General features: G+C 48.8%; 1 protein-coding gene across 1 annotated transcript; it reads right to left on the bottom strand.

Moving 5' to 3' along the window:
• Positions 1-36,351: 36,351 nt before the first annotated feature.
• Crabp1 (cellular retinoic acid binding protein 1) lies at positions 36,352-45,034 on the bottom strand. Its single transcript, XM_004660432.2, has 4 exons — positions 44,901-45,034; positions 44,155-44,333; positions 41,782-41,895; positions 36,352-36,641 (listed from the first exon to the last, which is right to left on the bottom strand). Exons 1-4 carry the CDS (start codon positions 44,968-44,970, stop codon positions 36,591-36,593), a joined length of 414 nt encoding a protein of 137 aa, XP_004660489.1. The 5' UTR covers positions 44,971-45,034; the 3' UTR covers positions 36,352-36,590.
• Positions 45,035-69,083: the final 24,049 nt, after the last annotated feature.

Below are 69,083 nucleotides of genomic sequence, written 5' to 3' on the forward strand. Positions count from 1 at the left end.
CAGATGCACAAGGGGGCGCACGCGTCTGGAGTTCGTTTGCAGAGGCTGGAAGCCCTGGCGCGCCCATTCTCTCTCTCTCCCTCTATCTGTCTTTCTCTCTGTGTCTGTCGCTCTCAAATAAATAAATAAATAAAATTTAAAAAAAATTCTTAAAAAAATATTTTTCAAAAGTTTCAGATAATTTCTCTGCATTAAAGCAAGTGCTTGCCCCTGTTCAAATGCGAATGCCCCTGGACCAGGACACTTCCGGCTGGTTTCAGGAGTCTATCCAAACATCCATTAGAATCTGTTTGTATCCACTGAGCAAGTGCTTGGCCCTAGTGAGGAGTGGAAGTGAATAAAAAACACCATTGCTATCCTCACACAGGCAATCCACACATGAGGAGCAAGTTAAGGGCCTTAAAAAAAAAAAAAAAAGATCTGCACAAAGGGAAGAACTCTGGGAGTTAATGGAAGAAAACATCACTTTGGGTGTGAGAGATGGGGCGGGGGTGGGGAAGACCTATGAAGGAGGTGATGATAGAGACGGGTTTGAAAGGTGGCAAGCTATCTCTTTTCTTCATTCTCCTCCTTCACTTCTTCTTCCTTGTGCTTTTTTTTTCGTTTATTTTTATTTATTTATTTGAGAGCAACAGAGAGAGAAAGAGGCAGATAGAGAGAGAGAGAGAATGGGTGTGCCAGGGCCTCCAGCCACTGCAAACAAACTCCAGACGCGTGCGCCCCCTTGTGCATCTGGCTAACGGGGGACCTGGGGAATTGAGCCTCGAACCGGGGTCCTTAGGCTTCACAGGCAAGCGCTTAACCGCTAAGCCATCTCTCCAGCCCTTCCTTGTCCTTTTGTGTCTTCCAATCCCTCTTGCTTTCCCCACTCCCCTTTCGTTGCTGGCCCCGTACATGCTAGGCAAGCACTCTCCCACCGAGCAAGCTTTCCACAGGGGAACACAGCACTGGAAAGCAGACCGGGGAGGCAGCATGGGAACCCCGGTGCAGTCAGGTGAGCACACGCCTGCGCAGACGAAGGCAAGCAGTGTGATGTGCAGGGACAGGTGAGACAGGCAGAGGTGGAGAGCCTGAAAAGATTTCTTGGAATCCTGTGGTCACAAGGCCTTAGCCCAGCACACTTTTTTTTGGTGTTGTTATTGTTGTTGTTTGTTTTGAGGTAGGGTCTCACTCTAGCCCAGGCTGACCTGGAATTCACTATGCGGTCTCAGGGTGGCCTCGAACTCATGGCTATCCTCTCAAGTACTTGGCTTAAAGCGTGTGCCGCCACACTTGGCCTCCAGCACACATTTTCTTTTCTTTTCTTTTCTTTTCTTTTCTTTTCTTTTCTTTTCTTTTCTTTTCTTTTCTTTTCTTTTCTCTTCTTTTTAAATTTATTTATTTGTGAGCGACAGACACAGAGAGAAAGACAGATAGAGGGAGAGAGAGAGAATGGGCGCACCAGGGCTTCCAGCCTCTGCAAACGAACTCCAGACGCGTGCGCCCCCTTGTGCATCTGGCTAACGTGGGACCTGGGGAACCGAGCCTCGAATCGGGGTCCTTAGGCTTCACAGGCAAGCGCTTAACCGCTAAGCCATCTCTCCAGCCCACCAGCACACATTTGACCACGTGTCTCGGACTCCTGTGAGGACCTTTGAGATATACTGGACCTATCCAGATAGTGCAGGGTCATCACCTCCTCCCAGAAGCTGCCATGTAATCACATCTTCCAAGTCCTTTGTGTCACATGTTCTGGGGATCAGGGCCAGGATGTCTGCAGAGCCACAGTGCCCCTGGGTCTCTTCTGAGAAATAGCACTTCCCCCACATGCAGCATCTCTTGTAACTATGGGGACTGATGGTCCTCCACCGTAGTTATCCGTGAGAACAGGAACACTCACAAATACCAACCGGGGTTTTGTACTGCGGAGGGTAATGTTGGGATCTGAAGAGTTATGAGCGAAAATTGAGAGGTGGCTCGGGGTGACTGGGCCTTCCACGCGTCCAGGTCACCACGACCTCTGCCTGGAGTGGTTTCACCCTGAGCTGCGGCTCCATGTGCTGTTCAGTTAAGCCTAAAAAATCCCTACTACTCTTTTTTTTTTTTTTTTTTTTAATTTCTGTGGATAATAGAAACCGGTCATGATTGTTGCAGCCAGGGCTCTGTTAGGTAATCACAGCCTAAGAGCAGCACAAAAGGCCATTAGCAAGCAGGCAGAAGGCCTGTTTTCCTCTCTGTGTCTGAACACCGCCTGGGTTGGCAAGGGCAAGTGGGGACACTGTAAGAAGCCACGTCTGCTACAGGCCTGTGCCAGGGCAAATGGCTTGGCAAGGAAGGTCGGGGCTGCATATCTGGGAAGAGGAAAAGGCCGGATTTTCTCGAACAGTGAGTGGCCTGCTCTACCCGCTGAATCCATACTCTGTCCCGTGTAAGCGAGCTCCCATCACTAGAGCTCGATGTTTTCCAGACCCTCAAAGCATCCTCCGTATCCACTCAATCATCACAAAGACCCTCTGAGACTGGCCAAGTTGGTATCGTCACCCCATATTAAAGATAAGGAAACCAACCCGGCGTGGTGGCGCACTCCTTAATCCCAACACTCGGGAGGCAGAGGTAGGAGGATCGCCATGTGTTCGAGGTCACCCTGAGTCTACATAGGGAATTCCAGGTCAGCCTGGACCACAGTGAGACCCTACCTCAAAAACCCAAAAACACAAGATAAGAAAACCAAGGTGAAAGATGCAAATGATTTTCTAGTATCATCTGGCAGGTAAGTGATGCACCTTCTTTTAAAAAAAATATTTTTATTTATTTATTATCAAGGAAATGGGGAGGGAAAGAGAGGGGGGGCATGGCGGGGCCTCTTGCCACTGCAAATGAACTCCAGATGCATGTGCCATTTTATGCATCTGGCTTTACATGGGTACTGGGGAATTGAACCCAAGCCGTCAGGCCTTGCAAGCAAGCACCTTTAACCACTGAGCAATCTCTCCAGCCCAGAAATGCCCTTTCTTTTTTTTTTTTTTAATTTAATTTAAGTTTTTTTTAAATTATTTATTTATTTATTTGAGAGTGGCAGACACAGAGAGAAGGACAGATAGAGGAGAGAGAGAGAGAGAATGGGTGCGCCAGGGCTTCCAGCCTCTGCAAACGAACTCCAGACGCGTGCGCCCCCTTGTGCATCTGGCTAACGTGGGACCTGGGGAACCGAGCCTCGAATCGGGGTCCTTAGGCTTCACAGGCAAGCGTTTAATCGCTAAGCCATCTCTCCAGCCCGAGAAATGCCCTTTCTTGACACTACTCAGGATGACATCACTGCAAAGTGGCCCTGGCATGGGGAAAAGGGCAATGTTTCTACCCTGTCAGCTGCTGCTAGTGGGCCAGACTTTAGGGAACTCCTCTATGTTTTGTTGAGATAAGGTCTCACTTTACAGCTGAGGCTGCCCCTGAACTCATGATCTTCCTGCCTCAGACTCCCAAGTGCTGAGATTACAGTATGTGCTGTCATGCCTGGCAAGGAAGCTTCTCTAGGAAGCCACTCACAGCCAGGCACTGGGGGGCGTGGGCAGAGGTAGGAGACTTACCATGAGTTCAAGGCCAGTCTGAGACTACATAGTGAACCCAGGTCAGCCTGGGCTAGAGTGAGACTGAGACCCTACCTAAAAAAAATGGGGGGGGGGGGCTGGTGTTGCAGTCAGGTAGAAATCACCCAACCAAGAACAGCTTGTGGGAAAAAGAGGTTTATTTTGACTGACAAGCTTGAAGGGGAAGCTCCACGATGGCAGGGAAAATGACAGCATGAGCAGAGGGTGGACATCACCCCCTGACCAGTACAAGGTGGACCATAGCAACAGGAGAGTGTGCCAAACATTGGCATAGGGAAACTGGCTATAACACCCACAAGCCCGCCCCCAACAACCACTGCCTCCAGGAGGCTTTTATTTCCAATTGCCATCAGCTGGGGGACCTAGCATCCAGACCACCTAAGTTTACGGGGGACACCTGAATCAAACCACCACAGCTGGAGAGATGGCTTAGTGGGTAAGGCACATGCCTGCATAGCCCAAGGACCAGGTTTGATTTTCCAGGTCCCACCTAAGCCAAATGCCCAAGGCGGTGCGTATGTCTGGAGTTTGTTTGCAGTGGCTGGAGGTCCTGGCGTGCCCATTTTCTCTCTCTAATAAATAATTTTTTTTTTGAGGTAGGGTCTTACTCTAGCCCAGGCTGACCTGGAATTCACTATGGAGTCTCAGGGTGGCCTCGAACTCACGGCGATCCTCGTACCTCTGCCTCCCGAGTGCTGGGATTAAAGGCGTGCGCCACCACGCCCGGCATTTTTTGTTTTTCTTTTTAGAAAAGGCACTCATTTCCCGCACCTGTGCCTGCCCTCTTGCTTTCTTCTGTCCCGATGCTGCCTCTAAGACACACGGCAAGTGCCACCACCTCAGCACAACCCCATCTGCCCGCGGGTGCCAGGCTTCAAGGCAGGTCCACGTGGCATAGTCAACGGAGGCTGCGTGCCTTTCATGCTCTGAGCGCTTCAAGTCGGAACAGACTGTGCATGGCCCACGGGGGGGGGGGGGGGGGGGGGGCAGCCGTGGCCTCGCGCGAAGCAGCAGGACCCAAAGCGGACGAGCCGCAGCCCCCACTTGCAGGAGGAACAGGCAGACGCACTGGAGGACTTGGGCAACAATTTGCCACCTTTTTGTTCTTGTCGTAGAGAGAGAGAGAGAGAGAGAGAGAGAGAGAGAGAGTTACAGAGTTACTATAGGAGTGTGGGAGCACGTGTCACAATACGTATGTGGAGGTCAGAGGTCAATTTCAGTGTTCTACCTTGTTGGAGGCATGGTCTCATTGTTGCTGGATTCACCATTCTAGCTGGCCCTCAAGCTTCTAGGAGATTCTTCTGTCTCTGTCTCCCTCTCTCACCATAGGCATTCTGGGATTAGAGACCCCTAGCATGGCATCTGGCTTTTACATGGCTCCTGAGGATCCATAAGTACTTTACCCACTGAGCCTGGTAGTTTTTTTTTTAATATTATATATTAATTTGGAAGGAGAGATGGGGAAAGAATAGTGCATCAGGGCCTCCTGCCCCTCCAGATATGTGCTTTACTTTGTGCACCTGGCTTTATGTGGGTACTGAGCAATCAAACCTGAGCCATCAGGCTTTGCAAGCAAGCACCTTTAATGACTTAACCATCTCCACAGCTCTACCATTTTGGTTTATTATTATTTATTTATTGGTTTTTCAAGGTAGGGCCTCACTCTAGCTGGTCTTGAACTCATGGCGATGAACACATGAACTCATGTGCCATCATGCCTGGCCAGTTTGAGGCAGGGTCTTAATGTACTCCAGACAGGCCTCAAATTCCCTGTGTAGCTGAAATGACCTGGGACTTGTGATCCTTCTGCCTCCACTTCCTGAGAGCTGGGATTACAGCTGTGTGCCACCGTGCCCTCCCTGCCCAATTTAGGGAGTTGGCAGGGGGGTTGAACCCTTTGTGCCTGCGAGGCAAGAACTCTGCCAACTGAGCTACCTCCCAAGCTTTTGTCACTTATTTTGGTATGGCTAGAGACCTGCTTCCAGATGGGAAGACAGGCTTTGGCTCAGGTGGACAGGGCTGTGTTGCTCGGTGACCCTTGGCTCAGCTTTCTCTTTCTGTCCACCAAAGGACACCTACTCTTTGTTTAAAACCTTTCTGCCCTATGATGACAACTGAGTTCATCGGAAAGTTACGGGGAGAACCTACTGAACCAGGGGCCACCAGAGCAGACTCCCATTGGAACAGGGGCTCACAGATAGAAATTGGGGGGCAGTTCTGTGAAATGAGTCACAATAAAAATAAAAAGAACACCTTTATTTTCCCTACGTCTAATTGAAATCCATTTAGAAGTCAGGTGCCAAACCCAGTAGTATTAGCAGTTCGGGATTGCAGGAGGATCAAGAGTTCAAGGTCAGCCTCAGCTACATTATGAGTCTGAGGCCAGCCTGGGTTACAAGAGTCTCTATCTGAAAGACAGAAACAAACAAACAAACCAACTAAAAAACACCTCAAACCACAACAGCAACAACAGAAAAATCGCCAGGGGCTGGAGACATGGCTTAGTGGTTAAGACGCTTGCCTGCAAAGCCAAAGGACCCAGGTTTGATTCCCCAGGACCCACGTAAGCCAGATGGACAAGATGGTACATGCATCTGGAGTTTGTTTGCAGTGACTGAAGGCCCTGGCATCCCCATTCTGTCTTTCTCTGTCTACCTCTCTTTTCTCACTCACATAAATAGATAAATAAATAAACAAAATCAAAACAAAAGAAATCACCAATATTTTCATGTCACATTATGATCATTACTTGCATCTTGAGATGTAGTTTATGTTCCTCAGGGTCTTAAAATTATGGTAGTTATTAAATGTGCCACTGCATCTTGATGGATGGACTAATAAAAACATCTATTACTTACTGTTCAAAACATATTTTGAAAATCATATCTCAATGTAATTGGTTTGCTTTGTAATCCTACATATTTTATCATATGTGTTTAAAAACGTCATGAGAGGGCTAGGCTATAGCTCAGTAGATAAAGTGTCTGCCTTACAAACATGAGGACCTAATTTTGATTTCCTACCCATGTAAAAATGCCAGGCATAAACACAAATAACAGCATCAAAAGCCAAGGGCAATAGAATGCTCTTATAATCCCAGCATTGGGGAGGTAGAGAAAGGAGGATTTTTGGGGCTCACTGTTTATCCAGTCTAGCCTACTTTGTGAACTCTGGGTCAGTGAGAGACCCTGTTTCAAAAAAGGTGGATGGAATTCCAAGTAAAGGTTATCCTCTAGTCTTCACACAGACATGCACACACATTTGCCTACACACAATAAACAAGCACACATACACATTAAAAAAAAATTCTGAAAGGATGAGCATGGTGGCACAGGCCTTTAATCCCAGCACTCGGGAGGCAGAGGTAGGAGGATCGCCATGAGTTCAAGGCCACCCTGAGACTACATAGTGAATTCCAGGGCAGCCTGGAATAAATAAATTCTGAGCAAAGATCCATGACACCAAGAAAATGATAATGTCAAGCATTCATGGGCCCAAAGTCCCCTTCACAGAAGCCAGGAGGCTCCAGGTCACCTAGGAGTGGGTGTCGTGTTGAAAATATAGACTGTTGGTACTGGCCCAGGCCAGTTCTCTGTGAAGTTGACCTATCTGACATCCCAACAGTCACACAGGACAATAGCGGAGCCTTAGGGAAGGCTGTTCTCTCCAGCCTAGGGACCCTGGCCACACACAGAGCACTGGGAGAGCTTCCTGCCAGCTGCTCTCCCAGCAGCTGGGGGAAAGCCACCCATTCCTGGGGGACTTTTGGGTAGCGGTCCTCAGAACCACTATGGCTACTCACCATAGACAATGCAGCTAAACCCTGGCTGGACACTTGCATCTTTCTTTTTAAATTTTTGTGAAATAGGGTCTTAATGTGTCACCCAAATTAACCATGAACTTGAACTCACTATGTAGCCCAGGCTGACCTTGAATTCACAATCCTTCTGCCAATGCATTTGTCATGTTGAAGTTCTCTAAGTGGCTTTGGAAGCTGTAGCAGGCAGCCTCATGTCCCTGGGATGAACTTCCAAACCAGGAACAGTTGTGGAAGAAGGGATTTATTGGGGCTTACAGGTAGAGGGGAAGTTCCACAATGGCACAAGAAGCTGGTCCTCTTCCACAGGTCCGTGCAGAGAGAACATCCAAAGGTAACCACTTCCAGCACACGCAAGTCCACTTCCGCAACCACAGGCCTAGCTCAAGCCCTCTGCATGTCTTCAGATTGGAACTCTCTGTCTGCCCCCACTCCTTAGGGATAGACTTAGGATCAGCCCATAATGCCACCAAGTTACAAGCTTTAATAAAACTCCTGAACCTGGGCTGGAAAGATGGCTTAGTGATTAAGGCACTTGCCTGCAAAGCCAAGGGCAGCTTGTGAGAAAAGGGGTTTATTTTGGTTTACAGGTTCGAGGGGAAGCTCCATGAGGGCAGGGGAAAACGATGGCACAAGCTGAGGGTGGACATCACCTCCTGTAAAACATCATATGGACAATAGCAACAGGATAATATGCCAAACATTCAAGGGGATACTGGCTTTAATACACATAAGCCCGCCCCCCAATAATATACTGCCTCTACAGATCTTAATTCCCAAATCTCCATCACCTGGGAACCTAGCATTCAGAACACCTAAGTTTATGGGGGCCACCTGAATCAAACCACCACATTCTGCCCCTGGCCCCCAAAGCTGATAACCATACATGATGTAAAATGCAATGCATTCAGTCAAACTTTAAACGTTCCCATAGTTTTTTATCAATCCCAATGATGTTCAAACGTTCCCATAGTCCAAGATCTTTTAACTGAGCCATAACACCAAAAAACTCATGATGGCACCGAATAAATTCCAGACTGCAAAAGATGGCATTGAAATAGCAAAAAAAATTCAGCCAATCCAATATTCTAAACAGGGCAAACATCAAACTCTGTAGCTCCAAGTCCAACAACTGTAGCCAGTGACAAGTCTCCAAGTCTGATAATTTTAACCAGTAACAAGTCTCTCGAGTTCCAATTCTGCCCCTCCATCTAGGCTACTCGAAGTCCTGGAAAACTTCCTCCTGGGCTGGCAGCTCTCCTTGGCAGCCGTCTCGTGGTCACGGCATCTCCATGGGGTCTCCACTGAAATCCGTGGTTCATGCTCATGGCTCCAGCAGGTCTCCATGCAGGCAATCCTGCTTCACACTACCCATGGCCGTTTCCAAAACACAAAACTGCATTGCAACAAGTCTCCAGAGTTCCAGTTCCACCCCTCCAGCTAAGCTCCTCACAGTCCTAGAACAGTTCACTGGGGCTGGCAGCTTTCCATAGCAGTCCTCTCGTGGTCCCTACATCTCCACTGGGTCTCCACTGCAATCCACGGTTCATCCTCATGGCTCCATCAGGTCTCCATGCAGGCATCCAGCAAACCTGCTTCAAACTGCCAAAGGCCATTTCCAAAACACAAAACAGTGTTGAAAAACTCAATGACCCTCTCTTTCCGGCATTTCTTATACTTCATAATACCAGGTAGGGTGCCAATTTGTTAATCCAAGGGGAATAAAGCAGACTTTGAAGAATAGGATACTCCTTCAGCATTCAGGCCCCTTTAATAGACTGAATTCTTTCTGTTGTCTCAATGCAGGCAGCTGGCCCATTCTCAAAGGTTGTAATCTCTCATGTAATTGCAGCTGAACCGGCAGAAGTTTCAGCCCAAAGATTTTTTTCTGTGCTATATCCATCTGCTCACACCAGTCCATTTCTACACAATGCAACCCTGTACAAATTCTCAGGACATGGGCATAACAGCAAGCTTCTCACACAAACTACTTCTAGCCCAATCCAGGCAAAGCTCTTTCTCACTATTACAAGCCAAGCCTTACAGTCCATAGTTCTTACCACATTCAGGTCTTGCAACTCTGACCAGAATAGTCCATCAAGCTGTACTTACAGCACTTCAAGGCATCTCTTAGGCCAAGGTTTCATATCCTCCCACATTTTTCTTGAAAATTAGCTCCAAAAGGCCAAAGCCACACAGTCAGGGTCTAGCAGCAACCCCACTCCTGTGGTGCCAACTTTACTGTTGCAGTCAGGTTCACATTGCTGGTAGAAAACCACCAGACCAAGAACGGCTTGTGGAAAAAAAGGTTTATTTTGGCTTACAGGGTAGAGAGGAAGCTCCATGATGGCAGGGGAAAATGATGGCACAAGCAGAGGGTGGACATCACCTTCTGAGAAACATCAGATAGACAACAGCAACAGGAGAGTATGCCAAACACTGGAAAGGGAAAATTGCTATAACACCATAAGCCTGCCCCCAACAATACACTGCCCCCAGGAGGCATTAATTCCCAAATCTCTATCAGCTGGGAACCTAGCATTCAGAACACCTAAGTTTATGGGGGACACCTGAATCAAACCACCACATGGTCTCTCTCTAATCTCTAGTAGGTTAAAAAAAAAAACTCCCAAATTGATTGGGGACATCCATTCATAGTACCATAGATGCTCTACCCAGTTTGGAGGCCCTTGCTGCCAGATAGTCAGAACTGGAGCTGGTACAAGATCCGACTTGTTCAAGGCTTTTTAAATGATCAGTAACAAAACCAGGAGGCTGCTGACTTGGCCTTACCCATAACCCCTCTCCATTAAAAAAATATATTATTTATTTATTTATTTGAAGGGAGAGAAAAAGAGAGAACAGGCATGCCAGGGCCTCTTGCCATTGCAAACTCCAGAATCACATGCCACTTTGTACATGCATCTGGCTTTATGTAGGTATTGGGAATTTGAACCTTGACAGTTAGGCTTATAAGCAGGTGCCTTAAGCACTAAGCAATCTCTCTAGCCCACCCACCCCCTCCATTTTTTTTTCTTTTTTCTTTTTTCAAGGTAGAGTCCCACTCTAGCCCAGGCTGACCTGGAATTCACTATGTAGTCTCAGGGTGGCCTTGAACTCACGGCGATCCTTCTACCTCTGCCTCTCTAGTGCTGGGATTAAAGGTGTGCGCCACCTCACCTGGCTCCCCTCTCCATTTTTAAATTAGATTCAACAAGTACAGTAGGCACTAGAGATATGTTAGGGAGCAATAGAGCCCCAGTCCTGTCTTTGGGGGACTTGCAGTTCGCCTTGCACAACTCTCACACTTGGGCGGCTTCTGCTCACACATACATGGCTTGTGGCACAAGTTGGCACAGTGTCTCTGCAAAGTAAGTTGGAAATGTCTTTCAAAATGATAACTGAGCCTACTTAGCATTTCTACATCTGGGAATTTAAACTACAGCTAAAACTCTATACTGTAAGGAACCTGGCCGGAAGAAAGATAATCAATAGAGACATATGTGCTATCAGACTATGGAAGCAATGGATCCCAAGAAATTGGATTTTTTTTTTTTTTTTTTTGAGGTAGGGTCTCATTCTAGCTCAGGCTGACCTGGAAATCACTCTGTAGTCTCAGGATGGCCTCAAACTCACGGCGATCCTCCTACCTCTGCCTCCCTAGTGCTGGGATTAAAGGCGTGCACCACCACGCCCGGCCAAGAAATGGGATTTTTAAAAAAGTTTTCCAAGGTAGGGTCTCACTTTAGCCCAGGCTGACCTGGAACTCACTCTAGCCCCAGGCTGGCCTTAAACTCATGTTAATCTTCCTGCCTCTGCCTCCCAAGGGTTAAAGGCATGCGCCACCACACCCTGGCTAAAAAGCTTTCTTACTGGCATGTGCCATCACAGCCGACCCTCTTTCCTCTCATGCCAGGGGGTCCAGAGTCAGTGACCTCCAAGCCTGCTAACGCCTGCCCACCTGCTGCATCAGCATGGGGTTTTTCAGACAACGACTCTAACTCAGAGAACCTAGGCAAGTAAGTGACCCAAAAGTTACTGTTCTGCATGGAGAAAAGTGAGGTGGCTCAGAAACCCATCAGCCCAGGGGAGCTGTCACCACTTGAAACTGGGAGGTCCGAGGAACGAAGCTTTTGCTGCAGTTGAGGCCTGCGGTTGTCACCGAAGCCACAGACAGCGGCGGGAAAGAGGACCTTTCCCCTTGGGCCTTGACCTGTCTCCAGGCGTCTTCCACGGGCTGAGCGAGTCCATTCTGAGCGAACTGATCCAGGGCCTTGAGAAACAGTGGACTATGCATATGGGGGTGCCCAAGATACAGAGAACAGGGAAGGAGAGGAGGCGTTGTGGGCAGCAGGGTACTGCCTTGCATAAGAGGAATACCTTTGGGTTTGTTTTTGAGGTAGTGTCTCACTCTAGCTCAGGCTGACCTGGAACTCACCCTGTAGCCCCTAGGCTGGCCTTGAACTCATAATGATCTTCCTGCCTCCACCTCCCAAGTGCTGGAACTAAAGGCATATGCCACCACCCAGCTCTCTCTTCTATTTTATTCATTTTATTTATTTATTTAACAGAGGAAGAGGGAGAGAGAGAGAGAGAATGAGCACACCAGGGCCTCCAGTAGCTGCAAACAAACTACATGCACCACTTTGTGCACTTGGCTTTACATGGGTGCTGAGGAACTGAATCCCGGATCATTAGGCTTTGCACACAGTGCTTTAACCACTAAGCAATCTCTCTAGCCCCATGACACATGTTCTTAAGTACCTGCAAGCCTTTCAGGGGCCATGCAGGAAATAGTGGCGGTAGTTGTAGGACTTGGGGACTGGGTGGACACCTGCTTGATAGCAGGATTCTTTTGTGATGGTTAGTCTCTGATTATCAACTTGACAGGATTGAGAATCACCATGAAAAAGTGTCTATTAGGGATTTTCTGGATTAGATTCATTGAGGTAGGGGCTGGACAGATGGCTTATCAGTTAAGGCACTTGCCTGGGAAGCCTCAGGATCCAGATTAAATTCCCCAGAGCCCACATAAACTAGATGCACATGCTAGCACGTGCATCTGGAGTTTGTTTGAAATGACTAGAGGCTCCTATTGGGTCCATTCTCTCTCTCTCTCTCTGCATCTCAAATAAATAAATAAATAAATAAATAAATAAATAAATAAATAAATAAATAAAAATAGATTGAGGTGGGAAGACTCATCCTCACTGTGAGTGGTACCGCTCTATGGGATGTGAGCCCTGGACTGTATAAAAAAGAGAAAGAGAGCTGGAGGGATGGCTTAGCAGTGAAGGCATTTGCCTGCAAAGTCAAAGGACCCAGGTTCGATTCCCCAAGACCCATGTTAGCCAGATGCACAAGGGGGCGCACATGCCTGGAGTTCGTTTGCAGTGGCTGGAGGCCTTGGCACACCCATTCTCTCTCTCTCTCTGTCAAATAAATAAATAAATAAATAAATAAATAAATAAATATTTTAAAAGGCAGAAGATAGCTAAGTGGCAGCATTCATCATTCTCTCTCCCTCCTCCCTGCTGATGGGAAAGTGTGACTCTGACTTCCTGCTCTTGCCTTGCATTCTCTACCATGACAGGCCCTACCCTCAAAACTGTGAGCCCCAAATAAACCCTTTCCTTCTTTCCTTCTCTTCAGATATTTTGTCACGGCAATGAGAAACTTAACATACTCTTTGGCACTTTTTTTTTTTTTTTTGAGACATGGTCTCATGTAGCCCAGGCTGAGAACTCACTATGTGACTAGGGATGACCTTGAACTTCCGAGTCTCCTGCTCCACCTCGAGGGCTGACTGGATCAGCGTGTGCCACGCCATGCTATGTCGCGTGCTTGTTCCATGTAGTGCCGGGGCTCAAACCCCAGACGCGCAGGCACGGTACCAACTGAGCTACGCTCTAAGCCCATCCGTTGATACTTTACATTTTTGTAGCATGAGCGCATAATGCCTGTCTGTAAAAGGATGCTCACCTGCCATTCACATTTAGTACACTGGTAAGGGCAAAGCTATTATATGATCTCTCTAGAAGCATCTCGTGGGGAAAAAAAAACCAGCAAAATCTTCCCCGAAGCTCCTGTAATCACATGCCCAAAGACAGCACAGCACTTCTTCTTATGTGCGTGGCTTTCCTAAGTGCCTCTTCAAGACTCCTCCTCCAGCTCGGAGGGGCGCAGGCTGAAATGGCGAGCGGGAGCGGGATGCTTGCTCTGGGCACCAGCTGGCCTGCTAGATCATCTCCTGCCACATCTGTAGCCACTTAGAAACTGCCGGCCGGAAGGCCTCAGCTCTCAGTCCCCCAGCCTCGACTGACTGCCAGAACACTGGCTTGCCACCTTCCTGGCGGGGCTGCTGTTAACACTGTGAGCCAATAGCACACACTGGCTGCCTCTGGCCCCAGCCCCAGAGCCCCACAGGGAGGAAGCTGCGAATCCCTGGGCTCTGCGGCCAAGTTCTTTAACTCCATAGGGAGGCTTGGTGGTGGAGGAACGTGAGGGCCACTTCCTTGTGCAGCACACCCACCCCGTTGAATTCTTGGAAGTGGAAGGTTAAGACCAGGGCTATATAACTGACTTACCCAAAGTCACACTGCTAGTGACATACTGGATCCAGCCCTCTCACTGAGTCACTGAAGCTCACACAAGTACTATCTCACGTGGCTTAACCTTCCATCTTGCCTCCCTTGTCCTCAATCAGGCTGTCGATTCCGTACAAAAACGGTCAGAGCCTCATAAGAGATGGCTCAATGGTTAAGGCACTGGACTGCCAACCCTAACAATCCAGGTTGAATCCCATAGTACCTATGTGAAGCCAGATGCACAAAGCATTGCATGCATATGGAGTTGGTTTGTGGCTGGAGGCCCTGGTATGTCCCTTCTCTCGGTCTCTCTTCTCTCCATCTCTCTCTGCTTGCAAGTAAAGAAAGAAATTTATTTTAAAAAAATTGTTGAGGGGCTGGAGAGATGGCTTACAGGTTAAGCGCTTGCCTGTGAAGCCTAAGGACCCGGTTTGAGGCTCGGTTCCCCAGGACCCACATGAGCCAGATGCACAAAAGGGTGCACATGTCTGGAGTTCGTTTGCAGTGGGTGGAGGCCCTGGCGTGCCCATTCTCTCTCTCTCTCCCTCTTTCTCTCTCTGTCTGTTGCTCTTAAATAAATAAAAATAAACAACAACAACAACAAAAAAAAATTGTTGAGGGCTGGAGAGATGGCTTAGCAGCTAAGACATTTGCTGGCAAAGCCAAAGGACCCAGGCTCGATTCCCCAGTACCCAAGTAAGTGAGATGCACAAGGTGGAGCATGCATCTGGAGTTCATTTACAGTGGCTGAACACCCTGGTGTGCCCATTCTCTCTCTCCCTCTTTCTATCTCTCTCTTCTCAAATAAATAAAACTTTTTTTAAGATAAAAAAATTGTCAGTGATGGTAAAGTGCATGAAGCCTAATGGTGGAATAAGTGATTCCAGGTGTTCCTTTTTTGTAAGCACCTCGATTCCTACTCCTTGTCCTGAAGCCTCACAGGGTTGCCTGAGGCTGTACAGATGCCCCAGCAGACCTGGGAGCCAGCCAGCCTCTGCATACATGGCAACTCTGCCCTGACACCTCATCTCCATCCCCTCTTCCCGTGCCATCCATCCCCTCTCCTGACTCAAGGCAGCAGAGGCGAGCTGGCTAAAGGTCCCTGCTATTAACATTTCCATGAATGCTTTCCCAGCAGTCTGCATCTGTTCTGACCGATTTTCCTAAGCAAAGAATGGGAAACGCCCTTGGAGGGAGCCTGCCACTCCTCTGAGCACTGCTTCCTTGGCAGGTAAACTTCTGCTTGCACATCCGGGGCTCTGCTCAGCCCTCCGGCACCTGTGTCCTCAGAGCATGACGCTCCACATGACCAGCCGACTCCCTCTACCCCGGCTCCCCCGGCTTACTGCTCAGAACTGACCCTGTTCCCTGACTCTCTTCCCTGCAGGATCGGAGGCTGTGTAACCCTCCTCCTCTGGGCAGATGCTGTCCATGGCTGGTATTGAAGTTGTCATTAAAAATTTTTTCTGTTGTTTTTTTAATTTATTTATTTGAGAGTGACAGACGAGAGAGAAAGAGGCGGGGGGGGGGGGAGAATGGGTGCACCAGGGCTTCCAGCCTCTGCAAACGAACTCCAGACGCGTGCGCCCCCTTGTGCATCTGGCTAACGTGGGTCCTGGGGAATCGAGCCTCAAACCAGGGTCCTTAGGCTTCATAGGCAAGCGCTTAACCACTATGCCATCTCTCCAGCCCTGAAGTTGTCATTTTTTAAATATTTTATTTATATTTATTTTTTTGACAGGGAAAGAGAGGGAGAGAGAGAGAATGGGTGCGCCAGAGCTTCCAGGGACTGCAAACAAACTCCAGAAGCTTGTGCCCCCTTGAGCATCTGGCTAACATGGGTCCTAGGGAATTGAACCTGGGTCCTTTGGTTTTGTAGGCAATTGCCTTAACTGCTAAGCCATTCCTCCAGCCCTACTTCTGGAGTTTAATTTCAACCAACCATGCTGTGGGCCTCTCTGTGACCTCCAGCCTACTATCCCCTGAGACTTGTGACATTTCTATAGGACCCACGGCTCACTCATTTGGCTGGTCTTTTGTTATCTGTAGCAGCTGGACTGGGCAAACGTTTCTGTAAACCTTTCTCATTCCATAGTCTCATTCACATTCATTCATTCTGTCTCTGTCTCTGTCTCTCTCTCTTCTATGCTGGAAAGATGGAGATGGAGGAGACACCACCCCTGGTCCCTTATCTTTCCAGTATCTCATAGGACAGCACAGAAGGCAAACATGAAGTGGGACAGTCACAGCCCAGTGTGACCAGCACTGAGCTAGAGTAGTAAATGATGATTGTTTGGACTTTTTTTTTTTTTTTTTTTGAAGTAGGGTCTCACTCTAGCTCAGGCTGACCTGGAATTCACTTTGTAGTCACAGGGCGGCCTCGAACTCATGGCGATCCTCCTACCTCTGCCTCCTGAGTGCTGGGAGGAAAGGCGTGTGCCACCACGCCTGGCTGCAAATGATGAATTCTGAAGAAAAAGAAAATAAAGTACTTTCTCAGAGGACTCAAGGATGGTTGTAGGTCTTATGGCTCAGAGCTTGGCCAGGGCCCTGAGGATGTTGTCTGATGCCTGGGGCCTCAACTGGGTGACCTCATGGCGGGTGGTGACTTGAGTTGGATGTTGGGCTGAACCTGCTGAAGAATGGCATCAGCTGAAACTGTCACCAAAGTGTTTCCCATGGAGGAAATCAGCAGAGCTGGGTTTTTTTACAAGATGCCTCAAGGGTGCAAGAATGTTGTTCCCAGTGAGCAAGACAGAAGCCACAGACATGGCCTTTTTTTCCCTCCCCCACCCTCCATCATTTGGCGGCAGTGGGGAATGGGTGGGGAATGGAGAAGAAGGGAAAAAAATCTTGCAGCTGTATCTTTAAGCAGCTATGGAAGGTTTCCCAGAAGCACTGCATTTATAGTTGAGCTGAATTTTTTAAAATCTTTATTTGCTAGCAGAGAGGGAGAGAGAGAGGAGAGATACACACAGAGAATGGCACTGCAAACAAAATTCAGACACGTGCACCACTTTGTGCATCTGGCTTTAAGTGGGTACTGGGAAATTGAACCTGGGTCCCTTAGGCTTTGCAGGCAAGTGCCTTAAATGCTGAGCCATCTCTCTGGCCCTATTCAGCTGAATTTTGGAGACAGAGTAGAATTTGCCAGACAGGCATAGGTTCCAGGTTGAGGAGCGCATATGTGCAAAGGCTCAGCTCATGAGAGTGAATTGCTTTTCATTACGCCGGTCCCACCAGACTTCCTAGAAGCTCAGCAAGGACACCCTGCTGCTTTCCCTGCCATCCAGCCCTGGCCAGGCATTCCCAGAGTGCCAGGGCCCTGCTGCACCCCAAGGGCCCAGTCACCAGCCCCTCAACTGAGTGCCACCCAGGTAGAGCTTAAGTAACAAATCTACACGCAGGCAACTGGGTCCCATCTGGCTCCTGGGGCTGTAGTGAGTCCCCGGGGGTGAGGGCATCAGGATGGGTAGGGTGAGTGGAGTGTAGACCCACACCTGAGGGTTTCCTCTCCAGCTCTGGATATAGAACCTCTGACACTTGGCCAAAGGGTTCTTGGTTTGGCTTTTTCAAAGCACCAAAGCCTCCACGGAAGCTGGCTTGCATCCCAGCAATTCTTTCCATAATGGCTAGTTTCTTTCGACTGTAGGCATAAAAGTTCAGACTAGATTAAACAAAAAAACAGGGAGGGGGAGAAATTATTGGTTTCTTGTAACTGGACTATTCCAGAAGTAAATCTTGGAGTTTAAATGGTATTAGACCACAGCGAAACCCAGTTTTGCATTTGGGAATTCTTCCCCATTGGCTTTGTTCTCAGGCAGAGTCTCCTCCAAGTCATAGCAATGGCCTCGCAGCTCTAGGCTTATCTGAGTCTGACAGCCGCCAGCCCAAAGACAGCGCCTCTCCTCGGAGCGCTGGCTTCCCTAGAAGGTTTCTGACCGGGGGTGGGGAGCAGACAAGGCTCTTGCCACACCGTGAGGACTGGAGTTCAGATCCCCAGTACCATGCCTGCTGGGTGTGATGGCTCACCCGAAACCCCAGGATCAGAGGATTCCTAGGGCAAGCTAGCTAGCTAGATTAGCCGAACTGGTGAGCAGTGGGTTCAAGGGAGTGACTTGACTTTAGTAAATAAGATGGAGAGGGACCAAGCAGAGAATGACAAAGGAAAACAGCTGACATCAACACACATATATACGCATGCACACATAACAAGTACACAAACATGATTTAAAAAAAAATTTAAGGGCTGGAGAGATGGCTTAGCAGTTAAGGTACTTGCCTGCAAAACCCTAAGGACCCAGGTTTGATTCCCCAGAACCTATGCAAGCCAGATGCACAAAGTGGCACATTTGTAGTGGCTGGAGGCCCTTGCATGCCCATTCTCTCTCTGTGTCTCTACCTCTTTCTCTCAAATGAATAAAATTATTTAAAATTGAAAAGAAGGCTTCTGCTGGGCGTGGTGGCACATGCTAGGAAGCTGAGGCTGAAGGAGCTCCATGAGTTCAAAGCCAGCCAGGGACAACAGGGTGAATTCCGGGCCAGCCTGGGCTAGAGCAAGACCCTACAGCAAACATAAAATAAGTCTTCTGGTTGGCCAGCCCAGCCAGTCCACAGAACCTTTCCAGTTCTATCACCATGACCATAAAGCTGGACTATGTCGGGTGCTAATCTCTGGAGCAAGAATTCCGTAACAAGCAGAGAAATGGAAAAAAAAAAAAAATGTGTGAGGCAGACACATTTAACTGCCACAGACCCAGGACTGCTAATGCAGCTGCGCAGTTTGCACACTGCAAGGGGAGGGTGGTGTGCCTTTCAGCTCTGCCCGGACGGGCTCCTTTGTTCTAATTTGTGCAAAGGCAGATTTGTGGACCAGCGCTGGACTCCGCAGGGTCTGCCAGTTTCCTCTCCCCAGAGCTTCTGCGGTGTCTAGAAACCCTGTATGCGTTCTTCAGGTCCTGGTTCGGGTGACCGCTGGGATGACTCGTGAGCCACCTAGAAGCTTGTGCACCCACAAATTGTGGCTTCTGCCTCTGCTTTGCTGTCCAGTTGTCCGGAGTGACCCTTGCATACCTCCCTGTCTAGCTTTGCACAGATATCATGAAGCGGTAGGCTGTGCCCAAACTGCCCTTCAGGCTGGGGCAGAAGATGCATGGGCAGCGATCGGGAAGATTCCATGGGTACGAAGAAAACACGATGGTTCTTCTGGCTGCCCCAGCCTCTCTCCCACAGGCACCCCGGAAACGGTAACAGCACAATGGGAGGCCTGCCTATCTGCGGGGAGCTGGCCTTGATCCATGCCACACCTCACCCAGCTCTGGAGAAATAGCAAAGAAAGGGACCTTGAATAGATTACCCCAGGGCTACCACCCAAGACTGGCTTTAGACATCAGGACCCTTCGCTGGGAGTCCCGCGGATGAGAAGGTGCTGGGCTCCACCGAGGCCTCCCTGAGGCTGCCAGGCAGCTGCTTGAGGGCTCAGCTCAGGTTCCTGATGAAAACCAGACCTGGGAGCTCAGAGCCCCGCTGGAAACCCGATACCTGTCAACGTCAGGAAAGGAAATATACTGTGGGAGGGAGGCTGGCCCACAGCCCGGCCGGGTGGGGCTGCGCAGTGTGGCTGAGTTTTCCTTCTTGAAAGCCACCCCCCACCAGGAGCCTTCCCATGTGGGGTGATGACAACCCTAAGAAACAGGAGCCCTGTGGAGACCAGAGGGCTCATTCCCCTCTCCATTGCTTTCTTCTCTTTTCTCTGCTTCTTTTCTGCATTTTCTGCAGATGCGAGACCTGGGTTCACTTTCAGTAATGACTTTTATTTACTTGCAGTGAATTATTTAACCTCTTTTAATTTTTTTTTTTTTTAATTTGAGGGAGAGAGAGTGAGAGAAAGGGGCAGAGAGAGGTAAATAAGAGAGTGTGTGTGTGTGTGTGTGTGTGTGTGTGTGTGTGTGTGTGAGAGAGAATGGGTATGCCAGGGCCTTCAGCCACTGCAGATGAACTCCAGATGTGTGTATCTGGTTTATGTGGGTTCTGGAGAATTGAACCTGAGTCCTTTGGCTTTGCAGGCAAATGCCTTAACCTCTAAGCTATCTTTCCAGCTCATTAATCTCTTTTATTTAAGGTGTGTGTGTGTGTACAGGCACATATATACCATGGGGCATGTGTGGAGGTCAGGGAATAACTTTCAGGTCAGTCCTCACCTCCCACCTCATTTGAGGTAGAATCTCTTGGTGTTTGCTGCTTGGTTCTCAAGCTCCCAGGAAATTGTCCTGTCTCTGTCTCCCTTCTTACTGTAGGCACGCTGGGATTTCAGAAACCTACCACAGCCTCTGGCTCTTACGTAGGGTCTGGGCATGGGAACTCAAGCATCCCGAGTAGCATAGCAAGTGCTTTATCCACTGAGCCACCTCTTTGGCCCCTATTTAACCTCTTTGAGCCTCAGTTTCACCATCTGAAAGATGGGAGTGAATACAGAATGCATGCAGCTGGCTTGCTGCAGGATAAAAAGTGATCATGTGTTCAGAGTTGTCCACCTTTCCTTCTTGCAGCTTCTCTTCTCCCGTCGGGTCCTTCTCTCTTTCCAAAGCTATGAATCCACATTCCATGGCTCATGGGGAGCCAGAGCCAGAAGGGAATTTTGTGATCATCAGCATAATGGTTCTATCACAGTACTCCCCAACACCCTGGGGAAACAAAGAAATTCTGATTCAGGCTCCAACCCAAACCCAGACAATCAGAAACTCTTGCCTTTTGTTTGTTTTCTTGCTCTTGTTTTAGAAACAGGGTCTCACAATGTAGCGCAGGCTGGCAAAGTTCCCGCTTCCACCTCCTGAATGCTGAATCCTGAAGACACCCAGCTAGCATCTGCCACTTGTTTTGTTTGTATTTTGGTGGTGCTAGGCTTGAACACAAGGCTTTGCGAATGCTAAATGAACACTCTACTGCTGAGTTACATCCCCAGCCCAGAATCTTTTGCTTTAAAATTATTTATTTACTTATTTATTTGCAAGCGGAAAGAGACAGAGAGAAGAGATACAGACAGAATGGGCGCATCAGGGCTTCCAGCAGCTGTAAACAAACTCCAGCTGCATGCGCCTCTTTGTGCATCTGGCTTTATGTGGGTACTGGGGAATCAAACCCAGGTCATCAGGCTTTGGAGGCAAGTGCCTTAATCGCTGAGCCATTTCTTTCAGTTATTTTTAAAAAATATTTTATTTGTTTTATTTGTGAGAGAGAAAGAAAGAAAGGGGAAGATAGGCAGAGAGAAAACGGGCAGGCCAGGGCCTCTAATCACTGCAAACTCTAGGTGCCTGTGGCACCTTGTGCATCTGACTTTACATGGGTACTGGAGAATCAAACCCAGTTCCTTAGGCACCTTTACCACTAAGCCATCTCTCTAGACCTCTCTTTTACTTCTTAAAATGAAAATTATGAATAAATTCCAACAACATAGGAATGGTGAGAGGAAAATGGTCTTTCCTTAGAGATAAGTGTGGCTTCTAGAGCTTGGGAGTTTTATGCCTCTGGAACGAGCTGAGCATATCATTTTTGTTTTTTGCATCAAACTAGGTCACTGCTTTAAAAAAAAAAAAAGAAAGAAAGAATTTAATATAGTTTGAACATCTTTCTACATCAGTCCATATGCACCTACCTCACTGTGTTCACCAGCTGCTGAGAATCCCATGATGGGCTTGTCGTGGTTGACTTAGCTATTTCCCTGTTGATGGACTTGGTGGTCCCCGTGCCTCAGACTCAGCCAGCCCAGCTTTGGGTCACACTTGGCAACTTTCCTTTCAGCACAGATGTGCAACTAGAGGCCCGGGGTGGGGGTGGGGGTGGGGGGCAGACGGCCAGATTCACAGAGAGGCGGGGCTGCCAGAGCTCTGGTTTCCTGGCATGCTCTTTGGACTAACCCACACCACCACATCCACTAAAATACATAATAAATAAATGCATCTTAACCACAGTCTTTTGGAATCAATTCCTGAGAGTAAGGAAGAGAAAAACCTCCCAGTTTTATTTGATATATTCTGAAAACGATAGCTCCTCTCATGTTCTCAGATTTTTCACTTTTCATTATGTTCTAAGAGCTCATGACTCAATAGATTTTTCCTATATGTTGTTTCTAAAGCCAATTTTTTTTTTTTTAAAGCTAGGATCCCCAAATCCCACTTCCCCTGAGTGCAGCTGTTCCAAGAGAACTTGGTCAAATTCCACCTTATAGGCCTGACCCCACCCCCTTCACTCACCATAATTGATGAGCTTTCCTCTCTTATGGGAGCAAATGGAATTATAAAATTGCAACTGTCATCTATTTCTTTTATTAAGTAAATTCCTCCAGTCCTGGTAGGTAACATTCCCAGAAAGATATATTACCCAATTATAACAAATACAGCATATAATGTTTGCAGAGTCCTTGTCAGCATTTGCCCTTCATCTGCAGTCATAACACTGTGAACTCGATCTCAAAAGTTAAGCACAGACGGGTCTATTTAGTATTTGGACGGGAAAATTTGCTCTTTGTCTAGAAATGATGCTTCACCGTTATACTAAAGAATGGGGCCACAGTCCTGCCTCCCTTGAGGAAACACATACTGGCTTGTACGGAGGTAATCATTGCCATCAAGTCACATCCTCTTCTAGGCAGTTGCCCTGGAGCATGGTGCTGTGCTGCAGGCGGATGTTTCCAAGACTCCCACCCCCAACCCCATCCCCTGCCACAAAGGAAGTGGCCAGGTGTGAAAGAAAGAGATGTCAGGGCTGGAGAGATGGCTTAGCGGTTAAGCGCTTGCCTGTGAAGCCTAAGGTCCCCGGTTCGAGGCTCGGTTCCCCAGGTCCCACGTTAGCCAGATGCACAGGGGGCGCACGCGTCTGGAGTTCGTTTGCAGAGGCTGGAAGCCCTGGCGTGCCCGTTCTCTCTCTCTCCCTCTATCTGTCTTTCTCCCTGTGTCGGTCGCTCTCAAATAAATAAATAAAAAATGAACAAAAATATAAAAAAAAAAGAAAGAGATGTCAGCCTGGGAGAGCTGAATGTGGCATTAGCAAGAGTAGAAGGTGGGGTAGAAGGCAAAGGAAGAAAGGAATACAGGATCACTCTGTTGTTGGTGATGTTTCTTGGGCTCTAAAACTTTGGTTTTTGGGCTGAAGAGATAGTCAGCAGTTAAGGCGCTTGCCAGTAAAGCCTGGGTTTCATTCCCCAGGACCCAGGTAAAGCCAGATGCACAAAGTGACACATGCATCTGTAGTTCATTTGCTGCAGTTAATCCAAGGGGGAAATAAGGTTGACTTTGAAGAACAGGACACTCCTCCAACATTCAGACTCCTTCTTCCTGATATCCCAATGGAGATCAGCTGGCCCAACTTCAATGGTTGCTATCTCTCAAACAATTGCAGCGGAGGGGGTAGCAGTTTTGGCCCAAATAGTTTTTTTTCTTTCTGTGCCATATCCATCTGCTCACACAATTTCTGTGCAATGCAACCCTGCATGAATTCTCAGGACATGGGCATAACAGCAAGTCTCTCACACAAACTGCCTCTAGCCCAGTCCAGACAACCCTTTTTCTTTCTCTTATAAGCCAAACTTCATAGTCCTTAGTTCGGCATTCAGGCCTTTCAACTCTGACCAGAATAGTCCATCAAGCTGTACTTACAGCACTGCAAGGCGTCTCTTAGGCCAAGGTTTCAAATCCTTCTACATTTCTCCCCCAAATCAATCCCAAAAGACCAAAAGCCACACAGTCAGGTTTCTAGCAGCAACAACCCCGCTTCTCAGTACCAATTTAACTATTGCAGTCAGCTTTCTGATGCTGGAAGAAAATACTTGACCAAGAGCAGCTTGTGGGAGGAAAGGGTTTATTTTGGCTTACAGACTAGAGAGGAAGCTCCATGATGGCAGGGAAAATGATAGCATGAACAGGGAGAGTGTGAACATCACCTTTTGACCAACATCAGGTGGACAATGCAGCAGGAGAGTGTGCCAAACACTGACAAAGGGAAGCTGGCTATAATACCCATATGCCTGCCCCCAACAATACACTGCCTCCAGGAAGCTTCAGTTCCCAAGTTGCCCCAGTTGGGGATCTAGCATTCAGGCCACATAAGTTTATGGGGGACACCTGAATCAAACCACCACACTTTGTTTTCTCTGTATCTCTGAACTTCTTTTTTTCTGTCTGTGCTGGGGCTTCTAATTCTTTGTTGACTCTAAGAAACAAACCCAAAACCTCTAGATGGCTAGACTGTAACAGAGGTCATAAGGAACCCCAACAAACTCACTGGTTCACTAAGCTAGATTAGAGTGGAATCATTTCTTTGGTCTGTCATCAGTGTCCTATCTGAGGTGAAGAGATGTTTGTTTATGTCGTCCTGAGAGGAAAAAAATCACACAACAAGCATTAGCAATGATAATAACTAGAATCAATTAAAATATACAAAGTCAGTTTTAATCTATGACTTCATAGTACACTCCAAAAGGACAGAGGAAAACATAAAATAGGAACATGCACTGGTCATCTTTGAGGATACCAGGAACTGACTCATTGCTCTACAAGCTGGAAAACCTAGGAAAGAATCAAGTATTTGCTCTGCTTTAGCTATTGTAACACAGGGTAAGCACACAGTAGATGGGGCAATTATCTTTCTGGAAACATTCAAGCTCAAAAATAAAGAAGAAAACATAACTGGAATGTTCCCATTAATTCTGATAGTTGAAATATTTGAAATGATGAATCAAAGCAATGTTCACCAATAGATACCAATACCATTGGGGGATGCGATAGTGTGAATGTATGTCCCCCATAGACTCAGGTGTTTTATAAATTTTTAAAAATTATTGAATTTATTTATTTGAGAGCGAGAAAGAGGGAGAGAGAGAGGGGGAGGGGAGAATGGGCATGCCAGAGCATCCAGCCACTGCAAATGAATTCCAGATGCATGTGTGCTATGTGCATCTGCTTTATGTGGGTCCCGGGGAATTGAACCTGGGCCTTAATTGCTAAGCCATCTCTCCAGCCTAACTCAGGTGTTTTGGTAAAGCTTGTAAGGTGGATGTCCAGCTGTCTGGCAGGAAAAGGTGTCACTGAGGGCAGACTCTGGGGTCCAGCCCTAAGGTGTGTTTGGGGAGAGATCTGATTTCCAGTCCAAGGGTATGCAGAGCAGTCTGAGCTTGGTCACAGTCCTTGCTAGTTTGCTGCCTTTTGTGCTTGCTGCTTTTTGGTGTGTGTGAGTGTGTGTGTATGTGTGTGTGTACACACGTGCGCACACGCATGTGCACGCTGCTGCTGGTGTTTTGGGTGCTTTGCATGCTGTAGTTTTCCCTCTGTGTTTGGACATATGGAAGCAGCTTCCTCCACCACTGAAGGAACCTCCCCACCCTCAGGCTCTGTAAGCTTGAAATAAACTCCTTGTTGCAGTGAGCTTCTCGTTGCTGGCACAAAGAATCCAACCAAAAGCAGCTTGTGGGAGGAAAGGGTTTGTTTTGGATTATAGACTTGAGGGGAAGCTCCATGATGGCAGGGGAAATGGTCGGGTGTGGTGGTGCACGCCTGTGGTGGTTTGAGTCAGGGGTCCCCCATAAACTTAGGTGTTCTGGAGGCTAGGTTCCCCAGCTGACGGCAATTGGAAATTGAAGCCCCCTGGAGGCAGTGTATTGTTGGGGGCGGGCTTATGGGTGTTATAGCCAGTTTCCCCATGCCAGTGCTTGGCACACTCTCCTGTTCCTGTTGTCCACCTTATGTGGGCCAGGGGGTGATGTCTACCCTCTGCTCATGTCATCATTTTCCCCTGCCATTGTGGAGCTTCCCCTTGAGCCTGTAAGCCAAAATAAACCCCCTTTTCCCACAATCTGCTCTGGGTTGGGTGATTTGTATCAGCAATGCAAACCTGACTGCAACAACGCCTTTAACCCCAGCACTCAGGGGGCAGAGGTAGGAGGATTGCCCTGAGTTCAAGGCCACCCTGAGACTACATAGTGAATTCCAGATCAGCCTGGACTAGAGTGAGACCCTACCTTGGAAAACCACAGAAAGAAGGAAAGAAAGAAAGAAAGAAAGAAAGAAAGAAAGAAAGAAAGAAAGAAAGAAAGAAAGAGAGAAAGGAGGGAGGGAGGGAGGGAAGAAAGTGAAAAAGAAAGTAATGGCATGAGCAGAGGGTGTACATCACCTCCTGGCCAACATCAGATGGACAACAGCAGCAGGAGAGTGTGCCAAACACTGCCAAGGGGAAGCTGGCTGTAACACCCAGGAGCCCACCCCAAACAATGCACTACCCTCAGGAGGCTCCAATTCCCAAATTACCACCAGCTGGGGACCTAACACTCCGAACATATAAGTTTTTGGAGGACTCCTGAATCAAACCAACACACCCCTTCATCCTATAAACTGTGGTTGGAATGTTCATCCCAGCGACATGAAGTTGTTTACGATAGGGAAGAAGCAAGTCGGCATTATGAGTCCTCCTAAGGAAAGCGCAGCATGCCAGCACCTTGCCAAAGACTCAACTGGATGAGCTTCGAGATCTGATTTCTAACTTAGAAAGTATTCTTTGGTTTTGGTGCTGGGGATTTAACCTAGGGCTTCATGCATATTATGTAAGTATTCTATCCCTGAGCTATGTCTCCAGCCCATGATTTACCAATTTAATATGCTAAACAATATCACAGAAATATAATCATCCAAATTCAGACTGTGGGAATCTCTACAGAACAACCAACCAGAAACTCCAAGAAACAGAACCAGTCGAAGCAGAGGGGAAGTCAGGGATTAGCAGATTTATGTGTCCAATCAACCAATCATAAAGTATGGTAATTTCAATCTCAGTTTGAACTAACAGATTAAAAAAATGCTACGAGACTATCAGGGAAACATTGGCAGCATAATTAACAGTAGGAATTGCTGTTAACTTTAAAAAATATTTTATTTATTTATTTGAGAGAGATAGGCAGATAGAATGGGTGCACCAGGGCCTCTAGCCACACCATGAACTCCAAACACATGCTCCACCTTGTGCATCTGCCTTACGTGGGTACTGAAGAATTGAACCTGGGTTCTTAGGCTTTGTAGGCAAGCACCTTAACTGCTAAGCCATCTCCCCAGCCCCGGAATTGCTGTTAATTTTTTAAATATTATTTATTTATTTATTTGACAGAGAGAAAGCGGGGGAGAGAGAGAGAGAGAATGGGCATGCCAGGGCCTCCAACCACTGCAAACGAACTCTAGATGCATGCGCCCCCTGTGCACCTGGCTTACATGGGTCCTGGAGGGTCAAACTGGGATCCTTTGGCTTTGCAGGCAAATGCCTTAACCACTAAGCCATGTCTCTAGCCCAGTTTTTTTTTTTTAATTTTTATTTATTTATTTGAGAGCGACAGACACAGAGAGAAAGACAGATAGAGGGAGAGAGAGAGAATGGGTGCGCCAGGGCCTCCAGCCTCTGCAAACGAACTCCAGACGCGTGCGCCCCCTTGTGCATCTGGCTAACGTGGGTCCTGGGGAATCGAGCCTGGAACCGGGGTCCTTAGGCTTCACAGGCAAGCGCATAACCGCTAAGCCATCTCTCCAGCCCTCTAGCCCAGTTTTTAAGGTATCATGATATTATGGCTACAAGTAACTTAGAGACACATACTGAAAAAGCATAGACGAAATCTTAGCAATTTTCTTTTTGAGATAGGATCTCACTCTAGCCGAGCCTGACCTGAGTCTCACTTTGTAGCTTCAGGCTGGCATCAAACTTACTATGAAGCTTTGAGCTTCTGATGCTCCTGCCTCCTCCTCCTGGGTGTTGGAATTATATGAAGGTGTCACCGTGCTCAGTTTATGCATGCTAGGCAGGCGCTTTACCCGCTGAGCCACATACGCAGCCCCCAAATCAATCAATTCCCCCTTCTGTGTCTTTGAGACAAGTTACCACTCTCCCAGACTGGCCTGAAACTCGCTATGTATCCACAGATGATGGCCTTGAACTTCTGATGCCCCTGTCTGTATCTCCCAAGTGCTGGCATATACTACCATGCCCAGTTTATGCAGTAGCGGGGCTCAAACCTAGGGCTCTGGGCATGCTAGGCAAACACTCTACCAACTGGGACACGTCCCCTGCCCATGCTTGAAAATTTTTTACAGTGTAGAGGTTTGTTTTTAAAGACACCCCTTTAATCTTAGCAAGCACCTAAACAAGGATTGTGTTGTGGGGTCCCATCTAATCACAGCTGGAAATGTTTAAAAAGGGAAGAGGTGCTGATGGTTTGGGATAAGCACAACTGCCCATGCGATTTAAGGCTTTGCAGTCAAAAGTGATGGCAAAGCCACTCTGACCTCCATTTTATCTGGTCCTTTGGAGACTTTATAAATATTAATTTATTTTTTTTACCCACTGACATCCTACATGTCTTTTCATGCAGAGCACAATTTTTCTAGACGTTGCATAGATGCAAGTGATGTTTTTGACAAGATCTAAGGACTTCCCTGACACTAATGGGTAGTTACAGTAAATTGCCAGGAAGGAAGGGAAAAAAAAAATCTCTGGGGGTACTCCCAGAGGACAGGTGCCTTCAATAGGAGTGGGTGGGTGAGGGTGGGGGTGTGAAGGCTGCATTCCCAGTCTTGTTGCAGATGGAACATCCCTGCTGTATACTACGCAATGCTGGTTGCCATGGTGATGAGAGGGACGAAAGTAAGGAGATGAAGAAGAATGGTATAACAACAGTGAACAGGATCGTAGCCCAGTTAAAAAATTTTAACACCTTTTTTTTTCTTCCTTTGAGCAAAGTGGCACACTCAAATTCCATGGTCTTAGTGGTCATCACAAAGAAATAGTTCTTGGATTTTTTTGTTTGCTTTGTTTTTTGAGATAGGGTCTCTCTCTAGTCCAGGCTTTCCTGGAATTCACTATGTAGTCTCAGGCTGGGCCTCAAACTCATGGTGATCCTCCTGCCTCTTGCCTCCCAGGTGCTGGGATTAAAGGCGTGCGCCACCACGCCGGGCTTTGGTTCTTGCATCTTTCTGAGACGGGATCTGGCCATGTAGAACAGGCTGGCCTGAACGTGTGCTCCTCCAGCCTCTTGAGTGGGCCACCATATCGGGCACTGTTCTAATTAGGAAGGCCCTAGGCTGCAAGTATGGAGGTCACTGAATATCTGGTAGAAACAGGGGCATTTTCAATCACTCGGTGGTACATCCAGAGAGAAGCAGGGGCCGCACATTCTCCATGGCTCTGATCTGCATCTCTGAGAGGCTTTTTTAAAAAATTATTTTTATTTATTTTTTGAGCAAAGGTGTCACTTTAGCCCAGGCTGACCTGGAACACACAGCAGTCTTCCTACTTCTGCCTCCCCAGTGCTGGGATTAAAGGTGTGTGCCAGCACCATGCCCAGCTCTGAAAGTTTTGTGGCCATCTCTTCGTGATTCCCAGCAGCAGCTCTGAACATCACAGTCTTGCAACATATTCAGGGCCAATCAACAAATTAGTTTCTCAGAGTCTCCTCTCTTGTCAGGAAGGAAAGTCTTCCGCAGAAGCCCCTTAACAGACTTCCCCTTGTATTTCACTATGCAGAACTGGGGCCACATGATCAAAATAATCACAATGCCATCTGGGAAAATAAGATGTCTTTCCTGGACGCTACTGTGAGATGTAAGCACAGGTAACGGGGATTGAGAAAGACATTGGGTCAGGCAGTTTGCCATTTAAAATTTATTAATTTTTTTTAAATTTTTATTAACATTTTCCATGATTATAAAATAGATCCCATGGTAATTCCCTCCCTCCCCACCCCCATACTTTCCCATTTGAAAATTTATTAATTTTTTGAGAGAGAGAGAGAATGGGCACACCAGGGCCTTTCAGCTACTGTGAAAGAACTCCAGACACGTTCACCCTCTTGTACATGTGTGCAACATTGCACACTTGCATCACTGCGTCTATGTGGGACCTGGAGAGTTGAGCATGTGTTCTGAGGCTTTTCAGGCAAGTGTCTTAACCTCTAAGCCATCTCTTCAGCCTGTTTACCAGTTTAAAAAAAAAAAAAAAAGATTTTATTTATTTAATTGAGAGAGAGAGAAAAATGGTGCGCCAGGGCCACCAGCCACTACAAATAAACTCTAGATGCATGTGCCACCTTGTAAATCCTGCTTTATGTGGGTACCGGGGAGTCGAACTTGGGTCCTTTGGTTTTGGTGGCAAAGGCCCAACCACTAAGCCATCTCTCCAGCCCAAGTTTGCCATTTCTAGGTCTCCCTGCTCCTGAGCAGGACCTTTTGCCTGTGTGTTTTCTTTCTGTTCTTGGTGTGTGCGCATGCATATGGTTGCATGTGATGTACACACCTGTGTGTGTGTGCAGACGTGTGCATCCCGTGTGCATTTGTGCCTTAGCCTGAGGGCTGCTGTTCAAGGAGACAAAAGTGTCAAAAATATATACTCCAGCTGGGGAGTTGACTTAGCAGTTAAAGACACTTGCTTGTAAAGCCTGCTAGATGCATAAAGTGGCACATCTGGACCTTGTAGCAAGAGGCCCTGGTGTACCCATTCTCTTTCTCTTTCTCTCCTTACAAATAAATAAATAATGTATTTTACAAAAGAAAATGTAGGGCTAGAGAGAGATGGCTTAGCAGTTAAGGTGCTTGCCTGCAAAGCCTAAGGATCCCATGTAAGCCAGACATACAAGGTGACGCATGCACAAGGTCACACATGCGCACAAGGTGGCACATGCATCTAGAGTTCAATTACCGAGGCTGGAGGTCCTAGCATGCCAATTCTCTCTCAAAGTCCAGTCTGTTGGGCTTGCCTTGAAAAAAGAAAGAAAGAGAGATAGAGAAAGAGAGAAAGAAAGAAAGAAAGAAAGAAAGAAAGAAAGAAAGAAAGAAAGAAAGAAGACAAAGAAAAATGTAGTCTTTCCATCTCTCAGATAACCAGGTCCCCAATTTCCCAAGCCTCACGGGATGCAGAGATGTATACGCAGCTGCTCCTGGCCTCATGAACCAAACAAGCTAGTTGGCGGAAAAATGACAAAAATATGGAATGGCAGCACTGGGCCACATCAGAAACCACGCACACAAGGTGGGCTGTGGCTATGATTATCTATGAGGCAAGCATCAAACACTCCCGCCTCTGGGGACAGGGTCAGGCAGATAAAATGCCAGAGAACAGGTGGGTGCTGGCCTTGAACTTATGGAGTGGTTCAAGGTTTGGACCCATTTGACTTTAAGGAGGAATCTATAAGGCACCAGCACTTGATGTGCCTTAATTCCTTTAATCTTCATGCAATCCATGCCAAATATTTTTACTGTCCTTTTACACGTAGTAAAAGGCTGGGCTAGAGATTTGGCTCCGTGGAAGAGCACATGCATAGCAAGCACAGGGCCTTGGATTTAGTCTTCAGCACTAGATAAATAAGTATAAAATAGTTACATGTAGTAAAAGGGCAAGGACTTGCAGAAGTGCCCAACAATTATGGGGATGCGTTCATAGCTACTCTGGGATGCATGCAGCCCATGAGCCTCAGGTTGGACACACCTGTATGCTCTGTGTACCCCAGGATTTTCAGTCAGCCTGGAGGGTGGTGGTAACAATTACCCACTTTCCCCCACTCTGTCCATCATCTGCTCGAACAGACTCTCCGCTTGGCAAGAGGAGAGTCAGATAACTGAAGCCTGACCAATCAGTGTACCATTAGTTGTGACTGGCCCAGATGAGGTCACATGGCCCAAGCCAATGTCCTACGTGAATGAAGGTGGCTGGAGCTTCAGGGGACTGAGGACAGATTCTTAGCTCTGAAGCTGCTTCGCTCTTGCAAGATTGACAAGCATCGCTGAGTCTCCTGGATTCTCCACCGCTGGGGCAGTCAGCGTGGTCCTTGGAATATCCTAATAATTGAATTAAAATATAATCCGCGTAGAGTAGAACCATTCATTTAAAGCGCACAATTCAGTGGATTTCTGTGCAGAGGTGTGCAATCATTACCATGTCAGGTTCAAAGCCTTTTCATCATCAAGAAGAAACTGTACCAGCCACTCCCAGTTCTCATCACTTTCAGCCTTAGGCAACCACCAATGTACTTTGTACCTCAGTGGATTGGTCTATCTTGGACATTTTCCTCTATTCATTATTATTAAAAGTTTTTGTCTTTTTTTTTTTTTTTTTTTCTCAAGGTAGAGTTTCCACAGTCAGGCTAACCTGCAATTCACTATGTAGTCTCAGGGTGGCCTTGAGGCGGCCTCGAACTCTCAGCGATCCTCCTATCTCTGCCTCCCAAGTGCTGGGATTAAAGGCATGCACCACCATGCCCGGCTATGTTTTCAAGGTCCATGTCAACGAGGCAGAGTAATTTCTTTGTGCTGGGATTGGTTGTGGTTGGGTGTCTAGCAATTATCAACTGCAAGTGTCCCCAAGGTTAGTAGCTTGGTATGACAGACCTGTTCCTTCTGTTTCACCTGGTGAGGCCAAGTCACGGAGGGCCTTGGATGGTTGGACCTCTCCTTCCACCTTATTTTTTTATAAGAGAGACAGACAGACAGACAGACAGACAGAGAGCAAGCCGGGGCCTCTAGCCACCACAGTCAAACTTCAGACACATGCACCTCATTGTGCGCATGTGTGACTTTGTGTGCATGTGTCACCTTGTGTGGCTTGTTTACATGCGTTCTGGGGAGACGAACCTGGGTCCTTAGGCTTCACAGGCAAGTGACTTAACCCCTAAGCCATCTCTCCATCCCGTCCTTCCACCTTACTTGAGAGACAGGGTCTTTCTTATTTGCTTCTGGGAAGGTCTGCTGGCCCAGGAGACCAAGTATTTCCCTGATTCTCCCCCACCCCCGGCCCACCATTGTTGTAGGCATGTAGGGACTGCAGAATTTTGACCACTGCATGTCAAGCTTTAATGTGAATGCTAGGGGTCTTCTCTCTGGTTGGCAGGCTTGCAGAGTAAGCACCTTTAACCACTGAGCCATCTCCCCAATCCCAACTTTTTGTTTAGATTTTCCTTAAACTCTCCCCTCCCCCGCAAGGTTGGCTCTCACTCTAGCCCAGGCTGACATGGAATTCACTATGTAGTCTCAGAGTGGTCTCAAAATCATGGTGATCCTCCTACCTCTGCCTTCCGAGTGCTGGGATTCAAGATGTGTGCCACCACGCCCAGCTAAGTGGTCTATTTATCTTACCATCCACATGTCTCCACTCAAGCCTGTTGGCTGTCAGGCTGGCAGGGGTTACAAACTCCTACACTCTCGTGCACTTTTCATGTCCGTGAAGGCTAATGTAAAGGAAACATGTCCAATGTAACATGTCATCACGTTTGTGAAGGAATGTGACGGAGGGGCTGGGGAGACGGCACAGTCAGCAAAACGCTTGTCTTGCAAGTACGAGGACGTGACTTCAGTCCCGGTACCCACGTAAATACTGGATGTGGTAGTGCACACCTGTACTCCAAGCCCTGGAGAGGTGGAGACAGGCAGATCCCTGGGGCTCACGGACCAGCTAGCCTAGCCTAGCCTAATTGGGTGAGCGCCAAGCCAGTGAGACTCTGTCTCAAAAAAAGATGGACAGCGTTCTCAGTATGACAACCCATGGTTGTCCCCTGTTCTCCACACATACATGCATGTCATACCTGCATACGACATGCACTCACACATATAAAAACACGTATGCACATGCATAAACATCCCATGTGCAAAACGAAAAAAAAGGACACGATCAAACAGCCCAATTCCCAGGGTGAGAAAGGAAAAGGCCTCCTGGAATCAGCCCAGTAGGGTACAACAGCACTCCTATGTGTAGATGACAGGGCAGTAATGAGAAACAAGAAATGCCCACGGCTTTCCTTAGCCCTTCTGCAGTGGGCATGGGCACCTGGTACCCAGGGCGACGGTCTTTCTACCCCAGCCTCATCTCTCTCGCGTGTCAAGCTCAGTCCTGCACTTTCATACCCAGCACATTCTTCCTCCCCAGTTCCTATCAGCCTAGGACCTCTCCATCTTCAGAGGCACCCTCCCTCCTGCTTCCCTAGGAAGACAGAGAGAAGCTCTTCCAGCAGTCCACTCTGAATCTCTAATGTGTTAGGGCACCAAGTGTGGCTTTGGACCTTGCCCTGAGTGGTACAAACCACAAAGGACAGGCCAGCATTGTGGTGATTATTGCACCTCTGGTCCCGGGTGCACTGGAATAGAGAGCAAGAAAGGTGGTGTTTTCTTTAAAAAGTATTTTATTTATTGGTTGATTGACTTGAGAGAGTGAGGCAGAGAAAGAGAGAAAGAGAGAGAGAGAGAGAGAGAGGGCGCGCGCCAGGGTCTCTAGCCACTGTAAACAAGCTCAACACGTGCGTCACCTTACGCATCTGACTTTACGTGGGTACTGGGGAATAGAACCTGGATCCTTTGGCTTTGCAGGCATGCTACCTAACCACTTCTTTCCATCTTTCCAGCCCAGGAGTTATTTTCATAAGGACTTTTGAAGATTTTGGACACAAGCAGAGGTGCCTCTAACCCAGAATCCAGCTTTACTTAACACACCAGTGCATGGTGGCTTTGGAATTGCAGGAAGCCGTGCTTTAAGGGGAGAGGCTGGTACTTCTGTGGAGGGCATTGCAGAGGTAGGCCAGAGAGACCTGAGTGGGCTCAGGTGGGCACGCAGTCCTCTGAGCTGCAGGTGGAGGTGGTGGTGTATCTGGAGTGGACAATTTCCAGGGAGCAAGGTGTGCAGATTCAAGTAAATGGGTCCTCATTCACACTCAGGTGGTATGCCTAGGCTTAGATGTCTACCCTGCCAGTGTGAGCTCTTTGAGGGTCTCCTCTCCTTTTCCAGGCTCCCTAACATTCTGTTCCAGCTTTTTTTTTTTTAATTAAAAAATTCATTGGGGGCTGGAGAGATGGCTTAGTGGTTAAGAGCTTGCCTGTGAAGCCTAAGGACCCCGGTTCGAGGCTTGATTCTCCAGGACCCACGTTAGCCAGATGCACAAGGGGACGCACGCGTCTGGAGTTCGTTTGCAGTGGCTGGAGGCCCTGGTGTCCATTCTCTCTCTTTCTCTCTATCTGCCTCTCTCTGTGTGTCACTCTCAAATAAATAAAAATGAACAAAAAAAAATTTTTTTTAATTCATTAGGCTGGAGGGATGGCTTAGTGGTTAATGCGTTTTCCTTCAAAGCCAAAGGACCCAGGTTCAATTCCCCAGGACCCACGTTAGCCAGATGCACAAGTGGGCGCATGTGTCTGGAGTTCATTTGCAGTGGCTAGAGGCCCTGGCACGCTCATTCTCTTTCCTTCCCTCTTTCTCTATCAAATAAATAAATAAGTAAATAAAAGTAAAATATTTTTTAAAATTACTTATTTGCATGGAGAGGGAGAGAATGGACACACCACTGTAAATGAAAGGTCTGCATTTGTCTTTATGAGGGTGCTAGAGAATTGAACCTGGGTTGTTAGGCTTTACAGGCAAGCGCCTTAACCACTGAGCCATCTCTCCAGCTCCTGAGTCAGGGTTGCCAAGAACCCATGTACTGAGCATGTTAAGGAGAGACGTGAGGTATGTCGTGTAGATGAGGGTGGGGCAAGACTGGGACCCATGGGACAGAGGAAACATGCTTCATGTAAAAGTGAGGGGGGCTGCTAGCTAGCAGCTATCCTGTAACAAGGTAGGTCTGGGCATGCCAGATTTCCCCAATTTTCTCTCAAGGAAACAGAAACCCAGAATTGAAGGTGAGCTCTCCTGCTTCTCAAACGCAAACCTCGATGAGTACGAGAATTCTCGCGGTGTCCATTCACATGTTCAGAGCCACTGTAACCCAACTCGGCCTTGGGAGGGACACTGTGTGGTCAGGTTCCTCTCCCCTGGCCCTGCTCTCTTGCCTGCTATATTCCAGTTGCACTTGATGGACAGGTGGGAGGTGAGGATACTTTCCACGGCCCCACCAACCCATCCCCAGGGGCTGTGGTTTTCACAGTAGCAAGGGTTTTCTGTATTGCCACCGCTCCTGCAAAGCAGCCCCCCACCCTCAGGCTATAGCCCCCATGGTATGATGAGCCCTGCTTCCCTCTGACTTCACGCGTGGGGTGATGAGGGTCCCCATGTTGCTGGTCTCCAAGTGCCTCATCTTCCTCCACTGTTTCTTGCCATCCTGGCCCCATGCATGCCCACGGAAGCAAGCCCTTCTTCGTGAGCTCCCCAGTCAAACCTTTAGAATGGTCCTGCTTTTCTCTGCTGGGAGACTCCGGCTGCAACTAATTCAGCTTGTGCCTACTGATGGACGCCTAACACTTGATACCCAGGCGGGCAGGCCGACACTGAGAACGTGACACAGACCAACACGGTGCTGGCGGCCGCAGCGAGCGGTAATTCCCGTGTTGAAACCGGAGCAGCGCGCACGCTCCAAAAAGGAACAGGCCTTGAGACACGTCCAACCAGTTTAATGACCGAGACAGCCATGCAAATGCCAAACCAGGGATGCAGGAGGCAACAGGGGTCTGGGGAGACACTACAACACTGTCATGATGGGGGAGGGCGGGGGGGAGTGGGGTTGCTTAACGCTGGCAGGGAGATAGGAAAGCCCGCTGGCGGCTCACACCTATGACATACTCCTTGGGGGAAACTTGCATCCTGTCCCAAAAGTGGGGACAAGCTGGGACACCTTTATTCCCGGACATAAATTCTCGTGCAGACCACATCATCGGCGCCAAATGTCTGCAACAGAAGAAAAGGAAAACCAATCAGTACAGATGCGTATGCAAAAATGTTTAAAGCGTATTACCAATAAGACCACTTACTGCCCCGTTAAAAAACTCTTCTTTTTTTTAATCACACATCCAATTTCCTGTGCTCATGTTAAGTACTAAGGTCTTGGGAGATTTCTCCCCTAGGCTCCCTTTCAGCAAAGGAACTGAGGTACAGAGATATGTTATAGTCTTCCTTTGATTCTAGAACCTGTGAATGAAAGTTTTCTGCATTCAGTTTTGAAACCAGAAAGAGATGAATGTCACAGTGGATCTACCGGAAGATCTATATGCTTCCAAGATGAATGTCACAGTGGATCTGTCTGCTCCCAAGTGACTGCCAGAGAGAAAGGGGCCTGGGAGACAACAGACAACAGCTTGATGGGTACCCACTGCTCCCCATCTTCAGATTCAACCAACTCCACACTGAAGATGCTTTTTATTTTTATTTTTACTTTTTGGTTACGTTTATTTATTTGAGAGCAAGAGACACAGAGAGAAAGAGGGAGAGAGAAAGACAATGGGCGTGCAAGGGCCATCAGCTGCTGCAAATGAACTCCAGACGTGTGTACCCCTTGTGCATCTGGCTAACGTGGGTAATGGGGAATCGAGCCCTGAACCGGGGTCCTTAGGCTTCATAGGTAAGCGCTTAACCACTAAGCCATCTCTCCAGCCCACTTTTTGTTTTTCTTTCTGGTTTTCTGAGGCAGGGCCTCACTCTAGCCCAGGCTGACCTGTAATTCACTATGTAATCTAAGGGTGGCCTTGAACTCATGGCGATCCTCCTACCTCTGCCTTCCAGGATCTGGGATTAAAGGCATGTGCCACCACGCCTGGCTTGAAGATACTGTTTAAACTTGTATGTATACTAAACATGTACAACTCTTTCCATGCTACTATTCCCTGAACAACGCACTCCTTACATGGTACTCCCCTGCGATCGGGTATCAGACATAATCTCACAGTGACTTTCAGTACACAGGAGTCCATGTGCAGGTGATACACAGGTACTACATCATTTCACACCAGGAACTTACTTCAGCGTCTTTAGATTTTGGTATCTGTGGGGGTCCCACAACCAACCCCTACAGATACTGAGGGCCAATTGTAACACTGAAGTTACCCTCAAGCTCAAAATCTGGTATTTGCTGCAAAATCACAGCCCTGACACACTGACCTTGCTCTGCATCCCGCCTCTGGGGAAGCAGGGCAATGCTCTTCCTCTCTCAGCCTGTTCAGGGTGGGCAGGGGAGAGAGTTAAGGGGGTAGGGTGGACGTGAACAAGAGAAGACGACCCTGGGCTGAAGAGATGGCTTAGCGGTTAAGTGCTCACCTGTGAAGCCTAAGGATGCTGGTTCAAGGCCCGATTCCCCAGGACCCACATTAGCCAGATGCACAAGGGGGCATACACATCTGGAATTCATTTGCAGTGGCTGGAAGCCCTGGCGTGCCCATTCTCTTTCTCTCTCTATCTGCCTATTTCTCTCTCTCTCTGTCACTCTCAAATAAATAAAAATGATAAACAAAATTTTTAAAAAAAGAGAGAAGATGACCCCAAAGGCTGTCTCCAGCTACAATTCTATGACTCTCTGCTGCTATAGGGAGGACACAAGTCATCCCACAGATGAGGAGAGAGACTGCTTTGTTCTGGCCCCATAAATGAGACTGCCCATGAAAGTCAGTCAGCTCAACTTCTCCCCAAGCTATCAATCCCTCACAATCCTGATCCCCCCGGCGTCTCAAAGTCCCTTAGAACAGAGGAAGCAATGCATACGTGCAACAACACCAAAGGCAAAACACCCCCCAGCCACGGCTCTGATGCAGATAGAGGCCAGTGCGCTTGCCTGCTGAAGGGTCCCCGTCTTTCAGATTCCCAATGCAGTGTAAGAGAAGTCGAAATCACTGGGTTAAGAGTTTAATTATCTTAGTATCTTTAGATTCTTTTTTTTTTTCCTTTTAATTATTTCATAGTGCTGGGGATGGAATGTAGGGTCTTACAATTGCTAGGTAAGTACTCTACCTGCCCTGTTTTCTCCCTCCCTCTCTCTCTCTCTCTTTCTTTTGTATGTATGTGTGAGGGGACACGTGTGCAGGTGTCCTCACATGAATGTGGAGGCCAGAGGTGGATGCTGGGGACTTCCTCAGTCTCCCCCGCCTTATTCTTTGACACAGGATCTCTGGCTGAACCTACACTCACCCAGACTACCAGGCAGCAAGCGCTAGGGTCCTCCCCAGCATCAGAGAATGGCCCCACCTCTAGCATTTTACGTGGGTACTGGGGAGTCATAGCAAGCACTTTACCCACTGAGCCCTGTTTTCTCTTATTAACATAACAGTGCACCTACTCATGTGGGCTCTTGGGACTCTTATCTGTGGAGCCTCGGTTGGTCACGCCGTAAGATGCTCTCAAGACATTTGCTACCACCCACCATCATCCCAGCTCATCTGCTTCCAGGAAACACGTCCAGAGTGCCGTGATCACTGAGGAAGCAAATGATCGTACCAGAACCCTCCTGACCAGACTGGCACGGCTTGGTCTGCTATTGGGGCCTCACCCTCTTTTCCATTAGTGAGGAATGCAAATGATTCGGGGTCCTGTGTGTGGGGGGAGGGGTTCACATTATAAATCCACTTCTCAGAACCACACCCCACAGAACCATGTTGATTTTCTAGAACTGTCTGAGCTAGATGGCCACAGAATGTCAAATGGAGTGCCAAATTTCAGGGATGGCACTGTTGCAGCAACTCTGCCAGCTATCTGACTACTTGCTCTGGTGAAAAAATGGTTTCATGACATGGGAAGGCATCCTCATATTTCCAGCCACTTTTGAAATACCCTTCTCAGCCTGTAAAGCATGCTTAGGGATTCCTGGAAGAAACCCTCTATAGAATAGTCCAGGGCAGTCCAAGAAAGTATACTCAGTTTTCAGAGGAAGACAATTTACAGCCCAGGGCAATTTACTGTTGGCGTTGAGAGACTTATTTCAACTGAACTTGAGTAATTTTGCCTCTGTTATATATGGAGATTACATCTCCCAACATTTTGGATTTATTAATGATAATAACCCTTGAAACAAAAGCCCACATTTCAGATTCCAAATGCCAAGAACTAATGCTCCCTTTGAGGCTTGTATACGTGCTCACTGAGCCAGGAAAGTATGCCGGGATAGAACTGCAGTGTGCGGGGCGGGGGGGGGGGGGGGATAGGGGATGCCATAGAGCCTTTGAATCCTTCTAGCAGAATTTAGGCTGCTCAGGCTCAGAGGTTATCGAAATCACATTTGGGGGGGGGACTGGAGAGATGCTCAGCAGTTAAGGTGTTTGTCTGCAAAGCCTACTGACCCAGGTTTGATTCCCCAGGATCCACGTAAACCAGATGCACAGAGTGGCACATGCATCTGGAGTTCATTTGCAGTAGTTGGAGGCCCTGATAGGCCCATTCCTCCCTCCCTCTCTCTCTCTTCTTGAAAATAAGTAAGATTTTTTTTAAAAATCACTTTTTTTTTCCAGAGTAAACCAATCAATTCTACTTAACCATCAACTAGACTTGAGAATGCTCGTCCTTTGCTGTTTCTGGTCCCTGTCAATGGTAGGTGCTTGCTCTACATTTCCAAGTCTCAGCCCCAACCCCATCAAGTAGCCTTCCCCTGGAATTTGCCAGATTGCAAATTAAGCCAGCCCTGTCTCCACGTAAGAAAAGCAAGTTAAATTATCCCAGCAAAGAACAAGAGGAGAGAGAGAGAGATCAAGCAGCCTCAGTTAAAGTGACAGAGACAGCTCAATTTAAGGTCTTGTAGACTAAACATATAATTTTAGGTCCAAGAGGAACCTTGGGGGCTAGACTTCAATTAAGTCCTTCATTTTACAGCAGGAGGATGGGGCTCAGGCAAGGACCATGCTTTGGTCACCCAGGGCATCTCTCCCCATCCCCCAGTAAGCCCCAGGATACCTAAAACCCAATATTCAGCATGTCAAGGTGACAGTCGCTAAGATGGGGCAGGCAACCTAAGAAGAGTGAGATTAACAAAATGCCTCATAGAGAACAAAGGATATAAGAGCCTGGTTACTCATAACAGCTTTTTTTCCTTTCCTACTCTGAGTTGGAAAGTTTGCAAGGAGAGCTATAGGTCAGTTCTGAAACTCACAGAGAGTACTGGTGGGCGGGGGGGGGGGGGGGACTGTTTGCTCTCCCAGTATTCCCTTTTTTCTCGACCTAAGTGGAAAAAGTATGATTCAACCACATGGACTCTGACCCCCCCCCCCCAACGCTTCTGTGTCCTTTCTGACATAGGGAACTTACTATGTAGCCCAGATTAGGCTAGAATGCATGATCCTCCTGCCTCAGCCTTCATAACATTGTATTTTGGATGTGGGTGACCATGCTAGACTATCAGGGTTTTAAGTGTGACTCCCCCAGGTAAGTTTTGTTTGGCTGGGGGTGTTTCAAAGGTCTCAGTGTGCACACTTTCTAGGTAAAACACACCTCCTGCCACTCTAATGGCCCACTTATCCACAGTGTTACACTCAGACACTTCCCAAATTAGCATTCTTTGCCTGACTCCAGAGGGTCACTGGAATTTGTAAACCTGGAAGGAAAAATATTCTCTATGGCTCTGAAGGCTGGTGTGATAAAAAAAAAAAATTATTTGAAATCTCTCAGCCAGCAAAATGGTTTATGCAAATGAAAAATAAAACACTCTTATATCTTGGGAGCCTGGGGGAACTGCTAGGAGACCCAATGTACCAAGCCAAGCCAGAAGGAAGGCTGGCTGTCACCTACCACTGCCACAGGGATGGAGAGAGAGAGAGAGAGAGAGAGAGAGAGAGAGAGAGAGAGAGAGGGTGAGTGTGTGTGTGTGTGTGTGTGTGTGTGTGCGCGCGCGCGCGCGCGCAGTTTGGCCACTGGTGGGCAGCTCAGCTTGTTCAGACCAATCCTGTCCTTGCTGCTAACCATTTCACAATGATTTCCTCTGACCCAAACTATGAAGCTTGCCACTCAAAATTTAACCCAGGGCGATGTGTTTCGCTAAATGGGCCCATGAGGACAACACACTTGTGTAACCCATCTTGGGGACCATCTGGGGGTTGTTTCAGGGTCAGAGGGCCCTCACCAGGATGAGCTCGTCGTTGGCCAGCTCACGGGTCCAGTAGGTTTTGGGGCCATTCCCTTCAAGAAGAGTCTGCGTGCAGTGAATCTTGTTCTCGGTCTCCCAAGTGGCTAAACTCTGCGGGCAGGAAAACCATTAGTGACATTAATTACCGTCTCAGCAGCAGCGGGCAGGGGACGACCATGACAAGCCCAGGAGAATAATTGCCGTGCAGAGGATCAACACATGGTCCCTGTCAGAAGGGCACAGAGTCGTCTCTGGCGAGCCACATAAAGTGCAAATTCACAGTGCCGGTCACGGATTTTATGGGGCATAAATATACCTTGTATTACACGGGCGCACACGCACAGGCACACACACGCACTCACTGAAGCAACCAAGCCCTTGTGTCTCTAGGAATCAAATTCAGAGCACACAATGATTCATTTATGTCAGAATGAACTACCTCTTCAAGCGAATTGGACTTGAAAGACAAGAAGAGCCTTCGCATGGGAGCCACAAAATGTTACAGCCATCATGACATCACCTTTGCAGCCACATTCAGATCAGCGGCATTGGCTCCCTGTCCAGATTCTGGGATGATGCCTTCCTTTCTGTTTGCGCCCCTCATCAGAGATAGCACACAGTCTGCTCTACTAAACCAGTGAGGATAAAAATGCTTCATGCTAGCTGGGTGCCAGCACTCGGGAGGCAGAGGCAGGAGGATCACCTTGAGTTCGAGGCCACCCTGAGACTACATAGTTAATTCCAGGTCAACCTAAGCTAGAGTGAGACCCTACCTTGGGGGAAAAAAAACAACAACAGCAACAACAAAAAAAAAGCCTCCTACTTTCCAGGTTACATCCTCCAGGGAAATTTAAGAAAAATCAAACCAATTAGAATGGGTCTTTGTGGGGGACTGGAAGTGGGAGGCAAAAGGAGGGCCATTCCCTCTGGTCCCCCCCCCCCAGCGTCTCTACAGAGGTACAGCTGGGCGGGCAACGCTGAATGTACACATAATCACTTTTTAACTAACACATGGGACACATTCATTAGGCAAGGGATGGGGGAAGGGCAGAGGAATTAAAAAAAAAAAAAAAAAAACAGGCTCTCCAGGGTGTGAGGTGATTTGTTGATGGTATTGTTAAATCAGAATTAACTTCCTTGGCAATGGCCAAGTTTGGATGTTTCCAAAACTGGGCACTGCCTATTGCTAAGCCAAGCCTTCTCCCTTAAGACTCTTCTTCGTTCTCCTTCACTTAAAAACACTGTTTTTATTTTTTCCCCCCTGGGATGCTAGGGATTGAACCCACAGCCTACCACATGTTGGGTAAACACTCTACCACCTATACAGTCTTAGCCCGGCTTTTGTGTTTTTGCAAACCATGTGGTAACTTGAACCTTAAATCCCACCAACTCCAGCCTGGACATTTATTTTCAGGCCATGGCCAGTTCTGAGGGGCATGCTGTCTAAAGAGTCAGCCTGCTCCTCCCGGGCAAAGAAGGGGGACTGTGTCCCTCTGTCCTCCCAAACAGGATGAGCAGTCACACTGATCAAACAGGAATAGACTCAGGAAAGAAATTATTTCCCGTTCTTTTGAATTTTGTTACTTTTTTATTTTTATTTTTAAGACTCAGGAGGCTGAGATAGGATGTCACCCTGAGAGGACATAACAAATTCCAGGTCAGCCTGGGCTAGAGGGAGACCCTACCTTGAAAAAAACAATACACAAACAAACACTGAGGAAGCCAAGGTATGGTGGTAGATGCTTGTTAATTCCAGCACTCCTGGGGGCGCTGAAGCAGGAGGATTTTGAGTTCAAGGCCAGCCTGGTCTACATTGATGGCTCCAGACTAGCCAGGGCTACATAATAAACCCCTGTTTAAACAAACAAACCCCGCAAAAAAAAAAAAAAAAAAAAATTTGCCCTTGAGAACTGAGAAAGGTCACCCAGTCCATCCTCCCAGCTGGAACCTGCTCTGTTTTTACTTATGGTAACATTTTTGTTTGTTTGTTTTGTTTTGTCCCCCGGAGAGAGAACGGGGGTGGGTGGGTGGAGAAAGGTGCGGGTTGATCTGGACTGCAGAAGCTAGATCCAGAACGTTCCCAGGCTGCCCAAAGACCCAGGGGGGCGGTACCTTGGATCTGCCTCCCCACCTGAGACAAGAAACCAGGCAGCTTGGGGAGGGGGACGACACAGCGGTCCTTGCAAACCTCCTCCGTGCTGCAGAGCCAGGCGAAAACGGTTCGAAGCTCGCGCGCCCGCGAGCGCCTGCGGGAGGTGGCTCCGGGATGGGGATGGGGATTGGGGGGGGAGGCATCCAGGTCGCCGCAAAGGACCCCGCGACAACCCCTGCAGGGCTGGCTGGAAGGGCCCCCGGCCCTTGGGGTCTCACCCTGCACTTGCGTCCGTCCACCGTCTCCTCCTCGAAGCCCTCGCCGACCTTGAAGTTGATCTCGGTGGTGCGCACCGTGGTGGACGTCTTGATGTAAAACTGGTCGCCGTCCTGGCGGATCTCCACGTGCGGCTTGGACGCCGCGGCCACGGCCACCTTCCGGAGCATGGCGTTCACACCTGCGCGGGGCAGTGCGGGGAGTCCCGGCGTTTTTTTTTTGGGGGGGGGTGGGGTATGTGGACCCTCGCCACCCGCCCACTATCCTCAGACCAGCTAAAGCACGTCCCCAAGTCCTCGACGCTGGGGTCTTACGCGCGGATTCACTCCACAGCCCGTTCCTGCCCTGGCTTTCCGCGACGAGAAACTGGGAACGAGAGTGGCTTATCCCGGGGTACCCAGAGAATTCACGTTAAGAGCTGGGTCTCAAATCGAGTGCCCAGCTTTAAAAAGAAAGAAAGAAAGAAAGAAAATCTCTAACCATCCCGGGCACTAGGTAGGATGTAGCAGGAGAAAAAGATGGAGCCGTCGGGGAAGGCGCCTCCGAGGGTCCGAGCCAATGTTAACCCAGCAAACCCCGGGCACCCGCCGCTCCGCCGCGAGTGAGCTGCGCCCAGGAGGCCCATCTGTTACTCCGTGGGTCCCCTCGGTGCCTCGGGCTCCCCAGTGTCCACCGTGCACGCTGCCCTGGCCGGGATGGGGGGGGGGTCACCTCGGACCTGCCTTTCCCAGTCTCCGCGACCGCTTACCCAGAGCCTTGAGGAGCTCGTCGAAATTCTCGCTGCTGCGCATCTTCCAGGTGCCGGCGAAGTTGGGCATGGTGGCGGGGGTTGCTTGGCGGCGACGTGGGCACGGACCTCGGGCTCGGCGGGCGCGGCAAGGCGAGACTGGCGTTCTGCGCGCGGCCGCACGCGCCTTGAGTCCCCGGGAGGACGACCCCCGCTGCGCGGCCACGCCCCCGGCCACGCCCCCGACCACGCCCCCGGGACCCGAGAGCCCCCCGCGCCCCGCCCCTCCGCGTTGCAGCCCGGTGACTCCCCCCCCACCCCCGCCCCGCCTGGGGTGCCTTTTCCACCCCGGGGTGCCTCTTCCACCCCAGGCCACCCACCTACATCCTGCTTTAGAATGCAAGGTGGGAGACAGGGCCTGATGAAGAAACCACAGACATTCGGCCGGGAGGGGACTGTTGTGGCAGCTAGACAGACAGACAGTGGGAGCCAGGACTGGTGGCTCGCGTCTTCAATCCCAGAACGAGCGGGAAGGCAGAGGGAGGAAGGATCGCTGTGAGTTCCAGGCCAGCCTGGACTAGAGTGAGACCCTACCTCAAAAATAAAATCAATCAATAAATAAATTTAGAAAGACAGACAGTGTGGACTTGGAAAATTATGACATCGTTTCTCTACTTTTGTATATGTTTGAAATCCTACACAGTGGGTAGCGAGGCCTTAAGATGAGAGCTGCTCTCTCCACTCAGACGTGACCCCTGGGTGTCATCAGCCTGTCTGATGGGGTCCCTTTAGCCCCTGTCTTTTGGGTTTGGCACGCACTGGCAGGACCAATTGCAACCCATGGAGGGTAAAGTCACGATCCCTTTCCTATCAGCCTGGGCACCGCTGCCTGGAACCCAGACTCCCACAAGAGTGCGGGTCCTCGCATAAATAGGGTAGGAGCGTCGCACGCCACTGTCCCCTTCGTGGGTGGCATGGGATAGGCTGCCAGTCAAATAGAGTCAGAACTGCAGCTAGTTTTGCCCAAAGGTGAGGCTCTGCTTTCTACAGGTAGGCTGGCAAGGCCAAATGAAGACTTCCTCCCTTCTCCCCTTGCTTCCAGACGCGTATGCGGAAAGTTCCTCCCCGTGTCTCCACTAAGGGAGTACAACACGCCCCTCGGCTTTTCCAGCTCTTCACTGAAGAGCTCACATTTTCCGTTCAAGCCTCTTTCCACTATTTCACCATCGGCTCACCTCAGCCAAGCTGCCCGACGCAGGATTCTAGAACCCACCATGTGTCTTCCCATCTCAGAGCCTTGGGCCATGCTCTAGCCTCCTCTGAAATTCACTTTCCCTCCTTTGGTTACAAACTGCTGAAGGCCCTGGCACGTCCAATCTTTCTTTCTCTCTCCCCCTCTTTCTCTCACAAATAAATAAACAAAAGAAAAGAAAAGAAGAAAAAAAAAGTCTTGTCCATTCATTAAAGCTCATTTTTAGTATTTCCTAATCAGAAAAGATTGGGTGTGTTCAGGGTGGCATGCACGTAGATCTGTTTCCTAATCAAATGTGATGACTTTGCTCTAGATTCACAGATTCTTTTTGGGGGTCCCGCTCTTATTAAAGTCTTAACTACTAAAAACTGGACATCTCGAGGACACTGATTAGTTATTGGTGTGCCCTTCCTCAGGCTCAGCCAGTTGGTGTGCATGGCTCTGGGAAGGCTGTAAGTGTTTCACCAGGGAGAGGAGGCACGGGGTGGGAGGGGGTGGGGGGTTGAGGATTCCCCACAGGCCTGAGGGTGATCTGTGTTGATGCTTGCTGAAAAGGGTCCTGCACTTCCGGACATGGCTGGAGTCGGTCTGCCCAGGGGCCCTGAGAAGCTAGCTTGTGGCGCAAGCCTTTGATCACAGCACTCAGGAGGCAGAGGTAGGAGGATCGCTATGAATTCCAGGTTAGCCTGGGCTAGAGTGAGATCCTACCTCAAAATAATGATAATAAGCAAATAAAACATGATCGCTGAGGATAAGAGAGTGGAGAGGGACCATCATCCTTTGGAAAGGGGCATGGACTGCCCAGCCTGGTGCATGGTACCACCCATGCAAGTCACATGGGGCCATATGCTTAGCAGAAACTGGTAGTTGGATTGAAAACTAGAAAAAGTGGGCTGGAAAGATGGCTCAGTAGTTAAGGCGCTTGCCTGCAAAGCCTGATGACCTGGCACAATTCCCTGGTACCCACATAAAGCCATATGCACAAAGTGGCTTATGCATCTGGAGCTCGTTTGCAGCAGCTAGAGACCCTAGCATGCCCATTCTCTCTCTCTCTCTGATTGCAAAAAGATAAAAATAAAAATATTTTAAAAAATAGAAAAGTGAAGGCTCTGCTAATGCCATCATGATATTTGTCGTATTTGAACAAGAAGCCCTGAATTTTCATCTTGCACTGACAGCTGCAAACTGTGTGACCTGTCCTGACTGTGGGAGACGGAGAGGATGGGACCATTACACAGTCAAACTTGATGGAGGGTGTGGTGTCTGTGCAGTGAAGAAGCGAAGGAAAGGTGCCGCATAGCTAATGCTGACCTCCACCTCATCCACTACTCCTGCCCAACGAGGCACCATCCACCCGTCCATCCATCTTAAGGCCAGGGTTGGAGAAGGATGATGAAGGTGGGGGTCAATTAACATCCCAGGGAAAGCTGGTGAAGATCACTCTGTGGATGAAACAGAAAGGCAATGGACTGCGTGGCTGCAAGGAGGTGAGCTGAGAGGTGAAACTCGAGAGGTGGGTAAGAGTCCTCCACCAAGGCCAGTGGGTTACACACGCAGTGTTCCTAAGTGGACTTGCAGAAGGGATTTCAGCAGAGGTGAGCCATGAACCTGTTGAGACTTTTTTTTTTTTTCTTTTTGGCAACTTGCCACTGCTGCACTATGGAGAGTGAGTTAGAGAGGCAAACGCTGCCAGGGCCACAGAGGGGAGGCCGCAGTGTTGAACCATGCACACAGCAGTGGACAGAAAGGGATGCGTTAGAGAGCAGTGGATCCCTAAGGCTAGTCTGTGCTTTGGGTTAAGCATCACAGCCCTGGAGATTTCAGTACTTCAGAGGCAGGGCGTGGGGATCTGCTTGACAGCTTTTCTAGGTGATTACTTTGTCTAGCCAGATTGGCACTACCATACATTCAAGTGGCACTTGTTCGCAAACCCTGCTGACGTGGGGTTTGATTCCCCAGCACCCACGTAAAGCCAGATGCACAAAGTGGCACATGCATCTGGAGTTCGTTTGCAGCGGCAAGAGGCTCTGGCGCGCCTATACTCTCCCACCCCCACCTTTGTGTCCAGTGAGAAGTTGAAGACATGAGTGTGGACAAGATGCCCAGGGAGGGCTGGAGAGATGGCTTAGCGGTTAAGCACTTGCCTGTGAAGCCTAAGGACCCCGGTTCAAGGCTCGGTTCCCCAGGTCCCACGTTAGCCAGATGCACAAGGGCGCGCACGCGTCTGGAGTTCGTTTGCAGAGGCTGGAAGCCCTGGCGCGCCCATTCTCTCTCTCTCCCTCTATCTGTCTTTCTCTGTGTCTGTCGTAATAAATAAAAAATTAAAAAAAAAAAAGATGCCCAGGGAGATGACAGGGAAGGGAAGAGGAGGCCAAGGGTGGGGTGTGGGAGTCTCAGCATGCAGGGGACAGATGCATCATGGGAGATCCAAGGGGAACCCGGAGGAGACCACCTGAAGTGCACAGCCAAGTTTATAAAGGAGGGATGGGTCAGCATCTATGTGGAGAGGCAAGGGCAGCCAAAGCTCCCTGGGGTGAGCAGCAGCTTGACGACTGGGGCCAGACCAGTTTCAGGAGGCAGGGGCCTGAGAGCATGGTGCTTGGAAAGGAAGGTGTGAAACGGAAACCAGAAAATGTACGTGACTCTTGAAAAACCCTACAGGAAGAGGAGAGAAATATTAGAAGCTTTGCGAGGACACAGCCTCAAGGACTATTGGGAGTTTTGCTCATTTTCATCTTGTTTTTATTTATTTTGGTTTTTTTTTTTTTGAGGTAGGGTCCCATTCTAGCCCAGACTGACCTGGAATTCACCTGGAGTCGAGGGTGGCCTCGAACTCACGGCGATCCTCCTACCTCTGCCTCCCGAGTGTTCGGATTAAAGGCGTGTGCCACCATGCCCGGCATTATTTTTTTTTTAATATTTTTTTATTTATTTATTTGAGAGTAACAGACACAGAGAGAAAGACAGATAGAGGGAGAGAGAGAGAATGGGCGCGCCAGGGCTTCCAGCCTCTGCAAACGAGCTCCAGATGCGTGCGCCCCCTTGTGCATCTGGCTAACGTGGGACCTGGGGAACCAAGCCTCGAACCGGGGTCCATAGGCTTCATAGGCGAGCGCTTAACCGCTAAGCCATCTCTTCAGCCCATATTTTTATATTTTTATTATTATTTTTATTTGTAAAGAGCAAGAGAAAGAGAAGGAGAGGGAAACAGGGGTGGGGGGTGGGGAGAGAGAATGGGACTACCAGGGCCTCTTGCTGCCACAAATGAACTCCAGGTGCACATGACACTTTGTGCATCTGGCTTCATGTGGGAACTGGGGAATCCAACCCTGGGGCTGGCAGGCTTTGAGAGCAAGTGCGTTTATTTGCTGAGCCATCTCCCCAGATGCATTTTGGGTAGAAGAGATTTGAGCCTATCTGTAGGCCGAACGCAGACAGTAAAGGAAAGGCAGGTGATACGGGGAATAGGAGGTGTACACAGGCAAGAGAGGTGGGGGAAGAGGTGACCTGAGTGCTGACGTGGAAGTCTGCCTCCCATGCAAAACAGCTAGAAGTTAACGGAGTGTCTGTCTGCGTAAACTCCTTACTCCTGTCCTTGTTTTCTGCAAAGAACAAGTGCAGGTTACAAGCCGGGGCCCTGGCAAAACCTCAGAAGAGCCCCTTCTGTGAATAGGAGAGGTGACTCAGCGTTGAAGAACTTCTGCTGGGTCCCAGGCTCCAGGGATGACAATGAGCAGGCTGGGGCTGGCGCCAGCTCACCACGGAACATACCTATCTCCAGCTGCTCTGGGACTCCCACAAAGAGGGTTTCAAGGTGGGTGTGTGGCCCGATGCCCAGAGACAGAAAAAAGTAGGGCAGCTAGCATGGTGGCAAGAAAGGGTCGAGGTGACCAGCAGGAAGTAAGATGAAGCGAGAAAACACAGGACAGGGTCTAGGAGCTGAGGAAAAAACAGAATGGCTTGAAGGTCTGAGAATGCTTCAGGGATGAAGGACTTGCTGCTGGGGCAGGAAGGTAGGCAGTTAGAGATCGGGACACTAGCGTGTAGGATAATGACAAAGCCATCTGTAGGATGCTCATGCAGTCATGAATCCTGAAGAGTAGTAGAGGATGTGAGGCATTTCCTAAACTTATTGAGTCCTGTCTGTGACATGTCCTGCAGGACTGAAATTTCATAGCGCGACTTCAGCCGCCACCACTGAAGGAAAGTGGGATGAAGAACGTTTTTCAGGAGAAAAGTGACTTGGGCAGATTGCATTTTCAGGGAGTGTGTGTTGGTGGGGTTGGGGGGAAGGTTGGTTATTGGGGATTGAACTCTGGGCCTGTGCCTGCTAGCATCATATTTCTTTATTTTTATTTTTTCAAGATTGAGTCTCACTCTAAACCTGAAATTCACTGAGCAGTTCCAGGCTGTCCTTGAACTAACTCACCGCAGTTCTCTTACCTCTGCCGTCCTGGTGCTGGAAGTAAAGATGTGTGCCACCCCGGCCGACTGCTTTCAGGCTGTTTTAAACAGATCTCTCAGGTGGTCTACAAACCCCAGCTGAGCCTTTCAGAGGGGGATCCTTGCTGGAGGAGGTGTGCCACTAGGGGAACTTGAGGCTCATTCATCCAGTCCTGCTGGGTATTCAGTAGTGAGCGTCCTCTTGCTGCTGCTGCGTCTCAGCTGATGTGACAAGATGTGATGCCCCAGCCTTTGCTCTGCTCTGCTTTCCCTGGCATGATGAAACTGCCCCTTGAAACAGTCGCTGAAATAAACCCTTTCCTCTTATCAGCTGCTTTTTAAAAAAAAAAAATTTTACTTTATTTATTTATTTTCATTAACAACTTCCGTGACTGTAAACAATATCCCATGGTAATGCCCTCCCTCCCCCCACTCTCCCCTTCAAAACTCCACTCTCCATCATATCCCTTTCCCCTCTCAATCAGTCTCTCTTTTATTTTGATGTCATGATCTTTTCCTCCTATTATGATAGTCTTGTGTAGGTAGTGTCAGGCACTATGAGGTCATGGAGATCCAGGTCATTTTGTGTCTGAGGTCATCAGCTGCTTTTTAAGCAAAAAAAAAAAAAAAAAAAAAAAATATTTATTTATGTGCAAGCAGAGAGAGATAGAGAGAAAAAGAGAAAGGCAGAAAGAATGGGTGTGCCAGGGCCTCCAGCTACTGCAAACAGACTCTAGATGTATGGGCCACTTTATGCATCTGGGTTTACATGGAAACTGGGGAATCGAACTCAGGAAGTTAGACTTTGCAGGAAAGTGCCTGAGCCATTGAGCCATCTCTCCAGCCCCATAAGCTGCTTTTAGTCAGTTTTTTATTTTTATTTTTTATCCTAGCCTAGAGAAGGAATTGCTATGCTAGGCAAGAGAGAAGATTAAAGCTTGAGGAGGGATCAGATGTGAGAACCAAGTAACTGGATGTGAAGGATTGATATGTGTCAGTGTCTAGCTTGGAGTTGGGGTGAACGATGAGACTAGTAACCTAGATAGTGGTAGACAATGTCATATGAGGGATACTGAACTTGCATGTAATAGGTTTGAGGCTTAGGAGGACAAACATGGAACTGTTGAGAGATGTGAACTTCATTAGGGAACATTCTAGAAACCTCCAGGGTGGGGGATTCAGTTTGCCACAGTATGGAGACTCAGGGCTGGAGAGGAGTGCCTGGCATGGGATGAAGGGGTACTATGGACCACCATGTTTGAATTTAGGATGTTACTTCAGGCTGCAATTGATGTTCAATTGATGGGGCATTGGGAGGACTGGTAACAGGGGCTTGGAATTCCAGCTAGAAGCCTAATGACACACCATCTGCCAGGGGTGGTGGCACCTACCTGAAAAAAACAAGAAAAGGGGGGAGTGGGAGGTGATTTCTTGGCTGATCACAGCTACGCATGTTTCAATTCTGTGTCTGTGGAATTCTAGTACTTTCCAAGGAGTCCTCTTGGGCTCACATGTGCTTATATTCAGAATCTCAATATTGTTGGGGTGAGAAAATCTGATCTCGGAACTTCTGGGTCAAAAATGATTTAGAATGGGTTCCCTTACTCACTGCCCAGTTTTGGAGAGAATATCATGTGTCAAGCATGGAGTTGGGTCAGAGGTGAATTGACCTGCCCCGGATCAAGGAGGAATAACATAGTCTAGGAAGTCCCAGGATCACAGAGCAGACAGCTATCACAGGAGCAGGGAAGGCACTTTGGAAGTACAGGAAAGGGTATCTTTTTTTTTTTTTTAAGAGTGAGATTGGTGTTAGACTTCTTTTATTATTATTATTTTTATTATTATTATTTATTTATTTATTTGAGAGTGACAGACAGAGAAAGAGGGAGGGAGAGAGAGAGAGAGAATGGGTGCACCAGGGCCTCCAGCCACTGCAAACGAACTCCAGACACGTGCGCCCCTTTGTGCATCTGGCTAACGTGGGTCCTGGGGAATTGAGCCTCGAACCAGGGTCCTTAGGCTTTGCAGGCAAGTGCTTAACTGCTAAGCCATCTCTCCAGCCCTATTATTATTTTTTAATATTTTATTTTTATTTGTTGTTTGAGAGAGGGGGTACAGAAATAGGCAGGTAGAGAGTCAGAGAGAGATTGAGAATGGGCATGCCAGGGCCTCCAGCCACTGGAAACAAACTCCAGACGTATGTGCCCCCTTGTGCATCTGGCTTACATGAGTCCTGGGGAGTCGAACCTGGATCTGTTGGCTTTGGGGGCAAGCGCCTTAACTGCTAAGCCATCTCTCCAGCCTGTTTTTTTGTTTTTGTTTTTTCTGAGGTAGGATCTTGCTGTAGCCCATAGTGACCTGGAATTCACTATGTAGTCTCAGGCTGCCCTCGAACACACAGGGCGATCCTCCTACCTCTGCCTCCCGAGTGCTGGGATCAAAGACATATGACACAATGCCTGGCTGCGGAGAGGGTCTCTAGAAGCTGGAGAGCCAGAACTTTCCTGGGCCTGTGACATGAAGCAGAAGCAGGGCTCCGAAGGAAGAACAAGGACCGAGCAGACAGACAAGGAGGAAGACATTTTGGGGTGGAGTGTGGGAGCAAAGACAACAGACAAGAGCCAAGCAGTCCCTGACACCTGTTCATAGGGACCAATCAGCAAGAAGCCATCTGTGGTGGGGGACTCTCCTAGGAGCAGGTAACCTCTCCTGAGGACCCAGGCATCCCAGTCTGGACCACCCTCCCCTTACCAACCTACAAATACACACACACACACACACACACACACACACACACACACACGCACACGCCGTGCCTGTAGGGGAGTCCGGCTCCTACTGTTTCTCTCCTGATATGGGTTTCTCAAGGGCAGCAGCTCTGGCCTGTATCCTCTTCTCCAAGACCCCTTTGTTCTCCGACTGGCCCCCTTCACAGACCCGGGGTTGGCAGCTCCTCCCAGGCCACTGACCTGCATCCCTGCGGGACATTTCTGCTGCGCTTTGCTGTTTTTGCCTGGAAGCATGCCAGACCCTCTGCCCCCCACCACCACCCCTACCCCACCCCCACCACCGGCCTGGCCCTCGCCTTCAGGCAGGCCCAATTCATGCTGAAAGAATGGGGGTCAGAGTTCAGTCCCCGAAACTGGGGGCTCGGGAGAGGGCTCCAGTGAGAATCTTCAAGGCAGCTCTCCTTAGTGGGGGCTGGGGCCACCATGCCCCTCCGGGGACAATCTGGGAGTCAGCAAAACCAGACAAAGAAGAGCTGGATTCCAGGAAGAATGGCATGCGGGCTGAGCCTGCTCTGCTCGGCGGGTTTCTTCTGGGTTAATGGGGTGTAAGGAGCACTGGCGTTGGAGTCAGAGGGCAGATAGCATCAGGACTGAAGGGGTCTTGGGGTCCATGGCGTCTCTCCGTAGAATAAAGAGCAGACATCATTAACTGAGCTTTTACTGCGTGCCAGGCTCTGTTGCAAATGCCTCAGGAGTACTCATTCATTTATTCCCCATCGCTGTCCTATGAGATGTTTGTTGATAAAGCCAAGGGCACCGGTGGTGACTGCTAAGCCCAAGACCATGCAGCTATGATTTACACACGATGATTTTTTTTTTCCCCCGAGGTAGGGTCTCACTCTAGCTCAGGCTGACCTGGAACTTACTCTGTAGCCCCAAGCTGGCCTTGAACTCATAGAAATCCTCCTACCTCATGCTCCAGAGTGCTGGGATTAAAGGCATGTGCCACTATTCCCTATGACTATTTTTGTTTTCTGTTTTTTGTTTTTGAGGTAGAGTCTCACTGTAGCCCAGACTGACCTGGAATTCACTATGTAGTCTCAGGCTGGCCTGGAACTCACAGCAGCCTTCCTACCTGGATCTCGTAAGTGCTGAGATTAAAGACGTGCACCACCACACCCAGAAATCTATGACCTTTTTTTGGCAGAGCTGGGACACACGACAGTGTATAAAGGGTTCTGTCCTCTGGATCTAGAAAATGTTTCATGGAAAGAGGGTTGGGCTGAAGGCAATGGGCTAACTTGAGTCCCTCTTGTGAAATCCAAGATGTGGGGCTGGAGGGATGGCTTAGCAGTTAAGGCGTTTGCCTGCAAAGCCAATGGACCCAGGCTTGATTCCCCAAGACCCACGTTAGCCAGATGCATAAGAGGGTGCACGCAGCTGGCGTTTGTTTGCAGTGGCTGGAAGCCCTGGCGCGCCGATTCTCTTGTCTTCCTCTTTCTCTGTCAAATAAATAAATTAATTAAATTAAATATTTTTTAAAAAGATCCAAGATGTGCTCAGTTCCGAGGAAGTTTGGAAAAGGCAAACAGGCTGCAGCTGGTTCTAATGAAGGCGTAAGGGAAAGCATTCCTTCCTGGAAGAAGGCAACGGATCCACCGAGGAGACAGAGGGAAGACCCAACTCCTGATCTGCTTATATTCCCCCTGTGCAGCGGTCATTCATCACGGATCACTACCGGGGGATTTCAGGCCTCAGATGTTGGGCTTGAGGCCGCAGTGGTCCACTTCTACCCAATTTGTCACAAGGGGTTGAGAAGACAGGGGATAAGGAAGGGACGTACAAGCACTCTAGCATTCTGGGGGCCAGACACTCCATCTCTGTGAGCCTTGGCTCCACATCTGTGGACTGTGGATAATAGGGGTACCCACGGACCCCTGGGAGAGTCAACGAGACGATGGAGGAACAGCGCCTCTGCTGGACAGAGGTTCCTGCTCTGTAGGCGATAATGCACCGGCTCCGGTCACCGCACACGCACTATGACTGCGCGTGTCTGCACAGGCCCACAGCCGCTGCTCCACTTTCTTGCAGTCCCGTGTGCTTCAGAAATCTAAACCTTGCAGATTTTCAAAACTCATGTACTACCCCGTAATCAAACGTCAATATTACCACAAAATCTTACAAGTAGTCTCATGAATTGGTATTAAAAATTAAAAAAAAAAAAAAAGCCAATAAACAGCTCCATGTCAGTTCTAGCCTGGTTTTGCTTCCAGTGAATAGAAATATTTCATTTTCAGAATGCTTTGGATTTGAGTTTCAGAGAAGGGACTCAATATAGATGCCTATAATGTCAACCCTAAGAAAGCTGATGCAGGAGAATTGCCATGAATTTGAGGCCAGTCTGGTCTATACCATAAGACCCTACAAAGAAAAAAAGAAAGATAATAATAGATAGATAGATCAGATAGATAGATAGATATATAGATAGAGAAAGAAGGAAAAAAGAAAGAGAAAGGAAGGAAGGAAGGAAGGAAAAGGAAAGAGGAGAGAAGGAAGGAGGGAGGGATGTGAATGGAGACAGTAGAAACGGAGAGGAACATCTGTGGCTCTTTGACCTGTGGTTCTGGAATTATTCTGGAACCACGCTGTAAGATGTGGCGGGGGGAGGGGCATAAGTCAGGCATGAACTGTTTTCTGGCTTGACCAGCAGGGTCGTTAGCCGGCACTTGGCTGAGGCAGGAAGGGGGGGGGGTCCCCAAAAGGAGCACACTTGATGTGTCAGAGGCTTCCCTGACACCCTGCTCCCTATTCTCCAAAGGAGGAGGAAGGAGTAATGAGAGGAAAGTAGGGAGATGGAACGGGGAAAGGACAGAGAAAAAGGGCTGCAGAGTGTGTTCTAACAGGTCTAATGTCCTTGGGTGCCTGGCATCACGCCGGACACTTGCTTGGGCAGCCACTCCATATTCCCTGCAAAGATGGGAGGTGTGTTTCCCTTCACAACAAGAAGCATGCTGGCAAACTCCCTGCTGACCTTGGCTGCAATCAGTCCCATTGCACAGCAGAGCAGGCTTGGGGGGTGCTAGGATCCACCAGCCCTGGGGTCCTGATTCTGGGGCCCCAGACAGCATGGCCCATGCCCCGCTCACTTCCACGCCTCCACTTCCCCAAGTGTTTTGAACATCTAAGCCAGGAGAACAGCCCATTAGTCACTGACCCAGGAGGCTGGCGTTGTTTTTCCTAAAATGCTCCTGACCTATCTTTTATTTTATTTTTGAGATGGGGTCTCACTCTAGCCCAGTCTGACCTGAAATTCACTATGTAATCTCAGGCTGTCCTCACACTCACAATGATCCTCCTACTTCTGCCTTCTGAGTACCGTGCTTGACCTATTTTATTAAAATTACCTTATTTATTGACTTATTTATTTGCAAGGAGAGAGAAGACAGACAGAGAGAGAGAATGGGTGTGCCAGGGCCTCCAGCCACTGCAAACGAACTCTAAATGCATGTGCCCCTTTGTGCATCTGACTTACGTAAGTACTGGGGACTCGAACCTGGGTCCTTTGGCTTCACAGGAAAGTGCCTTAACCGTTAGGCCATCTCTCCAGCCCATTTGACCTGTCTTAATAGCTTGTGTTTTGGTATTTCTTTTGCTCCATTAGGAGTGTGTGTGCATGCACATGTGTGTCCCATCACATTCCTCTCCTATGGGTCTATTTCTGTGCCCCTGTGTATTGGTGTGTTTGTGTCTGTGTGCTCTGGAACGTCTCCCTATGTGTGCCTCTGGGCAGGTCTATAATTTCTTTGTTACATGTGTGTGTTTGTGGTTCTGGGGATATGCCTGTTGTTTCTGCCTGAGAAGCTGTATCTGAGGGGCACAAGCTCTCCAGAGCAGACCCAAGGCTCCTGCAGGTGTTCTGGTGCGGCTCATCAAGTCCTTGCTGTGGCCAAGCTGGCCACCTTGTGGCTGGACTACCTTTCCTCTCCTCTACTTTTCCTCAATCCCATGAAGTCCTCATGCTAAATCCAGCCCCTGCCCAGCCCCAGGCCAGTGACACTGTAGGTTATTCACAGTACCTGCCCACCCTCTGAAGCCCCCCCCGGATCGCTGCATTGCTGACACATCTTGGCTTCTCTTCACTCTCCATCTTTCTCAGTACCCTGCAGCTTTCATGACAGCGTCCGTCTCTCCCAGTTTCTCCCCGCTCCTTCCAGGCTCACCTCAACATCACCTGCTCGGCAAAGCCTCTCCCCGTGTGACAGAATCCAGCAATTTCTGTCTTTGGCCTTCGGCAACCCTAGTGGCTTCTCACCACAGGTGGGTAGGGGCAAGGAGGAGGGCGATGGATCCATGTACTGAACCCTCCAGCTTCCAGGCATTCAGTTGTGTTGCCATTTAATTCTTACAACCATCCAGTGAGGTAGGCGTCCCCGTGGCTCCTTTTCAGGAACTAAGGCTCGGAGAGGCTGAGGCCTCAGCCCCAGGCCCCACAGCTAAGAGGTGATGGATTCGATTCTACTAGGCTACCACATTGCTCCCTTCCGTAAGTCTGTCTGCTCCCCAAGGAAGAGAGTGTCTGATTTGCCTGCACTTACTTTTCCAGTGCTTGGTGCAGGCCTAATACCAAGCGGGCACTCTATAAAGGTTTCCTGAATGAACGCCTGCTCTTGAAAATGACAAGCTCAGCCTTCATTAGTCTGATTTATACAAGTACTGGGGTCCTTAGGTTGCAAGGCTAGAGATCGGGTGGCCATAATTTATCAGGAAACATGGCAACTGTCCCAGCTTCCCTTTCCCTGCAAAAGAAAAAGGCAAATTGATGGCCAACCACCCCACACAGGGGAGGCCTGCGATGGTAGGCACTCATCTTTGCCAGTAGTCCAAAACACCAATAGGGAATGCCCTCCAACAGTCCACCTGCTGCCTTGGGGTGGCCACAGAGGGGGTCAGCTGCCTCTGATCGATCGCCCAGCTCAGGGTGCCAAATGGTGCCTTTGAAAGTCCATTAAAAAAAAAAAAAAAGGAGACACTCGTTGTCCCTGATCAATCACCTCTTGCCGCCCCCTGTGTGGCACGTGCGGGCGCAGCACAATGCCGGCTGGTCACGGGTGCTTGATCACCGCGGCAGGATTAATGGCTTTTCCGAGGAGAGCACTACCCACCTCCTTCCCCTCGTCTCAGGCCAGGCATCTCTGGGACAATGCCATGTGGCTGGAGAAGCCCCCAGCTCCCCACGGCCCTCCTTAATCGAGATTGACGGATGTGGGGCACTGGGTCTATAGAAACCCCCGGGCTGGCTCCTGCAGAAGCCTGAGCCGGCTCCTCCTGGGGTGGACAGGGCAGCTGCCTTAGCCTTTCCAGATGTCCAGGGGACATTCTCTTCCTGTGATCACTGAGACAGCTGGCCGAGCTCCGGGAGCCCCACCTGAAGGGCTGTGAGCCTCAGGGCTCCACTGGGCTAGGTCATCAGGCCAAATGGCCCCAGCTTAAGATGGCCTTGGAGCCCAGAGATGAGGACACTGGCTTGCTTCCCTTTCGCTCTGCCTCCACTGACAAGCTCAGGGCCCCCTTCCTCCCGAGACTGCCTCGGCCTGGGCTCTGAGTGATGGAAAAGGTGCTCTGGCCTGCGCCGGTGATTGCATGCGCAGTGATAACTCCAAAATTCATCATCGTAATAAGACCTGCCCGGGCTGCCTAGGGAGACGGATGGCTGCCCCACATTCCGGAGGCACTGGCTTCCTGCTGAGCTGCGATTTCATGTGATTTCATGTCCTCATCTTCACGGCTCCCTGGGGGCCCTGCAGGATGTGAATATTTAATTAACGTGCCTCTCCTACTTGCTGGAGTGTTTGTAAATATGATTTCACGGGCTGTATTGTTACCTCAGCGGCATGTTCCCCACATCCCTCCAGCAGGCAGCAGCTCAGGGGCAGAGCCCAATGCCTGGCAGCTGAACCTCCTTCCTCTGGTGTCCCACCAGGTGCCCACCCACTCCTGATAGTGTTGGATTTGGGCACAGTGAACTTCCCTTCCTCAGAACCCAAGAGAGAAATCAGGCCCAGAGCAAGGTGTGTTGGCTCACACCTGTAAATAAGCCTGGCCCTCGACCTTCTAAGGTAGGAGAACTGCTGTGAGTTTGAGGTCAGTCCGGGCTACAGAGTGAATCCCAGGTCAGCCTGGGTAATGGTGATGCTGGGGAAATCCTAAAGGTCTATGCACACTTAAGAAATGAAACAGCTGGGCATGGTGGCGCACACCTTTAATTCCAGAACTCGGGAGGCAGAGGTAGGAGGATTGCTGTGAGTTCAAGGCCACCCTGAGACTATATAGTGAATTCCAGGTCAGCCTGGACTAGCATGAGACCTTACCTCAGAAAACCAAAAAAAAAAAAAAAAAAGAAAGAAAGAAAGAAATGGAACAGGGCTGGAGAGATGGCTTAGTGGTTAAGCGCTTGCCTGTGAAGCCTTAGGACCCAGTTCAAGGCTCAATTCCCCAGGACCTACATTAGCCAGATGCACAAGGCAACGCATGCATCCGGAGATTGTTTGCAGCAGCTGGAGGCCCTGGTGTGCCCATTCTCTCTCTGCTTCTTTCTCCCTCTGTCTGTCATTCTCAAATAAATAAATAAACAAAATTTAAAAATAAAGAAATGGAACGTAGGAAGTTGGGCGTGGTGGCGCACACCAGTACTCAGGAGGCAGAAGTAGGAGGATCGCCATGATTTCAAGGCCACCCTGAGACACCATAGTGAATTCCAGGTCAGCCTGAGCTAGAGTAAGACCCTACAGAAAAGAAAAGAAAAGAAAAGAAAAGAAAAGAAAAGAAAAGAAAAGAAAAGAAAAGAAAAGAAAAGAAAAGAAAAGAAAAGAAAAGAAAAGCAACATAGGATGGGGCATGGTGATACACACCTTTAATCCCAGCATTTGAGAGGCAGAGGTAGGTAGATCTCTGTGAGTTCAAGGCCACCCTGAGACTATATAGTGAATTCCAGGTCGGCCTGGACTAGAGCAAGACCCTACCTCGAAAAACCAAAAAATAAGAGGAGAAATGGAACATAGGGCTGAGAGATGGCTCAGAGGTAAAGGCACTTGCCTGCAAAGCCTGACGAGCCTAGTTCGAGTCCCCCGTTCCCATGTAAAGCCAGATATATAAAGTGGGACACTTATGTGGAGTTCATTTGCAGCAGCTGGAGGCCCTGGTGCACCCATTCTCTAATCCCCCCCACACACACACACCCAGTTTCCTTGTAAATAAATGAATAAATGGAACCGAGGCTGGGAGATTTCTCAGTGGTTAAAAGCACATATACAGTAATTCTGATGACCAGAATTGGGATCCTCAGAGCCCATGTGGAGCCAGATGCTACAGTGCATGCATCTGGAACCCTACCGCAATGGGGGACGTCAGGAGACCCCTGAAGTCTGAGGTCGCACTAGTCTCACATTCACAGTGGCAAGACAACAGAACAACCCTGACTTGAACATGAGGGAAAATGAGGACCAACACCCTGAGCTTGTCCTCCACACACACAATGATGCACATGCCTATTCACACGTGCGTGAACACCCACACACACAAGAAGTGGAACGGGAAGACGTCTAGAGGGCTTAACTCCCTCACTGTATGGGTGGAGATGCTGAGACCCAACAAGAGAAAAAGACCTTGCTTAAAAGCGTAGTCTAGCGGACATCTCAGCTGGGGGGACCTTTTCTGAAACAGAGTTTGAGAAGGAACTAACTGTCTTATTCATTCAGCTTGAGCTTGACTTTGCTCACACAGGAAACCAAGGAAGGGCTGCGTGTGTGGGTTCTTCCCAGGTCCTGTAGCTGTGATGTGATCTCTTGGTGGCAAAACCTTTGGGCCACCTGAACACACCCTCAGTCTAGCAGCCTGCCCTACGTCTCCCATAGAGCTGATCCTGTGGCATGTCCATTCAAAACAGACTCTGGGCCCTGGGAGCCCTGCAGGGGATGAGCCCTGGGTTCCACCAGGCCTGGGTCTCCCCCTCATGGTAGCTAACAAACTTGACTGGGGCCTCCTCTTGCCTGTCAAGTCCTTGCGTAGGACCTTCAACTTCAGGGCCATGCCCTTTCCCTGGCCTCAAAGGCCATCGTAAGTTGGGTCACTGCTTCTTACTGTGTGAATTTCCTCTATTTCCTGCTTCCTTGAACCTGTGTCCACTTCTCCTCTCCCGGTCTGCCGGGTCAAGCTCCTTCCTCACAATCCCTGACTCTCCAAACCCTGTCTGCCATCCCAGTTGCCATCTTCCTGTTATACCATCCCACAGCATTCACCCTAGACATGTAAACACCTGTCTGCCCCTTCTCCCCGCCCCCCACCTCAGCCTCCAAGTGGCACTGGGTCAGAGGCCAAGTCTCACCCATCTCCATGCCCAGGGCACAGCTGAGGAGGGGGAGAGTGATGCACTGGGTATGGGGGATATCGATGGGTAGATGGTGAATGATGAGGGGTTTTTCCAGCAGGTTCTCCAGATGGTCCCATGTATACGCACATCCATCCACACAGCAGCTGGTCTAGGGGCTTCCCTCTCTCCCCCAGGCCTTTGTCTATCCTGCTCCTTGGGGCCAGGAGCCAAAGGTTCCTGGCAGATGGAATGGATGGAAATAGGGAAGAGAAGGGAGAGGTGGAGGCACCATGCATCTGCGGCTTGTCCAATCAATGCCGTTTCTTGGGTGGGAGAGGGGGCGCTGGGATCTAATGAACTTAGCAGGCTCTTTATCTCCACCCCCCCACTTCCCTGGGGGTGAGGCTGGGCCTTTGTCTGAGGCCTTTGATCAGACCCTGCGCTCTTCCTCACTGTGGAGATCAAAAACAAGATCCTAGGAAGTCCTGGGGTGGGTGGGGGGCAAGCAGCTGGCTTTATGGGGTGAGGGAGCTATTGAAGATGTCCCTGCCTGCACCAGATCCCAGGTGACCTCATGCCAGGCTGAGGAGGCCTTGGTCTGTCGCCTTGAAATGCCACCGTTTCTGCCTCTGCTCCTCTCTGGCATGGGAGCCTCAGAAATGGGAAGAGCGGCTCTTCCAAGTGGAGTGGAGGCTTTCCTGACCTGCTCATTTGGGGGATACACAGGAAGAGCAGCCTCGATTGGGCGGCCTGTGTTCAGAGAGGCCAGACTCGGCAGTCTTTAGAGCTACCGCCTCAACCCGTGAGGGGCAACCAGACTCCTTAACTCATGAACCGTGGTCTGTCCATCTTGTCTGTCTGCGCTCACACCCCCATCGCCCTGACACTGCTCTCCTGGAGGCACTACCCTCTGTGGAGGATTGGGGATTGGAGGGCGGGAGAAGGGAAAAACGGATTGTTTTGGCCACTTTGAAATCACAGAATGCTGTGTGGTGGTTTTGATGCGGGCAGATCCCTCCCTGCTCTGTGGCTTTGGGCAAGCCACTTCTCCCATGGTGCCTCAGCTTCCAGCGGTGTGCATTTGGGAACGCAATTCATTCCTTGATCTGCTCTTTCTGAAGTTAGGTAATGCAATGGAGAACTGGCTGTCAAGATGCCACATCAAGATGCCTAGAAATGGCCACCTCTCTGACCCTCACGTGCTGAACTTGCTTAGTCAGAGTTGGAAATTGAAGACAAGAGTCTTGTGTACGCTAAGTAAACCCTCTACCTTTGAGTTGCACCCCCAGCCCCTGGACTCGATTCAAAAATTAGGTCATCCGCTAAGGTGCTTGCCTGTAAAGCTTAACGACCCAAGTTCGATTCCCCAGAGCCCATTAGAGCCAGATGCCCAAAGTGGTGCATGCATCTGGAGTTTGTTGGCAGCGGCTGGAGGCCCTGGTGTGTCCCATTCTCTCTCTCTGTTTCTCTTCTCTCTATCTCTGTCTCTCTGCTTGCAAATAAATAAATAAAATAAAAACTTTACAATACCTGGCATGGTGGCACACTCATTTAATCCCAGCACTTGGGAAGCAGAGGTAGGAGGATCTCTTTGAGTTCGAGGCTACTCTGAGTCTACATAGTGAATTCCAGGTCAGCCTGGGCTAGAGTGAGACCCTACTTTGAAAAAAAAAAATTAGGTCTGGGGGGTGCTGGGGGCTTAGTTGTTTGGACCCCAAGCACCCATGTAAATGCCAGATGGGCTGTGATCCCAACACGTAGGAGTCAGAGATTGAGGATCTCTGGAGTAAACTGGCTAGCTGGACTAGCTGAATCAGTGAGCTCTGGGTTCAATTGAGAGACCCTGTCTCAATAAATAAGGTGGAAGGCAATTAAAGAAGACACCCATCATGAACCCCTGCTCTCCACACACATGTGATCACATGCATATGAACAAGCACACCACACACGCACACACATGCCACACACGCACACACACATGCACACGATTAGGCCAAGCCAGCCTCACACAATAGGTTCCCATTCTAAGCCGTGGTCCTTGAGTGTGACATATGAAGGGTTCCTGGAAAGCAGTTCCAGGTGTTTCAACCCTTCTGGAGGAGGACAGAGGAGATCAGTAATTGATAGCTATTTCCTATGGCCCAGGTATCTGTGGCTCAGTCCCCTGGCCAGGGCTTTGGGGTTGTTTTTGAGTCACGTGTCCGGGTCCTTTTCTCTCTAGCCACAAGCCAGCGCCCAGTAAAACCCACCAGATAGCCTTTAGTGGGCAAGTGCACTCCTGGCTGAGGTGGCTATCTCAGATTCCCAGGCTGGACTGGACCCGGGTACCTAGGGGAGACCCCTTCTATCAAGTGTGCACTATACCCCATCTCCAGGGGTGCTGCAGACAGCCTGACATAGCCTATGAGGAAGCCCTGCCTCGGCCACCTTCCCCGGCTCAGCTGGCTTTGGAGGCCTCTGGCCTGGGCCCACAACACGGAAACTGTCTGAGGGTCTGAGTGGCCTGGCACACCTCCGCACCGAAGTTCCTGCTCCTCAGAATGGCTTGGTCTTGAATTTTTTCCTCATTCTATTCTCCCTCTGAGGATACAGTCTGCCTTGACAAATGTCTCTTTAAAAAAAAAAAAAAAGGGCTGGAGAGATGGCTTAGCGGTTAAGCATTTGCCTGTGAAGCCTAAGAACCCCGGTTCGAGGCTCGGTTCCCCAGGTCCCACGTTAGCCAGATGCACAAGGGGGCGCACGCGTCTGGAGTTCGTTTGCAGAGGCTGGAAGCCCTGGCGCGCCCATTCTCTCTCTCTCCCTCTATCTGTCTTTCTCTCTGTGTCTGTCGCTCTCAAATAAATAAATAAACTTTTTAAAAAAAGGACAAGCATGTAAGGGGGCTGGGAAGATGGCTCAGCACTTAAAGGTGCTTGCTTGGAAAGCCTGCCATCCCACGTTCAGTTCCCAAGTCACCCGTGTAAGCTGGGCACAAAGAGTGGCACAAGGATCTGGTGTTTGTTTGCAATGGCAAGAGGCCCTGGTGCATCCCCCATGCTCCCCAAACACATGCAAATGAAATTGTTAAAAAGCTGGGCATAGTGGTGCATGCCTTTAATCACCACACTTAGGAGGCTGGGGTAGGAGGATCATCCTGAGTTCAAGGCCAGCCTGGAGCTACAGAGTAAATTCCAGGTCAGCCTGGGCTAGAGTGAGACCCTACCTTGAAAACACTACCACCAGCAGCAAAAAAACCTTTTCAAAATACATATTTAAAAAAATAAAAATAGATGAGTGTGGTGGCGCACACCTTTAATCCCAGCGCTTGGGAGGTAGAGGTAGGAGGATTGCCATGAGTTTGGGACCACCCTGAGACTACATAGTGAATTCCAGGTCAGCCTGGACCAGAGTGAGACCAAAAAATAAAAATAGGACTGAAGAGATGGCTTAGCGGTTAAGCGCTTGCCTGTGAAGCCTAAGGACCCCGGTTCGAGGCTTGGTTCCCCAGGTCCCACGTTAGCCAGATGCACAAGGGGGCGCACGCATCTGGAGTTTGTTTGCAGAGGCTGGAAGCCCTGGCGCGCCCATTCTCTCTCTCTCCCTCTATCTGTCTTTCTCTCTGTGTCTGTCACTCTCAAATAAATAAATAAAAAATTAAAAAAAAAATAAATCAAAAATATATAGGCCTATATTTTGTTTGAGGCAGGGATATATACATATACATACATATATATATATATCTGAGGACCTCAGTGTTTGTCTTCTCCTTCCATTTTGCTTAGACAGTATCTCCCTGTTTTTATTTTTGCTGCTTCATGTGCTAAAGGCAAGCAAGTGCTTTTAACAACTGAGCAATCTCCCCCAGATGGCGTAAATTTATTTTTCAGTAAATGGAAAAAAAAATCTGCTAATTGTATATTTATATTTCTTTCTAGTTCTTCTCCCCTAGCTGTTCTGGATATCACACAATTATGAACCATATATATATGTATGTATTTTGGGGGGGTTAGGTAGGGTCTTGTTCTATCCCAGACTGACTTGGAATTTATAGGTAGTCTCAGGGTGGCCTCGAACTCACAGCAATCCTTTTACCTCTGCCTCCCAAGTGCTGGGATTAAACGTGTGTGCCGCCACACCAGGCATGAACCATATGTTTTACTTTAATAGTAAAAGCAGTTTTAATTCTGCTAACTTTTTTTTTTTTCTATAGAGTCTCACTCTAGCCCAGGCTGACCTGGAGTTTACTATGTAGTCTCAGGGTGGTCTTGAACTCACGGTGATACTCATCTCTGCCTCCCGAGGCTGGGATTAAAGGTGTGCACAACCATGCCTGGCTACTTTTCTTTTTAATTGAGATAGGGTCTCACCTAGCCCAGGCTGACCTGGCACTCACTCTATAGTCTCAGGCTAGCCTTGAACTCACAAGTGATATTCCTATCTCTGCCTCCCAAGTGCTGGGATTAAAGGCATGTGCCACCACATCTGGCTCACTTTATTTTTTTTTAATTTTTTGTTTATTTTTACTTATTTATTTGAGAGTGACAGACAGCCAGAGAAAGAGAGAATGGATGAATCAGGGCCTCCAACCATTGCAAACAAACTCAAGATGCATGTACCACCTTGTGTATCTGGCTTATGTGGGTACTGGAGAATCGAGCCTCAAACCAGGATTCTTAGGCTTCACAGGCAAGCACTTAACTGCTAAGCCATCTCTCCAGCCCTCAGTTTACTTTTTTTGTTGTTGTTGTTTGTTTGAGATAGGGTCTCATTCTAGCCCAAGCTGACCTGGAACTCACTCTGTAGTCCCAGGCTGGACTCAAATTAACAGGGATTCTCCTATCTCTGCCCCCCAAGTGCTGGGATTAAAGGTGTGCTCAGCCACAGTTTACTTTTTAATTAAAAAAAAAAATACATTAGGGCTCCATGCGGTAGTACATGCCTGTGCTTTCAGCTACTCAAGAAGCTGGAGTGGCTGGGCGTGGTGACGCACATCTTCAATCCCAGTACCAGGAGGCAGAGGTCAAGGACAGCCTGGGACTACAGAGTGAGTTCCATGTCAGCCCAGGCTAGAGGGAGACCCTATGTTGGAGGAAAAAAAAACTTAGATGGGAGAATCACTTTGGCCTGTGCATTTTAAAACAGCCTGAGCAACATAATGAGATCTTATTTCAGTGACAACAACAATAATAATAATACATTGGGTACTTCACTATTGTAAAACTTTACATCCTCCCCTAAAATACCCTATAAAATCAATTCAAGAAACAATCAACATACTGACAAGATTTTTCACATTTGGAAGATAAGCACTAAAATCTATATGGATGAATAAATATGACATCTAAGGCAATTATGAGAAGAATAAAGAGGAGGAAACTTTCAAGATATAAAAAAAATTATTGTAGTACTTTAGTATTTTACAGTCATAGGACTTGGTGTAGGAATAAACAGATCAGTAAAGAGCTCAGAAATGAACTCATGAATATGTACAAGTGAAATACATTAAAGCATACATAAAAATGAAGTGATTCAAAAACAACACATGTATATCATGGTCCAACATTCCACAACCACACAAACCCTCCCGCCTTACCAGTTTCAGTGTGGACAGCAGCACCATGCAGATGTGCCCTGCCTTAACATGGCTCCCTGCTATTGCATATTTAGGATCTGTCCATTTTGTGTGTGCTGTGCACACATGTAGGTGTGTGTGTGTTTGTATGTATGTGGGAGCATGTGTGTGCGCCTTGGCGCAAGTGCACGTGCATATGCACACGTGTAAAGGCCAAAGGTTGACATTAGGCATCTTTTTCAGTCACTCTCCACTTTATTTATTTATGAGAGAAAGAGGCAGAGAGAGAGAGAGAGAGAGAGAATGGGCACACCAGGGCCTCCAGCCACTGCAAATAAGTTCAAGATGCATGCACCACCTAGTGTACCTGGCTTACGTGGGTACTGGGGAATCGAACCTGGATCCTTAGGCCTCACAAGCAAGTACTTTAACTGCTAAGTCATCTCTCCAGCCCTCCGCATTATTTTTTTAAATAAATAAATAAATAAGTATATATACTTATTTATTTATTTAATTACTTATTTATTGTGCATCTATCTTACGTGGGACATGGAGAATTGAACCAGGATCCTTTGGCTTTGCAGGCAAATACCTTAAGCACTAAGCCATCTCTCCAGCCCTTATTTTTTTTTTTTAATGAGACAGGTTCTCTCACTGAACCTAGAGCTCACTGATTAGGCCAGATTAGGAAGCCAGAGAGCAGGCCGCAGGGATCCTCCTGTTTCTGCCACCCCAGTACTGGCATTACCAGCACATGCCACCGTGCCCAGCTCTTACGTGGGTTCTGGGTATCTGAACTCAGGTCCCCATGCTTGCTTGGCAAGCACTTTACGAACTCAGGTATCTCCTAAGTTTGGATTTGTCCACTTTTTTTTTTTTTTAATGCTATAAGGGGCACTGTAGTGAGCATCTATGTTTCTGAAGAAGGTTTCCCTTCTGGATTTAGGTTATTTCTTCAAGAAACTGTCCTAAGAGTAAGATTGCTGGGCCAGAGTAGAGTTGTGGGAATACTTCCCCAGTATGAGCGGGGCCTGTATTCCTCCCTAGCCTCTCCTTCTTCCCTCTACTAAGCTCCTATGCTGGGCTGCACGCTCGGGGTGGGGACTCAGGTCAGGCCTAAAACATTACAGTTCATCAGAGGAGACACCTGGAGCTCCAGAATGGGCAAGAGTTCTCCATGGCACACTTAGTCCTGCGTAAGCGACATGTAGACCGGTTTGCCTTCCAGAGACGGGCATGGAAAGGGGATGGAGGCAGATCACAGAGGACCCCAGATGCCAGGAATCTGGACTGTGCTCTGTGGCCACTGGGACCTTCAGGAGGACCCTGGATGAATTGCTAAGGGACACACTCACATCATAGGACGCCTAACTGGATCGACCCAGGAGCAACTTCTCCATATTTGGGCTATCTCTGTCACATATCTGTTCTGTTGGACCTGCCTGGTGCTCTAAAATGGTCCTGTCTGGCCCTTTCTCATCCTCGGAAACCGAGTTGGATCTGTGCCAAACAGGGCGGGGTTCTGGGGGAGTTCATCCTGGTCCCGCTGTGGGTCTGAAAGTAAGCTTGTCATTGTCACTGGCTTTCTCAGAACGTGGATTCCTTACCATAGGCTGAGGAGTTTGACTGGGCTAGGTGGCCCTGTGTTTTCACAATGCAAACAGACCCTGAGCCCACTAAGTTCAGGCATCAGCGCCAGCAGTGGGGGACACTGGTCATAAGTCACATTAAAGCCCACCTGACTCGCATGGGACCACTCCTCCTACTGCCCCTTCTCGGCTGTCTGTAGTTAAGCCTGTTTGTCCTGGATCTGTCTGCACAGGTGGGCACAGGCCTCTTTCTACCCAACACCTGGCCCGAGGTC

Source organism: Jaculus jaculus, chromosome 10 (genome assembly GCF_020740685.1).
Source record: "Jaculus jaculus isolate mJacJac1 chromosome 10, mJacJac1.mat.Y.cur, whole genome shotgun sequence".
NCBI lineage: Eukaryota > Metazoa > Chordata > Mammalia > Rodentia > Dipodidae > Jaculus > Jaculus jaculus.

Coding starts and splice junctions, on each gene's coding strand:
- Crabp1 (XM_004660432.2), bottom strand. CDS start 44,970: ATGCCCAACTTCGCCGGCACCTGGAAGATGCGCAGCAGCGAGAATTTC. Junction 44,334..44,900: donor CGAGCTCCTCAAGGCTCTGG/GTAAGCGGTCGC, acceptor TGCCCCGCGCAG/GTGTGAACGCCATGCTCCGG. Junction 36,642..41,781: donor CCAACGACGAGCTCATCCTG/GTGAGGGCCCTC, acceptor CTTCTGTTGCAG/ACATTTGGCGCCGATGATGT.